The 72,089-nt window shown below is 40.7% G+C and overlaps 2 protein-coding genes across 2 annotated transcripts in view; both read left to right on the plus strand.

Annotated features, from left to right (window-relative positions):
* The first annotated feature begins 2,819 nt into the window (after positions 1-2,819).
* Positions 2,820-36,830, plus strand: LOC117829166 (calponin-3-like). Its single transcript, XM_034706748.1, has 7 exons — positions 2,820-3,088; positions 26,597-26,718; positions 29,861-29,927; positions 30,134-30,271; positions 30,391-30,507; positions 30,764-30,910; positions 35,790-36,830. Exons 1-7 carry the CDS (start codon positions 3,032-3,034, stop codon positions 36,129-36,131), a joined length of 990 nt encoding a protein of 329 aa, XP_034562639.1. The 5' UTR covers positions 2,820-3,031; the 3' UTR covers positions 36,132-36,830.
* Positions 36,831-62,658: 25,828 nt separating this feature from the next.
* The window catches only part of LOC117829039 (tissue factor-like), a 13,111-nt gene continuing 3,680 nt past the window's right edge, over positions 62,659-72,089 (plus strand). Inside the window, exons 1-5 of the mRNA XM_034706556.1 lie at positions 62,659-62,910; positions 66,358-66,469; positions 68,132-68,325; positions 71,778-71,959; positions 72,044-72,089. The exon at positions 72,044-72,089 is cut by the window's right edge and continues 123 nt beyond it. Coding sequence (XP_034562447.1) covers positions 62,850-62,910; positions 66,358-66,469; positions 68,132-68,325; positions 71,778-71,959; positions 72,044-72,089 — 595 coding nt within the window. The 5' untranslated portion in view covers positions 62,659-62,849. The remainder of the gene's footprint in view (positions 62,911-66,357; positions 66,470-68,131; positions 68,326-71,777; positions 71,960-72,043) is intronic.

Here is a 72,089-nt window from a genome sequence, read left to right on the forward strand (position 1 = left end):
AGGCACAGGGAGTCTTGTTCTGGTGCATGGCATCATGAAAAAAGAAAGTTATGTTGACATTTTGAGGGATCATATGAAGAAATCTGCTCTTAGTCTAAGCTTAGGTTGGTGCTGCTGGGTCTTCCAACAAGACAATGATCCACAGCTTACGTCAAAATAGGTCAAACATTTCTTAAAGGACACCAAAACCAAGGTCCTGGAGTGGCCTGCACAGAGCCCAGATCTAAATAATCCTATGAAGAATCTGTGGCGGGTGCTCAAAGTGAATGTCCATGCAAGAGCCATGTACTCTGGACCAGCTGGAACAATTTGCATCAGAAGAATGGGCCATAACATCTGAAGAGCCATGTGCCAACCTTGTAAAGAACTATTTGAAGAGGTTGTTGTCAGGTGTGGCTCAGAACGGGCGCACTATTGACTACTTAGGGCCAGGGGGCTAATAATAATTTTGGACATGCCATTTTCACCGTTTCTTGTTTCAATTCATTGCATCAATAAAATATCCAAATCAAACATAGTGAACATTTATCTTAGTTATTTTGGAAACACATAAACTCTAAACACTTGATTTTAATGGTCATTTTCATGGAGAAATCAAGGGTTTTATCCGATTTCACAAGGGGGGCTAAGAATTTTGACCTCAAGTCTATATGAATGTGAGAATGTGTATATGTTTATGTCCAGACTGCTAATGGGGTACCAAGATGGTGAAGGGGTGGGAATCTTATTTAAATATTTACTTTTCTGTCATCAGATAAATATTTGATTATTATTGTTATTATTATAAATATATCTCTACTTTATTTTGATTTTTGATTTTATTAAAAGGAATGATTGAATGCTTCCCTTTTAAATGTTCCTCATGTGTCTCACACAAAGAGAGAGAGAGAACTTTCTGTTTTCACGCCCCTAAGCTCTGAACTCTCTGCCTCTGACATCTCATATCAAAACAACGAGCTCTCTGAGTGTTTTTAAAGTAAACTTAAAACTTACCTTTTTAATCTAGCTTTTAATTTGGAGTCATTTTTTTTCAACTCTGGACTGCATTATTATGATTTTTATTGTTATTTCAATTATTATTCTAAACATTATTATTATAATCATTGCTTTAACATTTATTTATCTTATTCAATTATTTATTTATCTATTTATTTCTTGTATTCAGCTAATTTTGTTAAAGCTACCTTATTTTAAACTTTTCTTTCTACTCTTACTTATTTGATTAATTTGACTGTCTTGATTTTATTTTATCTTTAAGTATTTTATGTATAATCATTCCTTTTTCTATCTCTCTGTTACTTTGGGAAGCACCTAGGGCTGCATGTTTATATGTATGAATGGTGCTATATAAATAAAGTTGATTTGAGTTATTATTATTATTATTGTTATTATTATTGACTATCCGTTAGGGTCCTTTTCTTCTTCTTGTCTTCTTTAGGTGTATATGGCCCTGTTCTCTTTTGTTACTACCCTGTACACTGCCATTCTATGCGGGGGTGGGGTCAGTGATATGACTGAATCATCACCTGTGCTATGTTTTGCAATGTCAGAGCCACTGTAAAACAAACAATAAACAATTGATCACAAAAAAAGAAAGACTGGTTATTTGCTTAAAAATAATTTTGTTTTGGTGACAAATGTTTGTAAAATGAGAATTCTCAGAAACTCTAAAAATAAAAATAATAATTGTACAAATTCAAGAAGTATGTTCCTTAGATGTTCCAAGGAACATACTTCTTGAATTTTACTTCTTGAATTTGCTATTTAACAAAATATTTGAGTATAAAAAGTGTGCATCAATCCTGTAATGTTTCAACTGGGCAGGGGCTTCGTAGTGGGGGGAAAAGTGGGACTGACTACCTAGGGCCCAAGTGGGAAGGGGGGGGCTTAATAGGCTTGAAATAAAATGTGTTTTCTACTACGCCTTTCTTTTGTTTTGTTATAACTGCAATAAGATAACCAAAATTGTCTGAATAAATAAACAAATATTCAGAATTCCTTTCTGGAAAAAAGGGGAGTCTCAGCTCCGTGAGATGCGCGTTTCATGCCTAAAGTGGGGAGTTGGCATATTTTCACAGCATCTAGTGTGGCTGAATCTGATTGAAAGTAAACTGTAGGTTTTAGAGTTTTATTTGACTTCATGAGGTTAGATTAGACCAAATAATGCCCCCTTGTTGTTATTCAACAAGTCACTTGGCTTCAAATAATCTTGTTTACAGAGGTGGACAGTCTGAAGGTCAATACTGAGCAGTTACATTTAGAGAAATTGTAAAATAATAATATTGATATGTATCTTAGATTTGAGTCAGTTAACCAGGATACTTTTAAGCATATATTTTTGTTTAAAGCAAATAAAGCAGTATTATAGCAGCAATGTTATATGTTGTAGGGTTGGCTGTGGTGATGGGGCCAACTGAGATATCTTTTCAGGGGCCCAGAATTCTAGTGAGGCCCCTGATCCTGGGTCTCTGAAAACAAGAAGACAAACAGCAAAGGATGACTCCAGTGGTGTCTGAGGGTCTCTGGAGGCTCTGGATCGTACTGGCTTACATTGCTGAAGTCCACAGTGTGTCCCCCATGCAGAGAGAGAACTGAAGAGAGAGAGAGAGAGAGAGAGAGAGAGAGAGAGAGAGAGAGAGAGAGAGAGAGAGAGAGAGAGAGAGAGAGAGAGTGTATGTGTGTGTGTGTGTGTGTGTGTGTGTGTGTGTGTGTGTGTGTGTGCAGTCCTCCCACCTGAACTGTTTGTGTACTCAACAGTTCTTTTAAACAAAAGAGGGAGGAGTCGTCTCCAGTCCGGGCTCTGATTGGCTGCCTGGGCTTCGTCAACCACCCGACGACATTTTTGCAGTCTGCTCCAAAAAAGCAAAGTCTCTGGTCCCGTTTCTGTGAAGCTCTGCAGAAAACTTTCCCCTCGGCCTGGACGAGAAAGGAGCCGAAGCATCCGCGGATTGACTGATCCTGATCCGGATTAGAGCCACAGAGGGGTTCTGCTCAGAGTTCCGAGGACTTTATCTGGAGTAAAAGCAGCAGAATGACACATTTTAATAAAGGGCCAGCCTACGGACTGTCTGCCGAAGTGAGGAGCAAAGTAAGTGTTTTCTCTTTGTGTCCCAGCAGGAACAAACATCATGTTAGAGAGGAGAACAAAGCTGAGCTCACACACTTAAACAAACACACCGTTATATACACACTGTCCTCCTCTTCCTCCTCTTCCTCCTCTTCCTCTGACACAATGAGCAGAAACTCTTCATCAGTGCTCTCACTGTCCTCTCTGCCAGGCTTCACTTTTTACTCTTTAGGATCTGCTTCAGGAGAGGTTGCTCCTTCAGACTGAAGCAGATTTCAGAAACCTGATCCTGATCCCTTCAACTTTGAACCCTAGAGAAGACCAAACTGTGAGACTTCAGTAAACCCTCATATGTACAGAGCTCTGTCCTCTTCACATGGAGCTCTGCTGTGTTTTTCCACATTATGTAAGCTGCTTCTGCCAAATAGTAAACCAGGGGCATGAAGGGGGTCCGGCCTTAGTCCAGCACCCCTGTCTCCCCACAATAGTGGCTGAAGAATGTCCTTCTGTTCCTCTTTGTCCTCATGGATTCTGGCTCTGCATCAGTCATGGAGTTACGCTCAGTGGATTAAGGTTTCCATCGTAGAGAATCTGATCTGTGGTTCTCCTGCAGGGAGGAGCCTGACATCAGCAGGGACTGACTTGAATATATGAAGGCCTGTAATAACTCTAAAGGGCTGCCACAGTGTGACTGCTGTTCAAGAGATTATTAAAGAGGACGTGCATACTTAGAGGAAAAGAAGCAGAGGATGAAAACAGGACTTCATAATAAAACATGGATCAGCCGGAGGACTCAAAGCAGACCGAACAGTCCGGGCCTTTTAAAACAGGGACTCTGTGCTCCTCCAGGTTCCTCAGGGAGAGACTCCCACACTTTGTATTCCTCATTTAGACAAAGCATGACTGTACCACCTCAGTGACCTATGAGTCCACTGAGAGCTTTAAAGTCAGTGACCTTTCAGTTCAGTCCCTCCCACATGTTGTACTGAATGATGCAGGTTCAGGACCAGCAGCCTGTTGCACCAGCGGTGCATAAGTTCAAACATAGCCTAGTTTGAACGTGATTTCTTATTCAGGATGGAGTTTAGTTCCAACGTCAGCCTAAGTTACAACTTGATTCTTACACTTAGTACACTTAGTACTTTACACCTAGTAGGTGTGATGGAATTCAGCAACAAACTGGACACTGGACACAGAAGACTCAGGAGACTCTGACGGCTTACGTTGAAATAGTTTATGTAGAACTTGGCCAAGGAGAAATAACATAACAGTACACAGGCAGGAGAGTGCAGTGCAATGCCAAGTCAGTTCTGACAGACAAAACCCTTGGCATGGTATTTATTCCCTCTGAAGACGACACTAAAGTTAGATAACCATGTTTGGACAATAGGAACACAACAAGTAGGAAGAAGACCTGTGCTCTAGTTCTGGAGACAGTAAGTCGGCCATAACACACAGATAAAGACAGGAGCAGGGGGAGAGACCTTGACTACTACCCTGACACGATCTCGCCCGTAACAGATGACATAGGAAACAAGTTACTCTAAACATGACATTTAGACTGAAAGAATACAATAGTTAAACATTCTTATATACATATATATAAGACTATGAAAATTCCACGACAGTAGGTGTAAAGTCCTACGTAGAGTACCGAGAGATTACATCCTTTGGAAAAATATGATGACCAAGATTTGCACTCCTGAGTATTAATGTATGTTGTAGTTGATCATTTTACCATGATGTCACTGTTATTATACACACTGTAGATTAAGGATTTAGGCTTTAGTTATCACCTTACTATGACACTTTATTAAGACTTACATACCTCCTGTTGTTGTTCTGCAACAGTAACGTCAGTTCGTTTCAGCTGTTGGTCAGCTCTGAGAAGATTAGGCACAAAATATAACAATGCATCAAAACTGGTGCTTTCCTCTGATTGGCTGCTGGAAGTGTAAACGTCACATCTGCGATGATGTTTTGGTTAGTTTGGACCAAGCGGCAACCTCCGGTCTAAAAATATGAGTCAATGCTGAAGTGTTAAAAGCTGCAGTTCATCGAGGATCCACTTGAGGCTGGCTCCGGAAGTACTGGAAGTCACATACACATGAATGGGGAAAAGACGATCTTTGCAGCATTAATAAACATGTTTACAGCCTGGTACAAAAGATGAGTGTAGTCTGGATAGCTCATTTCTCGATGTCCTCTCACTGTGAGGGGGGTGAAATTTTTTCTAATTCGGTAATTTAGAAGATATTGAGATTACTAGTCCTCCAATGAGAGGCACAGCTGCCTGTGGGAACACTGCAGCTGTTGGCTAGGAGGCTCAAAGCCCGCCTCTTTACGTCACACTGGCTCGACAGAAGCAATATGGCTGCCGCAGCTGATTGGTCTCAAAACAGCTCTTCAGAAACAGATGGGTGACGTCACAGATACTACATCCATATTTTATACAGTCTATGGTTTGGACGTTACGGTCTACTAGTTCAGATGAACCTTACGTCTCTGTGGTGAAACCAAACTATGACACAACTGAAGTTACAAACTAACTAGTTTCAACGTCTGGTTTAGTGAGGACTTTACACTCTAACTTAGGACTCAACTTATACACAGCTGGTGCAACAGGCTGCTGGAGTCTTTTCCACGTTCCAGGTCAGGTTTTCTATATTGATAACAGGTTTTATGATCAGATTGCTAGTTAGTTGTTAGTTGTTAGTAATCTTCATGTGAATCGTCCATGCTGACTGTCAGGGCTGTAAATGTCGTGCGGACGAGGTCATCACAGCCTGCACTGAAGTTCACATCCTCCCAAATGTAGCACAGAGTGGATCATTGTACGCTGACATTAGTGCATGGTTATCACATGCATTACACAGTGGAGACTCTGCTGGAGAGCCTCACTGGAAGAACACTGAATCAGCACAGTTCAACAGTTTTTAATGTTTTTAGCATGAAACATGTAATACGCTAACTTAATGTTGTTCTGGTACTTGAAAATGAACACCTCAAAAGTGTCATTCATTTCACCACAGTGTGAAACTGACTTGTAGCAGCTGTTAAAACCTTTCTTTAAAGGTCCTGTGAGGAGTTTTTAACTGGCTGAGAAACAGACTGAAAATGATACCGATGCCTCTTTATGACCTTCAATAGCAAACAAGACCATCAGCAGCAACACTAACACCTTCTCTGTTGTCATTTTTAATGCCTGAAACCGCCCTGAGGGGGTAGGTGTCAGACCAGATAATGGACATCTCACTTCAGAAACAGTCTTTATTTGACTGTTTTCGTGGAAAATAATCACATTGCCTGATAAAGTTGACTGTTAAAAGACAACAGGATGAAGTTTATGTTGAAAACACTACTTTTGCATGTATAGGACAAGAGATAAGAGGTACCACTTTGTCCACAAGGGGTGCCAGAATTGATACAAAACAAAAGTTCCTCACAGCAGCTTTAAAGCTTAGGTTGGTAGTCAGATTTAGATCCACTTTTTGTTATACTGGTTAAAATGATCTTCATGTCCTGATGGTAATCAATACATAATGTGTTCTTAAAAAAGAGGTAAAAAAAGCTGCTATCTACAGCCGGAGTAAACCTGGGAAAACACCAACCAATCCCTGCCATCAGGAGCCAAATGATGAAACCAATCAGATCCTGTCCTGCCGTTCTGCCCGCCTCCTGCAAAGCGTACATTTCATGTTTGTTTGTGTTTTTAACTTTCACTATGAGAATGTTTTGGTGTTTTCTTACCGCTGAGTGAGACATGAGTTGACGTAGTGCAAAACACAAACCATGTGCTGAGGACCGGTTTTGAATCAGTCACCATCGTTTTGGAGGAGCTATGAGGGGAGGGGGGGGGAGGGGTTAGACAGAGTCCAGAGGAAATGCTACATTCAAATTCATGCTAGTTTTCCATGAATACCAACCCTAGCTTTAATAAAAAGAGAACATGGACTCCTTCAGTCAGCATGCTGTAACGTCACGTGAAGTCACCAATCTGTTTCCGAAGCCCTGTTTTGAAGCCAATCGTCGGTGGGTGCCATATTGGATCTGCTGAACTCAACCAAACTTAGTGTGAGCGAGCGTGAGGTAAAGAGGCGGGCCTTTAGCCTCCTCGCTAACAGCTACAGTGTTTCCGCCTGTCAATCAAGTCAGCTATGCCCTTATTTGGGCGAAACTCATAATCTTAATATCTTTAAAAATACAGAGTTATAACTTCACCCCCCGTACAGTGTGTGCTGATAGAGAGCTATTCAGACCCAAACTGTTTATGAACCAGGCTGTAAACATGTTTATTTCTGCTGTAAAGATCGTCTCTTTGAATGGGTGTGTATGTGGTTTCCTGAGTTTCTGCAGACAGCCTCAAGTGGACACTCAAGGACATGCAGTTTATAACACTTCCACATGGGCTTCATATTTTAAGACCGGAGGTTATGAGAAAGAGGCTCTTTTCTCTCTAAACTCAAAGTTGTACGTTCAGTCCTGAAAGCCTTCACTTATTGAATAAGTTCATGTTCAAAGTATAGAGGTCTTTGTTGTGGAAATCAATGGTACTGTTATTATTTCCTCACATAGCTGTGGCAGGCCAGCTCTTGTTCAATGCTCACCGTGTGTGTAGTCCTGGGGTCTGCAGGAGAGAGGAGCATATTGTAATGAATGAAAACAGTCTGAATCAAATCCATCTCTGTCATCACTGCATGTATACTGTGATGTTTTCATCCTGCACGTAAAGCTGCTCATCTTTTCAGTCACACTCTGCAATGCAGCATGAATACAAATCAATATATAAATCAGAAGTGTGTGTGCATGGAAGAGCTCTGCTGTAGTCTGACTGACTGAACCTTTAACCCAGACTGAGTCCTCTTTGAGAGGAGAAGCTTCATGTGAGCAAGCAGGCTCTGTGTTTGTGATATTACGACTGCTCTATCAGAGTGAGAGCAGGTCTTCAGACTGCAGTCACTTTTCACACCATGTCCTAATGAAGCTGATCAGTGAAGAACACTCTGAGTTCATCTTGATCTCTGAAACAGTGAGTATAAAGAGCTGATGAAAAGTGACTCAGTGATAAAGATTATTTAGAGGTTTCTCACTTTCTGTTTACAGAAGTCTGAACTTTGAACCTGCAAAGGGTGATGGGGTGTCATGTTGGTAATATACTGTCTATGGCACATGGTGCTAGTTTGACATTTCATATTGATTTAACACTGATTGATCAGATTGATGGATCAGATTGATGGATCAGATTGATGGATCAGATTGATGGATCAGATTGATTGATGGATCAGATTGATGGATCAGATTGATGGATCAGATTGATGGATCAGATTGATGGATCAGATTGATGGATCAGATTGAGTGATCAGATTGATTGATGGATCAGATTGATTGATCAGATTTAGTGATCAGATTGATGGATCAGATTGAGTGATCAGATTGATGGATCAGATTGATGGATCAGATTGATGGATCAGATTGATGGATCAGATTGATGGATCAGATTGATTGATGGATCAGATTGATTGATCAGATTTAGTGATCAGATTGATGGATCAGATTGATGGATCAGATTGATGGATCAGATTGATGGATCAGATTGATGGATCAGATTGATGGATCAGATTGATTGATGGATCAGATTGATTGATCAGATTTAGTGATCAGATTGATGGATCAGATTGAGTGATCAGATTGATGGATCAGATTGATGGATCAGATTGATGGATCAGATTGATTGATGGATCAGATTGATTGATCAGATTTAGTGATCAGATTGATGGATCAGATTGATGGATCAGATTGAGTGATCAGATTGATGGATCAGATTGATGGATCAGATTGATGGATCAGATTGATGGATCAGATTGATTGATGGATCAGATTGATGGATCAGATTGATGGATCAGATTGATTGAATCAGGTGATCTCCTGGAGTTTGGTCGATTTGAAGAGAGAAAGCTGTTTTTGAAAGTTGTCTGATCCAAGTGACGTTTTGTTAACCGCTGTGTTTGATGTTGTTCCCTAACCTCCCGCCAAATCATAGAAGTAACATGGTGTCATTGGTAGAATTGTAACAGTTCCCAAAGCCAAAATATGAGTAAGTGTACCAACCACACAATAACCACAACGCATGGACAGCACATCTGATAACATATCCATGTATAGTTTCTCAATGTAAAGCCACAGTTACAAAAATGTCGGGATGCAAAATGTTGATAAAACAGATCTGATGGTCTGCAAACTGTCAGGGGATGTAGTTCCTCGCTGCATCATGCAGGTTCAAACTGAAGCATGCAAAGAGGAAACCATACAGAGACATGACCCAGAGGAGGGGACTGGTCTGAGCCGAGCTCTTTAAGATAGACTTAGGGGAAGAGGAAAAATGACCAGAACTAAATCTGACACTCATTATGGAAGTCATGTTAATGCACCATCCGCTCTGAAGAAGAGAGGCCCCTGGCTCGTTATTGCACACAGTGTCAAAGCCATCGATAGTGATGGTATGGGGATGCATGTAAGGGATCATGGATGGTTAGCAGGTTGTTATGGAAAATAGATCCCGACAGGGTGAGACAAGACCCCGATGCTAACTACCTGCTAACCATTCATTATCCCTCTTATTACCCAGCTACTAACTTCAGATACAAACACGTTGTTAAAAACATTGATTAAAGATGATTTTATTGATTTAAATGATTTATGTTTAAGGTTTTTAAAAATAGTCCCAGTGATTCCTCGTCAGTGATCGTTCCATGGTGATGGATTCTTCTCTGTCTGTTGCGGTGGATTGAACATGAAACTGTCCTCATTCAGCTCTCCTTCTTCTCTGAGCTCTGTGGTTCACACACCTTTAAAAAGAAACTAATGTCACAACTTTGAACCCTGCTGCTATCATCACCACCACTCATGGTTTAACTTTCTTTGTAGAGATCACTAACCTAAAGTTTCTCTCACCTGCTCCGCTCCTTCATCATATTGATGGACAGGATCCAAGATGGAAACATCTGTAGCCGGCTGATTTAGCATGCTAATCAAAGCTAACGTTTTAGCCCCATTGTTTACCAATATGATGCTAACAGAAGCTAACGGTTTCCCCTCACCTTACGGTCTATGGTGTCAACAAGCAGAAGCTAAATGTGTCTGAACTCTTTTCTGTGGATTGATTTGACATGACGTGTGATCAGTTTGTCTCTGGTGTTGATCATGTTAGTGAAAGTTAATAACCACTGTCAAGGGGTTTAGACCAATCAGAATCAAGCTTCTTACACAACCTGAAGAGAGCCAGGTAATAAACAACACTAACCAGCAGCTGTTTTAGATTTGGTATGCTGCATTCAGGAAAACCTGTTATCATCTAGAAAAGCTAACAGTGACATCAGCCTCGTGAGCGCAGGCATTGGCTGATGCCAGTTGTTTCCCAATGCCCAATCAGAATCAAGCTTCTTACACAGCCGGAAAATCAGTAAGAAAGCCGGGTGATAAAAGAGTCTACTGCACAGGTAGCTGGCATGTCAGAGTGGGCACCTGTACTACTGAACATTATACACAGGTGTTGGAGCAAGGTAATATTTTGCTTTTATTTTTAATATGATTTTAATTTCAGATTTTTTACATGTTTTATTCTGATTTGTAAACTTTGCTTTTATGGCTTCTCTGCTTTTATTGTCAGTTTTTATTATTTGTGTGAAGCACTTGGTTTCTTGTTTTGAAAAGTGCTAGAGAGAGGACCTAAACTGTTGTGCAGCATGAGTGGGGCAATATTTCACTTTAAAGTCCAGAACCTGGTCTCATCATTTCCCAAATGTTGACACAGTGTGACACAGCTGATGCAGCTCCACGGTAAACACGTGTTGCTGGCTTCAATGAATGAGCAGATATGTTTCCTAGAACAATCATACGTTTCAACATTTGTTGTGTTTGCACTATTTTTAGTTTGAATGGTTCAAACACCTGCAGAACTTGATTTGAACTCTTAACACAGTGTCAGAACTTTTTTCAATGAGTGGTTGTAATGCAAACACAGCAAGGGACAATAAGAAGTTGGTCTGAAAGAAAGAACTCCAGTATTACCATCTTCCTACAGACAGACTCTGGACTTTGAGATGTCCCAGTTTGATCTGAAGTGACCTTCTTTAGAACATATTAATCTGTAACCTGTAATGATTCGGGTCCTCTGCAGCAGCTGCTGCTTCCGTAGTTCACTGCAGTGAAACCTTGTATGTCAGAAAGTGCACATAAACAAAAGGAGGAGGACAGGCAGGGGCCCATCTGGGTTCCATTGCCAGAGTGTGATCAGTAGTCCGTGCTCCTCTCCGAGCGGCATACAACACATTCCTGGAATTCTTCAGCGAGCACCCCTTCATGAGGACCCCTTCCACTCGGGCTCAGTTCAGACCTCCCTCTGCTCAGGTGGCGTCACATTCTGGGTGTCTTCAGAGCACTTTGAATGTAGCTGTGACACTTCTTCTCTGTGACATGTTCAGAGGATGAAACATGATTAAAGCATAAAGTAGATATGAACTTTACTGAGACTAAAACACAGTTTGTAATGTTGTGAGTGTGAGTGTTGGGCCTCCAGCTGGTCCACAGAGCAGATTTCTTTATGTTCTCTTTTCCACCTCAGATCCAGCAGCTGGGGAAGAATAGGAAGTGTTTTTATTTTGGGAAATAATCCTGCCTTTCTTTCAAGTCCAAAGATATTGGGGTGCCGTTTGTAAAGTTGTGCACACTGAAAATAACATCTACAATTTTCCACAGTAAGCTCCAAAACATCATAAAAATGTAGAGTGAATATTTAAAAGTCACTTTTTTTAATCACATTTAGAGGAATATTTGTGATCTTCTTTACATTTAATTTATTTGTGAAATATATTTAGTTACAATCACAGTTAAATCAAAATGCTTAATATAAATCTAAATGTTAAATATAAATCTAAATGTTAAATGTAAATCTAAATGTTGAATAAATCTAAATGTTAGATACAAATGTTAAATCTAAATCTAAATGTTAAATAAAAATATAGATGTTAAATATAAATATAAATGTTAAATATAAATATAAATGTTAGATATAAATGTTAAATGTAAATATTAATGTTAAATCTAAATCTAAATGTTAAATCTAAATATAGATGTTAAATATAAATATAGATGTTGAATATAAATCTAAATGTTAGATATAAATGTTAAATATAAATATAAATGTTAAATATAAATCTAAATGTTGAATATAAATATAAATATCATATGTTGCACTGCGATCCTAAATATTTAGCTAATATGCAAATTAACTCTGCCGCCTAGTAGAAATACCAAAATAAAAGCCTCATAAAGTGATAAAGATATCCTAACCAAAGTCTGTCAGTACTGACTCCTACAGGTTATAGCCGGACTGACCACTGTAAATGTTTTAAGTTTTGGAGTCCACAAAGAGATTTCACAACACTCAGAGACAGACCTGACCCAGTCTATGGGACGGACAAGATAAGATGCTATTACTAAGTCTGTATCACTTTATGAAGCTTTTATTTTGGTACTTACGCTAGGCTGCAGAGTGAATTCACATATCAGCTAAATATTTAGGATCACAGAGATACATTTAACATTCATTTTTATATTTAATATTTATATTTAACATGTAACATTTAGATTCATATTTAACATTTAGATTTATATATAAGATTTATATTTAACATTTAGATTTATATTAAACATTTATATTTAAATCTAACATTTATATTTATATTTAACATTTAGATTTATATATAACATTTATATTTAACATTTATATTTAAATTAAACATTTATAGTTAAATCTAACATTTATATTTATATTTAACATTTAGATTTATATTTAACATTTACATTTATATTTAACATTTACATTTATATTAAACATTTATATTTATATTTAACATTTAGATTCATATTTAACATTTAGATTTATATATAACATTTATATTTAACATTTAGATTATATTAAACATTTATATTTAACATTTACATTTATATTAAACATTTGTATTTAAATCTAACATTTAGATTTATATTTAACATTTAGATTTATACATAACATTTATATTTAACATTTACATTTATATTAAACATTTATATTTAACATTTATATTTATATTAAACATTTATATTTAAATCTAACATTTAGATTTATATTTAACATTTAGATTTATATATAACATTTATATTTAACATTTATATTTAAATTAAACATTTATAGTTAAATCTAACATTTATATTTATATTTAACATTTAGATTTATATATAACATTTACATTTATATTTAACATTTACATTTATATTAAACATTCATATTTATATTTAACATTTAGATTCATATTTAACATTTAGATTTATATATAACATTTATATTTAACATTTAGATTATATTAAACATTTATATTTAACATTTACATTTATATTAAACATTTATATTTAAATCTAACATTTAGATTTATATTTAACATTTAGATTTATACATAACATTTATATTTAACATTTACATTTATATTAAACATTTATATTTAACATTTATATTTATATTAAACATTTATATTTAAATCTAACATTTAGATTTATATTTAACATTTAGATTTATATATAACATTTATATTTAACATTTATATTTAAATTAAACATTTATAGTTAAATCTAACATTTATATTTATATTTAACATTTAGATTTATATATAACATTTACATTTATATTTAACATTTACATTTATATTAAACATTTATATTTATATTTAACAATAAGATTCATATTTAACATTTAGATTTATATATAACATTTATATTTAACATTTAGATTATATTAAACATTTATATTTAACATTTACATTTATATTAAACATTTATATTTAAATCTAACATTTATATTTATGTTTAACATTTAGATTTATACATAACATTTATATTTAACATTTACATTTATATTAAACATTTATATTTAACATTTGTATTTATATTAAATATTTATATTTAAATCTAACATTTAGATTTATATTTAACATTTAGATTTATATATAACATTTATATTTAACATTTATATTTAAATTAAACATTTATAGTTAAATCTAACATTTACATTTATATTAAACATTTATATTTATATTTAACATTTAGATTTATGTTTAACATTTAGATTTAATATTTAAATTTAACAGTATTATTATCTTAAATATATTTGTGTTGAGAAAAATAAATGTGAAAAAGGTTCCAAGTATTGCTGTAAATGTGATAAAAACTTTAAAAATGTGTTGTGATATTTTCACAGATGGTTTGGAGCTGAATGTGGAGAATGTTGCTCATACTTTCGATGTGCACAACTTTACAAATGACGCCTCATACAAAGGAGACTGGTTCTGGATACTTGGTGCTGGATTACGGTGTTCCATGCACTGTGTATCATGCAGCGTGAGGTTCATCACTAACTATAAAGCCCTCACTCATCACTGTTTGCTGTATGAGTGTGTGGTTGGTCTCCCCGTGCGTAGACTAAAACTGCTGTATTCATATTTGTAAGTCTATTTTAGGTCTGCTCCTTCAAAGTGTCTCAGACGGTTCATCACAGGAACTCACACTCTTCCATCAGGGACCTTTTCTTACTGATCCAAAGGGCTGAACTGAGATGAGTTAGAGCTTAGGTTTGGTAGGAATGACGGTCTGAGTGGTCTGAGCGGTCTGGTCTTACAGGGGGATTCTCAGGTTAGGAGGCAGACACATGGAGCGGTGGGTGTTCTGCTTGGTGCTTTATGATTTTGAGTGATTTGTTATGTCATGTATTTGAATGTTTTAAAGGCATGTATTTAGTGTTTGTGTGTATGGCTGCTCTCTTTGTCAGAGACGTTATGAACTGTGCTGCTGCCGTCTATGTGGGACAGGACACTCCTGAAAAAGAGTCTTGAAGTCACAGGGAGGTTTTTCCTCCTGATTAAATGGATTCACTCAACAATAAACATAAATAAATCTAAATGAGTTTTGGATATCTGCACTATAAAAACCCCAGTTTCAGAAATCGAGAAGCAAAATGATGCCAGTCAGGATTTTTATTTAAGACATCCGAAATGAAAAACAGCTTCAGACATCTTTAAGATGACCGGACAGTGTTTGGATTCAATGTTCAACAACTTGTTTTAGAGGCACCTGAACACTCACTGCCACCTGCCGTTAAACAACACACTTCAGATATTTGTGTTACATTTTTTAATCAGCAAGTAGTTGAGGGTGTATGATGCTAACTCTTGTTTACACCCACCAGCAGCTTGTGAGCGTGAGAGTGAAGCTGGAGCTCCTGTAGAAACAGAGTGAGAGTGTGCGGCCCCTGCGTCAGAATGTGAGGCCTGTTGAACCACAGTCCCCCCCCCTGAACATACCTTCATAGCAGTGTCACATTGTTGTGGTTGTGGTCAATTCTGGATCGAGGTAGCAAGCCTTGCAGGATGTGCATCAGGTGGATAACACTGAAATGTCAACTTTCTCTTCTGACTTCATGTTGTGACTGAAACAAATGATAGTCATTCTGTAAAGACACCTCAGCTGCAGCACATCCTGCTGCTGCTCCATATCCTCTTCCCAGTGTCAATCAATCAATCAATCAATCAATCAATCAATCAATCAATCAATCAATCAATCAATCAATCAATCAATCAATCAATCAATCAATCAATCAATCAATCAACCAATCAATCAATCTTTATTTGTATAGCACCAAATCACAACAAATGTTATCTCAAGACTCTTCCATGGCGTGCCTCTTCCACGGGCTCGAGCGGGCCGAAAAACAAACCAGTTCAACCAGCTCCGAACCAGCGCGAGCACCAGGCCGGAAATACAACCCAGTTCACGTTGGTCAAAAAGAGGTATGAGTCAAATTATGAACAGAGACCCAACACCAAGACAGGATAAGACTCAGTCTGACCCCACCTTAATCCACCATGTATCAATCAATCAATCAATCAATCAATCAATCAATCAATCAATCAATCAATCAATCAATCAATCAATCAATCAATCTTTATTTGTATAGCGCCAAATCACAACAAACATTATCTCAAGACTCTTTTACAAACAGAGCAGGTCTAGACCACTCTATGTCAAATTATGAACAGAGACCCAACACCAAGACAGGATAAGACTCAGTCTGACCCCACCTTAATCCACCATGAGCATTACACCTCACAGTATTTAGCTAGTTACAGCGGAGAGGACAAACTTCTTTTAACAGGCAGAAACCTCGAGCAGAACCAGACTCATGTTAGACAGACATCTACCTCGACCGAGTTGGGTCTGGAAAGAGGGATAGAGGAGAATAAGAGAGAGAGGGAGCGGTGATATTGATGAGACGAGTAGTAGTAGCTGTTGCCGCTGGAGTCCAGCACGTCCGTATCAGCTGGAGTCTGGAACGTCCACAGCAGGAGGACGTCTACAGCAGCTCAGAGGAACCTACGAGACAAGGGAGCTCAGAGACTCCAGAAAGGTCTATGGTTAGTAACTTTAATGGGGAGAGTTAAAGTAAGTGATGAAAGGGTTGGGGGGAAGGGGGTGAGATAGGATCCCAGTGTGTCGGTGCGACAGTTCCCCCAGCAGTCTAAGCCTATAGCAGCATAACTAAGAGCTGGTCCAAGCCTGATCCAGCTCTAACTATAAGCTTTATCAAAAAGGAAAGTTTGAAGCCTACTCTTAAAAGTAGAGAGGGGGTCTGCCTCCGGGACCCAGACTGGTAGTGGTGCCGGGCCCCACTCAGCGCTGATGGCATCCCTGATACTCATGTTGTGTTGTTCTCCTGAGGGGCCACCAGCTTATTGTGGCAGTTGCTAATGATGAGAGCATATTCAGCTTCTGACTGAGAGTCCGAGGACGTTTCTGGTAGCTGTCAGGTGACCCACATATGGGGCAGGACCCATCACTATAGTAACAGAAGAGACGCTTGACAGTACAGAAACTATGTACAGAGAAAAGCCAACTTTTGGCAGCAGCTTGACTGGACTCTGGTTTCTGCCAGGTGTTGTGATACTGCAGGTGGAGTGATAACCATATCATGTGTAATAAACAGTCTCTGTGACGTCACCCATCTGCTGTGTCAGGGGCAGCCATATTGGAAATGTTGAACTCAACCTAACTTCTGTAGAGCTAGTGAGAGGGAAAGAGGCGGGCTTTGAGCCTCCTCAATAACAGCTACAGGGTTCCCGTCTGTCAATCAAGTCAGCTGTGCATCTCATTGGAATGAGCTATACAGACTTCATTCATGTATTGAACCAGGCTGTAAACATGTTTATTTCTGCTGTAAAGATTATCTCTTTGAATGGGTGTGTATGTGGTTTCTCGTACTTTCAGAACCAGCCTCAAGTGGACGCTAGAGGAACTGCTGTCTTTAACACTTCCTCATTAGCTTTAATTCTCGCAGACCAGTCCCTCCAGGATTTCGCGGGATCTTTTTGTGATGGTTGCGTCCCAAAAAGCCTGATTTTGAGACAGCTTTTTGAAAAAATTGCGGTGAAAGTTGCGATTTTTTTTTTTTGCTTTTTTCCCCCAATAACATCTCAGGGGCAAGTAAATACGCTAAATTAAAGTTGTTTTTAGAAAACATTCTTGATGTGACCACTGTGACTGTATTTTGATTCACTTGATTCACAGAAAAATGCCATGAAAGGGCTGTATTTCACATTTACGACGGTCCCTGAATGCACCTCGTAGTGACGGGCACTTGACAGGCAGTTCATGGCACTCTGAAATTAATCTGCACCTTTGACTACAAGGAGTTGATCAAAACTTACTGAATGTGTCTGATGTATCACCAAACTAGAATAAATCAAGCTGTAGACGCAGAGCTTTTTACGGTAATGGCGGCAACAATGTCAAACCTCAAATAGTAGTACCTTAAATAGTAAACAGACGCCCCGTGGATGTGTCTGTGTCACCAACACACACCGGGGGTAAAATCATCAATGAAGATGAGACAGATGCATGGAGGAGGGAGAGCTGGTTTATAAAGCACACCTGCTGCAGGTAGGTGACAAAGCGAACACTGAGCCCCTCAATCTACAGTCATGGCCAAAAGTTTTGAGAATGACACAAATATTACATTTTCACAAAGTCTGCTGCTTCAGGGTTTTTAGGTGTTTTTGTCAGATGTTTCTATGGTATAATGAAATACAATTAGAAGCATTTCATAAGTATCAAAAGCTTTTATTGAGAATTACACAGAATTCATGCAATAAGTCAATATTTGCAGTGTTGATCCTTCTTTTTCAAGACCTCTGCAATTCTCCCTGGCATGCTGTCAATCAACTTCTGGACCAAATCCTGACTGATGGCAGTCCATTCTTGCAGAATCAATGCTTGGAGTTTGTCAGAATTTGTGGGTTTTTGATTGTCCACCCGCCTCTTGAGGATTGACCACAAGTTCTCAATGGGATTAAGATCTGGGGAGTTTCCTGGCCAAGGGCCCAAAATCTTAATGTTTTGTTCCCCGAGCCATTTTGTTATGACTTTTGCTTTATGGCAAGGTGCTCCATCATGCTGGAAAAGGCATTCTTCATCACCAAACTGCCCTTGGATGGTTGGGAGAAGTTGCTCTCGGAGGACGTTCTGGTACCATTCTTTATTCATGGCTGTGTTTTTAGGCAACATTGTGAGAGAGCCCACTCCCTTGACCGAAAAGCAACCCCACACATGAACGGTCTCAGGATGCTTCACTGTTGGCAAGAGACAGGACTGATGGTAGCGCTCACCTCGTCTTCTCCGAACAAGCCTTCCTCCAGATGCCCCAAACAATCGGAAAGGGGATTCATCAGAGAAAATGACTTTACCCCAGTCCTCAGCAGTCCAGTCCCTGTACCTTCTGTAGAATATCAGTCTGTCCCTGATGTTTTTACTGGAGAGAAGTGGCTTCTTTGCTGCCCTCCTTGACACCAGGCCTTCCTCCAAAAGTCTTCGCCTCACTGTGCGTGCAGATGCACTCACACCTGCCTGCTGCCATTCCTGAGCAAGCTCTGCACTGGTGGTGGCCCGATCCCGCACATGTAACACCTTCAGGAGACGGTCCTGGCGCTTGCTGGACTTTCTTGGGCGCCCTGGAGCCTGTTTGGCAACAATTGAAGTTCTTGATAATTGGATAGACGGTTGACTGAGGTGCAATCTTACTCGCTGCTATAAACTTCCCTGTTAGGCCCTTTTTGTGCAATGCAATGATGGCTGCACGTGTTTCCTTGCAGGTAACCATGGCTAACAGATGAGGAACAATGGTGTCATGCACCAACTTCCTTTTAAAGTGTCCAGTCACTCAATCATGACAGATTGATGGCCAGCCTTGTCCTCATCAACACCCACACCTGTGTTAATGTGTGTGACACCTGTGTGTCATTGAAATGATGTTAGCTGGTTCTTTTGTGGCAGGGCTGAAATGCAGTGGAAATGTGTTTTTGGTGATAAAGTTCATTTTCAAGGCAAAGAGGGACTTTGCAATTAATTGCAGTTGAGCTGATCACTCCTCATAACATTCTGGAGTATATGCAAATTACCATTATAAAAACTGAAACAGCAGACTTTGTGAAAATTAATAGTTGTGTCATTCTCAAAACTTTTGGCCATGACTGTATAAATAACAACGTTGTCATGGTCACTTGTCCTGCCTGCTGTCCTCTCTTCACCCGTTCTCTGTGCGTGTTTTGCTGTTGAAAAGTGCCGATCAAGTGAGGACTTACGTTTAAGGAAGTGAAATTGATGACAAAACCGATGACGTACAGGGGCTGAGGTTAAGGTAATTGGTCAAATTTGCGGGAAAGTTGCGATGATTGTATAAAATTGCAAGGCCGCGAAAAAATCGCACTGATTGGTTGAATTTGCGTTGATAGTTGCGATCGCGAAATCGCAACTTCCTGGAGGGACTGGCAGACAGAGGTTGCCGCTTGGTTTGGCATGGTATCCTCAGACAAATACTTGCTTGTGAAGCATGATGTGAATAGTTTTGTGTTTAACTAACATCCATGCATTTCTTTCCTGGCTCTGATAGTGTTTGAGTCCACGCGCTGGCTCCTCTCTGCTAGTTAATATCCAATCACTGTGCAAAAGCTGGGAGAAGCTGACATTACTGGTGTCAGATTTTCCAAAGAGTCTAACATTGTGAAGAGTGAGGAGAGGCAGCAGCATGAGGGAGTGCTGCTGTCTGTCAGACTGGTGGTGCGGTTACGGGTAAATGGAAAAAAAGACAGTCAGCAAACATTGTTTCGCTCGTGTCGCTGACTAAAACAGAAACACACATGACTGCACATCTGCAGCACCATCACCCAGCAATGCCCCCTCTGGAAGCTGGATCCGAGTAGGTAACGCCGCTACCCACAAAGCCACAGTCCCTCGCTGACGTCTTCCATCATGCCTCACTGACAAACTAACACAGGCAGTGGGAGTGTTTCCACAGAGTAACAGCTGGCTTCAGTGGTGGGAGATACAGGCTTTCATCACCTCATGAAAAGGCTGGAGCCATGTGAGAATTTCCCCCTCACACACTTTACTGTGGTAATAATAATAATAACTAACAACATGCAGAGGTGTTGAAAACAACAGGCCAATAACACAGAGCCCTGCTCTCACTGTAGAACTTGCAGGCAACAGTATGAAAGAATGAGGTCATACAGGAGATCATTTGGCAGAGGAGCCGACAAATGCAGTGAATATGTGGAAGTTGGAGAGTCATGGTGGGAGCCATATTGGAAATGCTGAACTCAACCTAACTTCTGTGGAGCTAGTGTGAGGTAAAGAGGCGGGCCTTTAGCCTCCTCGTGGTGACACATCAGTGACTCAACCAGCCAGGTCACTTCTGCACATGCCATGGCTGCAGTAGTGCAGAATGTGAGTGCCCAGTGTTTGGGCTTCATATCTCACGGTGGGTTGAAACAAAGACACATTGTCCATTCATGATGCCGGCAATGGATGAGAACATGTTCCATCTATTAACATGAAGAGGGAAGGGTTATAACCCAGAGTGCAGCCATTCAGTTGGAGTAGCTCTGAGTATGTTGTCTTAACGGTCCATGAACACTACCTGAACACCATTTGATTATACAATCTCCGGTCTGTAGCAAGCAGCAACCCCCGGTCTCAAAATATGAAGCCCATGGGGAAGTAGAATGGTTTTAAGTTGTCTAAAAATAGTACATTTTACCCATTATAGTAAAAATATCAACATAAAAATAGTATCTAACCTTGAAATAAAACCTTGAAAATAGAAAGTGTAATGAGTTTTCTGCCTTTCTTTGTTTCCAGATGACTCTCAAGTTTAGAGTTAGTGAACAGTTAATTATCTAAAGCATCAGTAGCAGCAGGTTCATTCATAACAGCACAGGAAACACAGACACATGCTCATATAGGTAGGGTCATTTTCTGCAGACCAGCTAAATGAAGACACATTAAATCACTCTGAGGGACAGAGGGGGTCACAAGTCTTTGGCACCTATATTTTGGGGTCATGGGCTGAAAAGTTTGGGAACCCCTATTATAAACTGCAGTTCATCAAGCGTCCACTTGAGGCTGGCTGCAGAAACACCAGAAACCACATACACACCCATTCAAAGAGACAATCTTTACAGCAGAAATAAACATGTTTACAGCCTGGTTCAAAAAACAGTGTAGTCTGAATAGCTAATTCCTCTATCAGCACACTCTGTACAGGGGGTGAATTTTTTTATAACGCAACAGTTAAGAAGATATTAAGATTACAAGTTTTTGCCCAAATAAGGACATGACTGACAGGCGGGAACACATAGCTGTTGGCGAGGAGGCTCAAACCCCGCCTCTTTACGTCACACTTTGACTGGTTGAGTTCAGGATTTCAAATATGACGATCCATTATTTATACAGTCTATGGTGTCTTCCTGTAGAGCACCTTTAGTGTAGTGTTTTAATGAGAAGTTACTATCACAGGGCTGGTGACTGATTAAACATCAAACACTTGAAATGATTGATGACATGTGAGTAAGTCAGTTAGGCTTATTAATAAAGTACTCTCCTCCTCTGTCAGACTCTCTGTAGAGAACACCTGTCAGAGGACTGTGTGTGGTTCCAACAAGGACAGAGGATTGGATTTGATCATGGTTCATAGAATATAAGTTGAAGTACATTAAACTGTATTTATCTTGTATAGCTTCCTGTACGGTTGCAGCAGATAGCTGTTCAACATTGTACTACCACCTAATACAATTTAAGGGTTTCATTTCTGTCTGTTTCACAAAGTCAGACCAAGTCAGACCCAAGAGGACAGACAGAACCTTGAAGCCTCATGAGGGTAAACGGAGCGCTGTGAAGGTTAGGTACTATAAAGTTGGTATCCTCAGACACGTTCATGCATTTTTCAGCACCTCACTTTGACAACAGAAAGCATCATAGACGTACTCCTCCGCCTGCAGCGCACTGATCAGCTGTTCAGGTCTGCAGTTTCAAAGAGACAAAAATACAATTAAACTTAATAATGAGGGATTCTGAACACGCTGATGTCATACCGTTTACTGCGGACACTAATGGACACCTGACCTTTATGAGCCGGAGTTACAGAATAATAATAATACATTTTATTTATAACGCACTTTTCATTTCCAGAAATCTCAAAGTGCTACAGGCACACAGTAAAAACAAACTTTTAAAAGCAGTACTTAAAATCAGTTAAAAGCCTCTTTAAAGAGGAAGGTCTTTAAATGTTTTTTAAAAGCATCCACAGTCTGTGGGGTTCTGAGGTGGCTGGGCAGGGAATTCCACAGACGTGGTGCAGCAGCACAAAAGGCCCGATCTCCCATGGTCCGGAGCTTGGTTCTGGGAGGGTGGAGGAGGTTCTGATGTGGAGTGCGTGAGTTCCGGGTTGGGGTTTGCTGGGTGAGGAGTTCTTTTAGGTAGAGTGGGGCGTTTCCATAGATGCACTGATGTGTGATGAGTGCGATTTTGTAGTTGATTCTTGCGGTGACGGGAAGCCAGTGAAGTGTGCGGAGTACTGGGGTGATGTGTTCGTGTTTTCTGACTCTGAGTAGGATCCTGGCTGCGGTGTTCTGAATTAGTTGGAGTTTGTGGAGATTTTTGATGGGGGTCCCGATGAGGAGGGCATTGCAGTAATCGAGCCTGGAGGAGATGAAGGCGTGGACGAGCTTTTCAGCATCAGATACGGTGAGGGAGGGGCGGAGTTTGGCAATGTTCCTTCAGTGAAAAAAGCAGGATTTGGACAGGTGTTTGATGTGGTTGTCGAATGTTAGGTGAGGGTCCAGTCTCACACCGAGGTTGGTGACAGCAGATGAAATGGGGATAGATTGTCCAGAAAAGGTGATGGTGGTTATGGGGGATGATTGGACCTGGTGGGGGGTGCCAATAAGTATGGCTTCGGATTTGGAGCAGTTTAATTGAAGGAAATTTTGGCTCATCCACGCCTTTATCTCCTCCAGGCAGGTGGTGAGTGTTGAGAGAGGTGATGGAGCAGTTGAGTTGGTTTTGATGTACAGCTGGGTGTCGTCGGCATAAGAATGGAATGAAAGTTCATACTGGCTGATGATATGACCAAGGGGGAGCATGTATATTGTGAAGAGCAATGGACCAAGTACAGACCCTTGAGGGACACCGCAGGTGAGAGGAAGCGTTGCAGACTTTGCAGGTCCTTCTCTACAGAAGAGAAGAGGATTCAATGCACCAGAGGAAAAAGAGGAGAAACTCAGATCTAAACTGGAGAGCAGGAGATATCCTGAGTTACCTGGTGGTGCAGGTGTGTGAACTGTTGGCGGTTTGATCCCAGCTCCTGCAGTCACATGCTGAAGTGTCCTCGGGCAAGACACTGAACCCCAAACTGCTCCCTCTGTTGTTCAGCGGTGTGTGAATGTGTATAAATGAGATTAACACTGATGGTCCCCTACTATAGCAGCCTCTACCATCAGAGAGTGAATGTGCTGTGAATGGGTGAATGTGACGAGTAAAAGAGCTTTGAGTGTTCAGAAAGAAAAGAGATATAGAAGTATAAGTCCATTTACCCGGTCTGCAGAAACTTTAGCCCAGCTTGCGTTCTGTTTCTCCTGCAATGTCTCTTTAAAGGGGCCGAGCTGAGCGTCATCTGTTGTGTCTAGTACAATGACTAGTGACTTCAAACTCAAATAACCCCAGTTCAAAAACACTGAAATGTCCCTTTAACAGATAAGTGTTGCTCTCTTCTGTTATAATGCATATTTCAGTACCAAACCCTGAGTGAAAGACAGCTCTACTGTTCCCTGACGTTATGTCTTCTATTCAGGTCAGAGCTGTTGTTTCATGGTTCTATCAGGAGATCCAGATCCCTTTTTCCACTCCCTCTTTTTTCCTCCCTGAGAGTTCTCTGCATTCTCTCTCAGCAGGAAGAACCACTGGAAAAAGAGGGGAAGAGCCCCTCCCCCCGTCACTCCAGCTTCTTGGCCCAACACTGGGGTTTTTCCCCTGTTGTTAAAGACACAGAGACAAAAAAACTCATTCATTCATTCATTCATTGCTACTGTTCTGATATTTTGAGGGGAGGATCCCACCTTGAACTCCATCCTCCTCCTTATGAACAGTTTAGCTCATGTCCTCAATAACATACAGAGCTAAGGGTAGGACAAGTTATACTAACATTGTGTTTCCCCTGATAATGAAGCCATGAACTCAAACTGAAGAGATCTCAGATGCTCTAGATTGTGAGGAACTCAGTGAAATGCTGTAAGGGTTTGATGGAAGCGCTAAGGCTAAAATCCTTCTGGATGATCTGGAGGAGACTGCACTCACTTTGGATTTTCACAATGAAAGTATGCACCTCAAGAGTTTTCCAGTGAAGGTGAGTGATGCAGGTTTAGGTTCAGTTAGATCTGTAAGCAGATAAACTGACTGCTTCAATGCTCCAGCAGCTGAGAGAGAAATATGACGTGCAGGAGTTTTGGTCTTCATGTGCAACAGACACTCACAGAAATTAAGGGAGAAGTTCACTTACCTTAGACCCGACCTACCTGGAGCTGTAGAGCTGACTTCGACAGGACTACCTGTCGAGCTGACTTCGACAGGACTACCTGTCGAGCTGACTTCGACAGGACTACCACCATATCCGCGTCCGGTCCGGCTCCGTGCTCTCTAGTCTGTCAACATCCACTGGTTGTGTTTTCAGAACGCAGCACGGAGCAGGACCTCCGGACAGCTGGAGTCATGTGACCGAGGTTTTCCCGTGATAATCACTGAATCAAGGATTCTCCTCCTCCTCCTCTCCTCATCCATGTTGTCTTTCTGGTCCTCTGAAAACCTCTGACCTGTTGACTCCAGGCCTGGCTCCGCTCATCATGACTTTGGTTTGTTGTTGTAGTTAAGTGAAATACGATCTGGTGATAACACAGAGTGTTTGATTCTGAAAATTAACCGGATGTTTTCATTTTGTTTTGGTGAAACCTGACTTCCTGTCCCGCTCCATCTGCTCTGTTGAGATTGATGCGTCGTGCTCCGGCATCCGGAGTCTTGTGTATCTGATCTGGAGGACTCCGACCTGCTGGATCAGAGTTGCAGCTGGAACATAACGGAGCGGATCCAGTGGAAGTTAACACATTGACTAGAATAGAAACCTATCAGATCCGGTGCTGTGACGAATCGGAGACAGACCGGACACAGATCTGGTGGAATTTGTCCGTTACTCCGGCTGATCTCAGACCAGCACTCTGGAATATTCTTCTTCTGAAATGTGCCTGAGTTGGCCTCTCACACATGTCCATGTCTCCCATGCTGTGGTAGTCACAGTGTTCTGTTTTACCATCCTATCCAAGATGAAAACTACTCATCCTTCATTTATAGATCTTATAATAACCTCTGGGTTATTGTTCATGATTTCAATAAAAGGTATTTGAAATCAAGTGCAGACGGAGACAGAGTCATGCACTTTGAGCACCCAGTGCTAGATGTTATTGAACACAGTGTCAACAGATGAGTGAAAGAGAATAAACTGGAGAGGAGAAGTGAGTACGTTGATGTTGTTTTTCATCATGTCACGTGTCGCTTGTTCGTGTTTAATCAAACAGCTTAAAGATGTCCTGCTAAGTGGCTCTGCTCTGTAGAGACAGAATCCTGGAACATTATTAAACAGAGATCAGTCAGCTGAGGGAAGCTTCTCCTGAAGTCTTTGACTCTTTAGATAGAGTGTGAAAACATGCTCTGCTTGTTCCTGGTGATGACACCATGATGAGGCTCCAAACTGTGGAGCCTGCAGCGTCTCTGCCTCAGGTAGTGTCATGCCACGGATGACTGATGGATCACGTTGCATGCTGATCATCAAACTTATGATGATGCAGTAAATGTGTTTGTTAATGGTAAGCCTGGTTTTGATCCAGCTCGTATCAGTATCAGGTCTACTATCCTCCTCATGTCCATCAGTGTCTTTGTTTTCAATGAATGACTTCCTTCTTGAGCCTGCTTCAGAAGAAGAGGATTCCTCAGTAGAGCTTCAGGACATCTATGTGACTCTCTCCAAATGAAAGGCTAGTTCACTGAGCCTGACGTGACCTGTTTGTGTTTCAGATTGCTCAGAAATACGACCTACAGAAGGAGGAGGAGCTCCGTTTCTGGATCGAGGAGGTAACAGGGATGACTATCGGAGAAAACTTTCAGAAAGGCCTAAAGGACGGAGTCATCCTCTGCGAGTAAGTGACTGTGGGTGCGTGTGTGTGTGTGCATGCGTGCATGTGTGTGTGTGTCTTGTTATTGCTTCAACAGATTTTCTTTGCCCTAGCTGCTGACTCAGGCTGCTTCTGTTTTTAAACTACAGGAAAAAGAAAGGAAGAAAGAATTAATGAGTGAATTAAACGTGATGGATTATTCAGAACTTCAATAAGTCACTGCACAGACATAGAGGTAGACTCCAACTTAAACTTGGTGAGAATATAATCAGTGGATGAGTTATAGGTAGTGGCAGACGTAGCTGCATAGGGAGGATGGGTTTATGATGATTGGTAGACTTTTAGCTTTGAATGTTCATCCTCAGAAAGAGGGATCAGGCCTGAAGTAAGACATGATGATGTGTTTCCTGAGAAGAAGAAGAAGAAGAAGAAGAAGAAGAAGAAGAAGAAGAAGAAGAAGAACTGTGAGACTAGTTGTAGAGCTTAGTGTTTGGCTCGGCCCTACTCGTTGGGGGTCCATCGGGGCTGGGTGGGTGGCTGGTGTCCCTGTCACCCTTCGCCCCCCTGCTGCCCCCTCCCCTGTGGGGGCCTGGTCCGCGGCTGCCCTCGGGGCCGGTTTTCCCGGGGGTTCCCTCGCGGTCCTCTTTGGGGGGTGGGGTGGCGCGCAGCTGTGGGGGTGTTACTACGGCAGCCATTGGGGTGTCCCTCCATGCCCCCGCGGCCTGGTCCATCAGTCGCAGGGCGTGGCTGGGGGGCGTGGCTGGGGGGGGCGGGGGGGATTGGCCCTTCCGCCTCCGCCCTCCCCCCTCTCCGGCGCGCCGGTTGGCGGGCTCTGGTCCTGGTCCTGCCCGTCTGCCTGGCTGTCTGCTCCTGGTGCCGGGCCCCCTCGGCCCTGGTGGCTCCTTTGGCTCCGTCTTGGGGGGCTGTGGGGGCGGTGTTGTGGGGGTGTCCCTTGGGGGGGCTGCGGGATCTTTCCCCCCTTTCCTCCTGCTGGGTGACCTGGGGGTCGCCCTGGGTGCTCCGGCGGAACCTGTTTGCTTCCGGTCTGGGTCCTTGGCTTGTCCCCTGGCCTGGGTCTCCCGCGGCGGGTTGGGTCCTTCGGTCTGACTGCTCTCGCGGCCCGGGTGCCGGGCCGAACCACTCGGCTGATCTGACCCAAGTGGTTTCATCTGCACCAGTGGTGGTCTTGTTACCCAAATAGAACCCAGCACGGCGGCAACCCTCTGTGACCCAAGCTTCAGTAATGATTGTGGACACTAAGGGTTGCTTAATCATTAGTATCACCCCACTGACTTTTTTTGGCATCATGGTGAGATGGTCCCTCTCCATCTAAGTGTGTTAGGTCTCTCTCTCCTTCTCTCTCCCTGTCCCTTTGTATATCCTTATGTAATCTTTCTTTCACTTTCTCTTATATATATATTTTTTTGGCCCACCTAGGTGTGCACGCCCTCTTTTACAGAACATGATATTAGCTGTCAATAAAAGATAGGCCAGAGTTCTAAGAGGGATAGTGATGGTTGCATGCACACAGTCACAAGCACAGAAGAAAAAGGTTTTCTTTCTTTTCTTTTGCTGCAAGAATAAATTGCATGAATATTTGACAGTTTGTGACAAACATGACACAAACCAGAAATATATAAAAAAAGAAAGAAAGAAAGAAGGATCCTGCCTGAAGTAAGACATGATGATGTGTTTCCTGAGGAGGAGAAGAAGAAGAAGAAGAAGAAGAAGAAGAAGAAGAAGAAGAAGAAGAAGAAGAAGAAGAAGAAGAAGAAGAAGAAGAAGAAGAAGAAGAAGAAGAAGAAGAAGAAGAAGAAGAAGAAGAAGAAGAAGAAGAAGAAGAAGAAGAAGAAGAAGAAGAAGAAGAAGAAGAAGTGTGAGACTGGTTGTAGAGCTGCTTGGTCCCCTGTAAAGCAGACTGCAGTGATGGTGGTTGTGGTCATAATGAAGAGAGACAGCTCTGCCACAATATAGCTTTCAGATGATCCATCTGTTCTCCTGGAAAATAAAATAAAAGAACAATCATTACATCATCATTTCTACCTTTTCTCTGCAAACCATCCAGGAAGCAAAGGGTATACGGAGGTGACTTCTTCATCTCCCTCTATCCCTCTCTCCAACACGGTCTCAGCAGATGTGTGTCTAACATGAGTCTGGTCCTGCTGGAGGTTTCTGCCTATTAAAGGAAGTTTGTCCTTGCTCATCTAAACACAGTGAGATTACTAAACTGAGCTTTTTGCATTCATCAAATCGAGGTGAAGATTAAATTATGTTTAATAAAAATAAAAATGATCAGTTGATGATCTGCTGTCCTGATCTATCCGGATCTATTCTGCAAAACACTGATTTAATACAGAATAGTTTAATCTAACACATACTAGTTTAATCTAACAAAGCTGGGTTGCGTTGAGCACACCATCACAACTGAACAGTGAGTAATGAATAATAATAACCCCCACCCCTTTCTAATATATAATATACAGTAATAAGGGCTAAAGTAATGTAAACTAAATATTGAAATGAATCAATCAATAAATAAATTGAATTGTTCATTTTTTAGATGAAATCAGTGAGCAAAAGATAATAATTTATTAGGGAGTCATAGCAACATTCAACCAGTCATCAATCATCATGATACAGCAGGTTACATATAAAAATACAATATAGATTATAAATATCTCAATTTCTACTCTAAATATATCTCATTATGTCATTTAAACATGTTCTTAAATAATGAAGACTGTATGTTGCTTCAATGCATATTGTATGAAATGTAATAAAATGATGATTGACAGGTCTGTAAATAAATGTCCTTATATACCTGCTGTATCAGTTTTGATTTTCACACATTTTCAACATGATTTGACTATAAATGAAGTAATGAAATATTAATTAGTTCTACATCAATCCACTAACTATTCCTCTTGAAGTTTCAAGAACAATTTGAAACTTTTTCAAACTTGGTAAAAATATCCCTGAAAAACCTTGAGTGTGTCTCTGATCCACAGCTGACATGTTGGATGTCTCCAGTGACGTCCTTCTGGTGCATGAATTACTCACAAATGAAGGCTCCCTGTAAAGGGGATAGGACTAAACCTGTGCTCTTATGTGTCCTTTACTGTGGATTGTATTTTCTGACACATGAATGCTTCTCTGTCTCTCTTAGACTTATCAATAAGCTGCAGCCTGCTTCAGTGAAGAGAATCAACCTTTCACAGCTGAACTGGCACAAGGTAAGGTGATCTGATGCTGTAACATTACAGATACCTATAAGCAGGTTTCATGGCTCAGGAGTTGGCTCAAGTGTTCTTCAGCTCATGAAACATCCGTCACAGTGGACTCCTTCATGAAGCTGCTGGATACAGAACTCATTGTCTGAACTGCCTCTTCTTTATCTGGACTCCCTCTCTTCACTTCTCTTGTGTCCCTCTCTCTGCAGCTGGAAAACCTTGGGAACTTCATCAAAGCCATCCTGACCTATGGCCTGAAGCCCAATGACATCTTTGAGGCCAATGACCTGTTTGAAAATGGGAATATGACTCAAGTCCAGACCACACTGCTCGCCCTGGCCAGCATGGTGAGTGAACAAACAGAGTCCAGCGGGTCCTTCTGTACATAGGAACACATGTTTGATTGTTTCAGGGGAACAGATGTAATGTTGCACCAGTTTGTTGAAAAGCATCCCCTCTCTGTTAGGCAAAGACCAAAGGTATGGACACAAAGATCGATATCGGGGTGAAATATGCAGACAAACAAGCTCGGCACTTTGACAACGAGAAGATCAAGGCTGGACAGTGTGTCATTGGACTGCAGGTACCTCCTAAAGATCACTGCTGAAGAGCTGATCATACAAATATCTTCACTGTTTCCTAGAGTTTATTTCTCCTGAGGTTTTAATGGTCACATTACTCTAAAACCCTCCATTTATCCAGACTACACAAGGTCCTCAGATACTGACCAGCTGAACCTTCTGTTTAATCTCACCTCAGTTCAAACCCTCAACTGTTCAGTGTCAGGGTCATTGTAAAGAAGCTGGACTGATGTGTTAATGACCAACTTTTGTCTTCAGATGGGAACAAACAAGTGTGCAAGTCAGGCTGGAATGACAGCTTATGGGACCCGGAGACACCTGTATGATCCAAAGACCCAGACAGACAAGCCGTACGACCAGACCACGATCAGCCTGCAGATGGGAACCAACAAAGGGGCCAGCCAGGTCAGAAGCCACTCCTCTTTTAATGCTGCATATATTCAATATCTTTATTTTGAAAGAAACTATAGTCTAAAGGTGCATTTAGACCAAGAGGTCTTGGGTCTTTTAGCCCCCAGAACTACTTTCCCCTGAACTAAAAGGTTCCTGTGCCCCCATTGTTGTCTGCGTTCGACCGCGGGCTGAAGTCCCGGGTAGATTGTGTAAATCATGCCAGTGATGTATGGAGAAAAAAAAAGTAAATGCACTACCACCAGACCAGTAGAGGGCAGTAAAACAAAGAGGAATGCCATTCATCACTGATGACACCATAGAAGCAGATGGACAGGCAGGTACCATTATGAGCAACACAACAGTTAGCCTGTTAGCATGAAGAGACTCAGCTGGTCTGTTTTAGATGGTGCTATATTTCATCACAGATGGATTCACTGAATCAACACGTGAGAGGAGATAAGCGCGAGTAGCAAAGACGTTTCAACACGGCTTTAAAATCCTTTTGAACTCAAAAAGCCGTGGCAGAGATCGGCCGGTGTTTTGGTTTAAACAGCGACCCTGTTAACTGGAGACTTTCAGCCGGATGCATCCCTCATAAACGTCTTTAGACCATCATTAAATATCTGATGAGGATATTTTGAAATCTTAATAAAAACTAAACTAGTTTGCATTCCCAGGAACTCCCTCTGTGTTTCAACAGCTGTGTAAACTCCACAAACACTGACACGTTCAGCTGAAGGTCTCCAGTTTACAGGGTCACTTTTAAAACCGGAACACCGGGAGAGACGCATTCACGGTGGGCTGAGAGAAGACTACTGTTACAAGCTGCTAAATCAAGAGAATCACAGCTTCTTCTTTTGAAAAGTACACACACATACAAAAAAGATAGAACAAATCAAAACTAATGAAAGAAAGAGAAATCAAGAGAATCACAGATGTGTGTGATGTTATTGTGGACGGAGGGAGGAATAAAAACACTCAGGTTAATCTACCAATCAGACACGTTCAGCATTGCAGGCCCTGCCCCCTGAAAGTCCTGGTACCTTTGAAAAGTACTACCCCCCTAGCAGGGGCTTTTCAGGGGGGAGATTATCTACCCCTGAACTAGATTTAGACCCTGGGTCCACCAGTCGAAACGCACGCAGTTCAGGGGTAAAGTTCCTCCGGTTGAAAAACGCTTATAGTTATTACACCATTTGAATACAGACTGGGGACAGGGGTACTACACTCTTTCTCCAGCTTTATATGGAGAGTCTAATATATAGAAAAGAATAAGCCATTAGAATTATAAACACGTTACACACGTTGGTGTTGTGAGATGATTTACGCTATTCTGGTCTTGAGCAGGTTATGGTTAGTTTTAGCTTTAAATGGGCTGAAAAGCACCACCCTTACTCTTATTTATTTATTCACTAGCTGGACTCTTCTCTTCTGTTGTCCCTAAATGGTGGAATGAATTGACCAACTCCATTTGATCTGCAGAGTCCCTCTCTACTTTCAAAAGACAGCTAAAGACCCAGCTCTTTAAGAAGCACTATGCACTTAGCTAGACTGTTCTCCACTGTTGTCCCCAGTGGCAGATCATGTCTTCCTGCTACAGATGACTCACACTGTCCTGCTCTACTCTGGGATTCTGTGTTCAGGTCTTGAGTGACCCAGCACTTTGTACTTTGGTCATTATTGTGGTGATGTTAATTGTTGATGATGATAATGGAAGGTCTTAAATTGTTTGGTTGCTTCATTGTAGATGTTCCTTGTTTTATTAAAAAAAAAAAAAAGATTTACTTTTGTGCATTGCCTTTACACTGCTTGGCAGTACCTGCATCCAAATGGACTTGAAGCTCTTTGTTACTCTTACTGATCTTGTTTCATCTTGTCTAGATCTTTGCTTGTGTTGTTCTTGTTCTCGTATGTACATCGCTTTGGATAAAAGCGTCTGCTAAATGACATTGGAACATTTTAACATTTATTTATTTAGTTATTTATTTTTACTTTATTTACTTTGTTTTGTATTTATTCTTACTTTATTTTGTTTTTTTATCTAATTAATTGATTAATTATTTTTTTTACTATATTTTATTTATTAATTTTTTTTAAATGTATTTTTACTTTATTTTATGTATTTATTCATTCATTTTGTTTATTTATTCTATTCATCTATTGACTTATTTTATTTGTAGAGGAGAGGACAGTGGATAGTGTAGGGAACTGGGAGAGAGCGGGGGGAAGACAAGCGTGAATGAGGCCGCAGGCTGGATTCAAACTGCCCGCTACAGGGGCGTACGACTTTATCCGTTAGGCTAAGTTGGCACCCGACCATCCTTTCACTTATTACAGTGTGGCAGAGTTCTCTGTGTGCAGTTAAGATCCTCTATTAAAATAATTTGTTACAGCACAACATTTAAAAGGTAATGTTCCCTTCATGAAGTCACTGGATGAAGCCATCACTCTGATAAACACTGCATGCCTCACATCACATCACAGAGCCTCTGCTTTAATGAAGGGATGAATGCATTCTGACATGCCTTCCATTGTTCTATAATATTACAGCTACGTCCATTTATTGTTCATAAGATAAGATATTCCTTTATTCAAGAGCATGTAAAATAGTAATTATTAAAATATTACTCCTGATGTGCGTCATAGTTAACATTTCAGTCTTGTACTGTGTGCAGATGTCAGATAGTAAATTAACAGGAGGTGACAACAGTTTATCAGTTCAGACGTTTCAGTGTATTAATGTTCTAATGAACAGTCATTTGCTGCAGGGTTTGCGTGCTTCAGGCTTATTAATCAGGTCCAGATGAAGGTCAGGAGAAACACACGTCAGGATCCACACATCAAAGTGTTCTTTGGTAAACTAGAGGGGTCTTCTTCAGTTTAGCACACACCTGTAGCACCTGTCTTTTACTTTAAGATGAAGCATCCCAGAGCTTCATCAAAGTCCTGCATTTCAGTTTGCATCCAGGAGGGGGCGGAGTCAATCAAGCAATCAATTAATCAGACTTTATTTATAAAGCGCTTTTCATGCAATGACATTGTAACACAAAGTGCTGTACATAAAAACAACTTCAAATAGAATCAATAAAAAAGAGATATATAAAAATAAAAAGACCCCCCATCCTAATCCCAACCCCAACCCCAAACCCACCTCAATCCTAAGGTTAAGGACACAATATAATAATAATAATAATAATAATAATAGTAATAATAATAATAATAATAATAATAATAATAGTAATAATAGTAATAGTAATAATAATAATAATAATAATAGTAATAGTAATAGTAATAATAATAATAATAATAATAGTAATAGTAATAGTAATAATAATAATAATAATAATAATAATAATAATAGTAATAGTAATAATAATAATAATAATAATAATAATAATAGTAACAATGAAAATAAAAATAAAATAAATAAATGAAAAATAAAAAAGAAGTTTCTGAAGGAAGTGAGGAAACGCTCTCATGATATCTTAATGAGGAAACACTGGAGGAAACAAGATGTTAAAACTCAACACAGGAAATTAAACTCACCAAAATAAAATACCTTTCTAAGATAATAAAACACTAAAATATTAAACCATTAAAGGAAAATAAGATGCTATACTTAAAATAAATGAATAAATGAATAAATAAATAAATAAACTGAAAAGGTAGGTCTTGAGTTTGCTTTTAAAATACAGTTAGAAGGTAGAAACCTATGAACGAGAGTCACCAATCTTAACCTCTCATGGTGGAGGATCCCTTTTACTGAGGATTAAAAACACATGACTGAGAAGAGAGGCAGGGAGTGATTAGAATATGTGAATCATCTCCATTAAAAGGTTTGTTTTAATGCAACTCTCCCAGAGAGAGAGTTCAGTTTGCTGTTACTGAATCAAGGTCAGGTCATTAAGTTAATACAGGTTCATCAAATGAACATCTACCTTTGGGAGACCCTTTAAAGGAGGTCATGTAGCGCAGATCTCTGCTGTAAGTGTCAGTATTTGGTTCTCTTTATAGTTGACTCCATACAGACCACTTTACTGCCTTTTTATTGTTCAGAAGGAGAGCAGGTGAAGCCCTGCCTGCTGCCCGTCTGTACTGCGATAGGGTTTGACCTGACACTGTTTGTGACAGTCTTTGCTCCTGGATTGTAATATTTAATTTAATGAAGAACAAGCTAAAGCTAATTTTGTCCAGAACTTTGTACAGATGAGGTCAGATAGAGGGCGTAGTAATGATAGTACATTTTTGTGTTTGTCATTGAATAACATCAAAGTGTCTGCAGAAGTTTTTCAGATGGGAGATATTTACTTAGAGAAACTGATGAGGTTGAGGAGGAGCCCAAATCTCCTTTATTGGCAACCTGGATCGACATTAACCATCCACCAATCATCAGAGCTTTAACTCTCACCAGCTGGGAGTCCGACAGCTGATGGCTCAGTGAGAGCAGTGCTGTAAGAAGTCAGAGGTTCAGTTTGCTGACATTCATACAGATACAGATACAGGACAAACTGGAACGTTGGATTTTGTGTGAGTCCGCTTAATATAATAAAAGATAAAAGATTGAAAAATCAAATGAATGTAATCATTTTGATTGAAAGAGAATAAGGTTTAATCATCAAGTATTTCTTCACCACAATGGTCCCTTCTGATCTGTTGGGAAAAGATACACATGCGTATAGAAGAGTGGCATCAGTGTGTTCAGAGTGTGTGGCTTTGACGAACAGACTCTGTGTTTCTTGTTGATGGGGTCACACCTGGACCACCTGCTACTGAGTTATCCTGAAGAATGATGAAGACCCATGAGGGAACCTTTATTAACACAAGTATCCACAGAACTCTCTACATGACATGTATGTGAAAAGGACCTGATGATGGTTTTGGTTTCTTGCAGGCGGGCATGTCAGCCCCTGGTACCCGCAGGGACATCTTTGACCAGAAGGTGGCACTGCAGCCTGCGGACAATTCCACCATCTCCCTCCAAATGGGTACCAACAAGGTGGCATCCCAGAGAGGCATGAGCGTGTACGGTCTGGGTCGTCAAGTCTATGACCCCAAGTACTGTGCCCCCCCAACAGAGCCCGTCATCCACACAAACGGCAGCCAGGGCACCGGCACCAACGGCTCCGAGATCAGCGATAGTGACTATCAGGCTGAGTTCCAGGAGGAGGAGTTCCATGGGAGTTACCATGATGACTACAGCTCCCATTACAACGAACAGGGCATCGACTACTAGTCCAGTCCGCCCCCTACAGGAGAGTGTAAAGAAGTGTATTTTATCAACTACGCAATCCAGCAAGTCTTCTGCTACTATAACTAGTCGTTGTTCTTGTCTTGAAGCATAAGATGTTGCCTTGAATGTTTTCTTTTTCACTTTTACATTTCTGATATGGACAATAAGGTAACAGCATAGAATAATGAAATACAGACTCACAGTGCTTCTAAGCTTAAGAGTTTATTTTAGTACCTAAATGTGTCTTAATAATGGAACATGTAATATGTGATAGCTTTAGGCTAAACGGTCGAGCACCCAATAAACTTGCTGCATTCCAGTGTGTTTCCCTGGAGCCAAACTGTGCCTGTGCTTGAAGTGAAAGGATTTCCAATGTGTAGTAATCAACAGTAGGCTGAATTATAGCTGCCTTTTTATCTGTTCCCCTGTATACATGCACCCCTCCACAGCTTGAGATGCTAGCATACCTTTTAATTCTTCTTTTTTATTCTTTCATTTAATCACTCAATCCTTTCTTTCTAACGTAAATGATGCTGTGCAGATCACAGCCAAGCTTCCTCCATCCATCATGTGGCGTAAATCATCCCTTGTATTCTCAGACTGTATATACTGCAATGACACACATTGTTAAACAGTTGACTGTTATGTGGTTTGTAAAGAAAACGCTATGTTATAAATAAAACCTTATATTCTTGGACTCCAGAGACTTGTGTGTCAGATATTGAAGGAGCGGCTGAGCGGTACCCCCCAAACTGCTTCTGTTGGCTTGTGAATGTGTGAGCACCAAGGTTATTATCGTTAACGAAAACTGACAAAATAACGAGAACAAGAGGTGAAAAAACTTTTTTGTTAACTAAAATAAAAATAAAAATGAGGCTTTACAAAAAAACAATACCTAACTGTATACAGTTTACAAAACTAACTAAAATAAACTAAAATTATAGAGAAATGGCTTTGTCAATCTATCTCCACACTTAACCTGCTAGCAGAGCGTCCACACTTTACCTGCTAGCAGAGCGTCCACACTTTACCTGCTAGCAGAGCGTCCACACTTTACCTGCTAGCAGAGCGTCCTCACTTTACCTGCTAGCAGAGCTTCCACACTTTATCTGCTAGCAGAGTGTCCACACTTTACCTGCTAGCAGAGCGTCCACACTTTACCTGCTAGCAGAGCGTCCACACTTTACCTGCTAGCAGAGCGTCCTCACTTTACCTGCTAGCAGAGCTTCCACACTTTATCTGCTAGCAGAGTGTCCACACTTTACCTGCTAGCAGAGCGTCCACACTTTACCTGCTAGCAGAGCGTCCACACTTTACCTGCTAGCAGAGCGTCCTCACTTTACCTGCTAGCAGAGCATCCACACTCTACCTGCTAGCAGAGCGTCCACACTTTACCTGCTAGCAGAGTGTCCACACTTTACCTGCTAGCAGAGCGTCCACACTTTACCTGCTAGCAGAGTGTCCACACTTTACCTGCTAGCAGAGTGTCCACACTTTACCTGCTAGCAGAGCGTCCTCACTTTACCTGCTAGCAGAGCGTCCACACTTTACCTGCTAGCAGAGTGTCCACACTTTACCTGCTAGCAGAGCGTCCTCACTTTACCTGCTAGCAGAGCGTCCACACTTTACCTGTTAGCAGAGCGTCCTCACTTTACCTGCTAGCAGAGCGTCCACACTTAACCTGCTACCAGAGCGTCCTCACTTTACCTGCTGCAGAGCTCCCTCACTTTACCTGCTGCAGAGCGTCCTCACTTTACCTGCTAGCAGAGCCTTAATGGCACCGAAAGTGGGGAGAAAGCAGCTCTACTCAACATTTTTCAAGGGTAAAAATCCCACTAATCTTAGAATCCATTTGACAAACTCACATAAGATGGCTAACCTAACTTACCTTGTTAAGGTAAGGGAGAGCGCCCAGCCCCCTTCCCCTGAAACAGAAGCTAACCCCCTGCTAGGCAGCATGATGACAACTGGAGGACTGCAGAAAACACTGATGCATCGCTTCAACCGGCGACCTGATAGCTGCTGGTCAGTACATACGCAGGAACATCACGGGAGGGAGGAAGCTTACACGGTGCCTTTACTGACCTTTTTGAATCTCACACATGAAAACTAACCCATGTTACAAAAAAGACTACAACTAATACTGAGACTAATAAAACTCAACTAAAACTAATACTGAAACTAATAGAACTCAACTAAAACTAATACTGAGACTAATAGAACTCAACTACAACTAATACTGAGACTAATAGAACTCAACTAAAACTAATACTGAGACTAATAAAACTCAACTAAAACTAATACTGAGACTAATAGAACTCAACTACAACTAATACTGAGACTAATAGAACTCAACTAAAACTAATACTGAGACTAATAAAACTCAACTAAAACTGATACTGAGACTAATAGAACTCAACTAAAACTAACCCATGTTACAAAAAAGACTACAACTAATACTGAGACTAATAAAACTCAACTAAAACTAACCCATGTCACAAAAAGACTCAAACTAATACTGAGACTAATAAAACTCAACTAAAACTAATACTGAGACTAATAAAACTCAACTAAAACTAATACTGAGACTAATTAAACTCAACTAAAACTAATACTGAGACTAATTAAACTCAACTAAAACTAATACTGAGACTAATAGAACTCAACTAAAACTAACCCATGTCACAAAAAGACTCAAACTAATACTGAGACTAATAAAACTCAACTAAAACTAATACTGAGACTAATAAAACTCAACTAAAACTAACCCATGTCACAAAAAGACTCAAACTAATACTGAGACTAATAAAACTCAACTAAAACTAACCCATTTTACAAAAAAGACTACAATACTGAGACTAATAAAACTCAACTAAAACTAATACTGAGACTAATAAAACTCAACTAAAACTAATACTGAGACTAATAAAAACTTAACTAAACTAGCAGACCCGCTTTAAAAACTCAATTAAAACTAAATAGAAATTGAAAACAATAATTCAAAACAAAATAAAATAAAAACTCATGAGAAATGCAAAACTATAACAACCTTGGTGATCAGCAACAGGTTTACCTTCAGGAGCTTTTCAGGGTTCAGTGTCCAGCCCAAGAAGAAGGGGATTGAACCATTTTTCTACTGATGAGAAGACAACCTGCAGCAGCACTGAGCCACATGTACCCAACAACAGAGAGGAATAGATGCAATAATGAACCACAGCATTTAAAGGATGATTATTGTTAATACTTAAACAAAAAGATCGTACAACAACACAAACAGGAAAAATGTTTCATAATGTTTTATGAAGCAAATCAATCATTATTCATAAAGCACCAAATCCCAACAAACGTTCTCCTCAGACTCTTTCCAAACAGAGCAGACTGTACTCTATGTTCTATTATTAACAAAGACCCAACATCAAGACTGGATCAGATCCAGTCCCCTCTTACAGACAGGACTCAGTCTGATCTCATCTTAATCCACCATGAGCAGAGCACTGCAGCATTTAGCAAGTTACAGTGGCAAGGACACACAAAGGGTCCACAAAGAGCCGAGCTGAGAGGGGGGGACAGTGAGACAGCATAGTCTCAGGTAAGTCTGACATGTGTGTCACTGTATTAATAAATAGCCCTCTCATATTCAGAGTTTCTAGGTAACGGTGATAGTCTTTGTTTTTTAGGGTGCCAGGAGGAGGCGTGGTGCTGCTTCTGAATCTTTGCTTTAAAGCATCACCTGTGATCGGTCCTTAGAGCCAAACTAGGGACTATAATACTGTGTGAACACGTACCTGCGGTTGAATTTACATAATTAGTTAATTCAGTGATGATTGATGGGGGTGTCGCCTTTGCTCTTCACTACACACACAGTCAGTCAATCAATCAATCAATCAATCAAGCTTCATTTATAGAGCACCTTTCATACAAATCAAATGCAGTTCAAAGAGCTTTAAGATAAGAGATTCCTTTATTCGTCCCACAACGGGGACATTTAGAGTGTTACAGCAGCAAAGTAGACAGTGCAAAACAGTATGAAGTAAACAAGAGCATATAAAATATTAATAATTAAAACATTATTAGCAATTAAAAAAGTAAATAAGCAATATCTTAAGAAAAGTATGTACAGAACTAAAAAAGTACATTTAAATATATTTACAAAACCAGTGATACAGTGAGAAATGTGCACAGACTAGTAACGTAGGTTAAAAGCAACGTACAGAACCGAGAGGGTGGGGAGAAAAACAGATTTAGCATGGTAGGAGTGAGATGAAGTAATAATTGCACATTGATAAATAGACTGCAGGGACTGAAAACAAGAGAGAAGCAGAAATAAAATAATGGCAAAACATTAAAAAACAGAAATGGTTTTTAAAATAGAGGCTAATGCACACCAACAACAATAAAATATGTGTAATTGAAATAAGTTAAAGCACCAAATTAACATAAAGAATATGAAGAGTTGAAATAAATAAATAAAAAGGGTAGATATGAGAGTTGAATTGCTTCATTATTCTGTTTTTATTTTTATATGTAATTTTATTTTATTGAGTATGCAAGGGTCTAAATACGTCTGTACATTCTGTGTTTCAAATAATCATCTTAATTCCAAAAAACAACAACACACCAAATAAACAAAACAAACAAAGAAAATCATATGTCATTCCATAGATCCTGTTTGTGTTTTTCATTCACATTACAGTTACATTAAATTGATCTCACAGGTAGTTTGAATCCCTATCTCTATCCCAATTTTTCAGAATCAGTTTCTTAAAAACTAATGATGAAAACAGAATTTGACATCCAGACCGGTGTCTTATTTTCCAACAGTTGAACTGGTGAAAACTCAATTTTATAATCATATATTTTAGAAATCCATTTTTCAATATTAACCTAAGTTGTCCTGATTTTGGTACAATACCAAAAGGCATGTATGAGGGAGTCGCTGTGGGAGTTGCATTTTAAACATCTCTCTGAGCAGCTGGGGTCAAATGTATGGATTTGTCTCTACTATAGTACATTCTTGTCATTAGCCTATACTGGATTAGGTGCAGATTTTCATTAGTGCTTATGTTATATGTTAGTTTTAAAAAATCCTTGTATTCTGTTTTTGCATCTACAATATCAAGATCCTCATTCCATTTATTAGATATCTTTTGTAACAGTGCTTTGTTGCTTCGGCCCTGATAAGAATATTACAAACAGCACCTACTAGTCTTTTATTTTTGTATTTATTTATTTAATAAGAGATTTGGACCACACACCTGTACACCAGCATTCTACATGTACACATATGTCACAAACCCCCTCTCCCATCTGACATCTTTAGAGATCACCCAGAAGTCATCCAGGACAGCAGTCTATATCACCATTCTGCTCTACTTTCATACAGCCTGACATGTAGAGGAATGTAGCCATTAACCTAGCTAACAATAAATGTGATGTTTTAAACATGTGCAACAACAACAGCAGCATGGACAATACGGACAATTTCCATCCATCCATTTTATTCCTTTTATCCGGGGTCGGGTTGTGGAGGTAGCAGTCCAGACCCCAAGTCCCCCACTTGGGGCAAAGTCTCACTCCCCACCAGGAGAGAGCAATCCACTGATTTCCAGAAGAGAGCCATGGCCTCAGACTTGGAGGTACTGACTCCCATCCCAGCACTCAGCTGCAAACCGCCCCAATCCCTGCTGGAGGTCCCAGCTTGAAGGAGCCAACAGAACCACATCGTCTGCAAAAAGCAGAGATGAAATTCTGAGCCCCCCAAACTGGAGACCCTCCTCCCCCCTCCATAAAGATTAAACAGGACAGGTGACAAAAGGCAACCCTGGCGGAGGCCAACACACTGAGAACATGTCCAACTTTGTGCCAAATATGCGGACAAAGCTCTCACTATGGTCGTACAGGGAACGGATAGCGCGCATTAGCGGCCCCCAAACCCCATAACCCCCAATCGGGCAATTTAAGAAGTATAATAATAAACTGTACTGAACAGGGAAACAAAGGGTGAAACCAGCAGAGTCTGTTGATCTGTTGGGACAGCAGGTGGACTGGAGTGGGCCCAGGGTGCTGTGTAGACCAGGTCAGAGGCGATCCTGATGTAATAGTTGTGTCTATAAGATAATATGATCTGCTCGATGTGTAGAGAGTAACATGAGACAATATGTTTGTGATTAAACACTGCACAAAAAACTAAAGTCACTCCTGTAGAGACAAAGAGGAGGGATTGAGTCTGACTTTTAGGACAAGATAATAAATAAAACACCGTGTGATGTTTGTGGACTTAAGTACTCCAGCACTTGAAAGCAAACTGGGCCCACTAAGTCTGAGTCCCACTAGATACTGGACTTTCTCACTGCCAGGTCCCAGTCTGTGTGTCAGCTAAGCACTGGGTTTCCACAGGACTGCATGCTGAGCCCACTGCTCATTACCCACTGATGACCCACTACTGTGGAAGATCAGATACAAACAGCATGATGTCTGCTGAGGATGTGACAGTGTTGTGCTTCATCCAGCACTACCAGTGATGTATCCACGAGTGCAGCATGGTGAGGAGTGGGGGGTTTGATTATTGATCGGACAGCCAAGGTCAAGGCCGGGAGTAGAACCAGCGACCTCTACTACAAGGACTATAGCCTCTGCATGTGAGGTGCGTGCTTAAACCACGAGGCCAGTGGTGGCTCAGTTTAGTTGACGTTTTAAATCTTCATCCATGATTAAACTTTGTGTACAGTACAGAAGGCTATGAGCCGCTACAGACTGGGGGGGCTTATGAAATCAAACTACCCCCCCACACACAGTAATGTCAGTGTCAGTGTATGCTCAGCACATGGATCCGCTGTTGAGAGAGATACAACCAAACTGAAAACTGTGTGATTCAGCAACAAGGACATGCTGCTAACTGAGGACACAAGGGGACACCTCTATGGTCACAACGTATATGAACAATAAATAAACTCAACAGACTGACAGAGACGGGGGAGGAGCTCCTGTGCTACCTGGACAGCAGGTGAGATCCCAGGTTACCTGGTTGTAGCCTAGCCTAGCTTCTGCTCCACTGCTCGGGCCAGTCTCCCAATAAAAGGTGACAGGGATCACCTGCGGGTTAGACACTCAACACTGACACACATACAACATCATCTATCACTTCATTGTTTGGACCCTGGTGCTTAACCTGACACTCCACACATACGAGAAGTCAACACAGCACAGTGTGAATGCAGGCCTGCTGGTCGGACCTAAAGTCTCTAAAAGTAGTATGGGAGGTAGAACCTTCAGTTATCAGGCCCCTCTCCTTTGGAACCATCTACCAGTCAGGGTCCGGGAGGCAGACACCCTCTCTACTTTTAAGAGTAGGCTTCAAACTTTCCTTTTTGATGAAGCTTATAGTTAGAGCTGGATCAGGCTTGGACCAGCTCTTAGTTATGCTGCTATAAGCTTAGACTTCCGGGGGAACTGTCGCACTGACACACTGGGATCCTATCTCACCCCCTTCCCCCTCCCCCCAACTCCCTCATCCCTTCCTTTAACTCTGCCTGTCCCATTAAAGTTACTAACCATAGACCTTTCTGGAGTCCCTGAGCTCCCTTGTCTCGTAGGTTCCTCTGAGCTGCCGTAGACGTCCTCCTGCTGTGGACGTTCCAGACTCCAGCTGATACGGACGTGTTGGACTCCAGCGGCAACAGCTACTACTACTCGTCTCATCACTATCACCGCTCCCTCTCTCTCTTATTCTCCTCTATCCCTCTTTCCAGACCCAACTCGGTCTCAGCAGATGTCTGTCTAACATGAGTCTGGTTCTGCTCGAGGTTTCTGCCTGTTAAAGGAAGTTTGTCCTCTCCACTGTAACTAGCTAAATGCTGTGAGGTGCAATGCTCATGGTGGATTAAGGTGGGGTCAGACTGAGTCTTATCCTGTCTTGGTGTTGGGTCTCTGTTCATAATTTAACATAGAGTGGTCTAGACCTGCTCTGTTTGGAAAAGAGTCTGGAGATGACATTTGTTGTGATTTGGCGAGATACAAATAAAGATTGATTGATTGATTGATTGACTGACTGACTGACTGACTGACTGACTGACTGACTGACTGACTGACTGACTGACTGACTGACTGACTGACTGAAGATATGAGACGGATGAGCAGGGCAGGCAGAAAGAGAGGAAATGAAGGCAACTGTGGGGACTGAATTATCAATCAGTGAAACCCTCTGTGGTTTCCCTGTTGATCTTTATTATAAGTGTGTTCCTGAGATGTTATTCTGTACTTGATGATAATGTTGGTCTGTGTTAGAATCAGATTCATCCTCCTGGGTCAGTGAAAGTGTGAGATATAATGTCATTACATACGTTTAGAATGCAACATGCGTGGTCCTGGATTTATGATGTAAGTAAGCAGTGCAGTGCACTGATTTCATTTCCCTCTGTATGAACAATCCATGATGCAAACAGCATGAGAGCCACGTGTCCTCAAGGGGGCGCCATCCCTTTGGAAAGCGTTGTCTTGTGCTGACACTGCTTTGTGTCTCCACATGGCCATGAAAGGAGATGGTGGGACAGTGATGGAGGGAGGAGGAGGAGGAGCCTTCCCACGCAGCAGTGCAGTCACTGTTTACATCACAGGCTCAAAACTATGCATTGACTCTGCAGCTCAGAGCAAAGTCCAGCAGCTCACAGCACTGTGACACATTGATCAGGCGTTCGCTGCTGAACACACTCTTTCTATCAATGAGGGTATTCGGTCATTTGGGAAGTGTTACAGCAATAATAACAGAGCAGCGAGAAAAAAACATAAAAGACCCCCTTTGTCATGCTTTCTTTGCCCCCCACCCCCCCCCACCCCACACACATAAAGAGACTTCTGGGAAATCTGTAAAGCACCAGTAACTGCAGTTTAGCTTGTTCCCAGCTCTCCTGTCAGCTGCTGCCAGCTGCTTAATCCAGTTCTGTTGTCTTTGCTCTGCTTGGTGCCGGTCACTTAGCTCCTAAGAATGCTGAGAGTTCAGATTAGTCCGATAAAAAAGACTGCTGCTCTGCTTCATGCTGCCCTCCACCTGATTCAATCACCATCTCCCAAGGGACTCAGTATCATGTGCACAAAGATTAAATATGGAGGCATAGACGACAGGAGAAATACGCTGCAGCTCTCGACTCACAGATCAAAGATTCAAAACAACAGGAGGTCTACGGACCATCATGCGGCTTGAGATCGAGACTAGACAAGTGTAGAACTGGTTTCAGAGCCTTGATTGAGTATTCAAACAATACGAGGATAAAAGAACGCTCATGATCCACATAAAAGTCCAATTTCTGTATCTGGATTCTCTTAAACTGTTCCCATGATCCCAGAGCAACCCTGGATTTGTTTTGGTCTCTCAGCTCTGCGTCTCATTTGGCATTCAAACATCTGGAACAACAGACCTTGCTATCAAAACTTTGCTAGATTACAGGAAATGCTATTTGGAGCTGTGTCAGGGTGGAGTGCTTTGCAGCTCAGTATCCTGCTGATAGCTGCAGAGACTTCTAAGGTGTAGGAGAACCAGCTTGATTGGGGTCTAGTTATATGAACTAGAGCTGGAGTTGTTGCAGCTAAAACAACAATTACAACAAACAGCATCTCTGATTAAAGTGCAACATCCTTGCATTAAAATGAGAACTATAAAGTAAGAAACCTAAAGGACCGTGAGTCACAATCCTTCCATTGAATAACATCACATCATACCTAAAGGTGAGGAAAAGGAATTCAGTGGAAATGCAGATTCATGAGAGTCCAGCAGCCTTACAGGAATCCGCCTGCCAGTGTGGAGGGGAAATGTCTGGGCATAAAAGAACCACAACTTCTTCAAACCCTCTCTGTTTTCTTCATTTACATGACACATTTTCCGGAGCCAAGCTCCAGTGAAAAGAGAATCACTTTTAAAGGTACAGGCTGTTGCACCGTGCACGTGGTTCAAGCCAGATGAGAACATTGAAACTACTACAACAATATGATAACTGATGTGCTGCAGAAAACTGGACTCTTCAACACAGCAGTGAACAGTAAACACATAGACTTCCCTCAAAGCACCACAGAGCCGACACCAGGCGACAGAGACACAGGGACAAGGGGATTTACATTCTTTGACATTGCGTTATTCTTGTGGTGTTATGTGACTGTTTCCACACACCAACCTTTACTTAGTCACATCCGCTGAGTTCACAGTGGGGCCAGGCAGAAGTAGTTTCACACAAACTTACAATGTCCCAACTTTAACGTCCAATAAAGATCACACATTCACAGAGACACTCAGGCAAACATGACACACCTCAGACCGCTGAGTCTGAGCCCTGATAACCAGCCAACCATCACAGCTCAGGTGTGGCTGCTTTTATTTACAGGGTTTTTATGTGTGTGTGTGTGTGTGTGTGTGTGTGTGTGTGTGTGTGTGTCAGTGTACTGGTGTGACTTTCATACAGTACAGGTTCACAGAAACCTAGCAAATGATTTGTAGTGCCTTTCAAGATAAAGCCTGACATGACTCACTCTTCACCTGCACGCCAAGAGGCTGTGATTTTATATCTTCTAGTCCAAGCATTCAGGTGAGAAAAAGTCTGTTTGCTTTTTTATGGAGGTATGCAGACTCACCGCTGCTCTGCAGACATACCCCTATGTGCCCTCTCTGCCCTGCCTGCCTTATCTGCCCTATCTGCCCTGTTTGATGTCTACACACACTCATAGTCTGCTCTGCACCGCCTCAGCTCTGCCACAGATACATGGACCTTTGACATCAGTCCAGTGAGCGTGCTCTGTGTGACAGACCGGCAGCTGGATGAAGACTTAGATACTGCAGAATAAAGAGTTATTGCATGCACACGGGGCACTCCGGCAAAAGTCAGAACTTTGTCTTTTGTGTGTTAGCAATGATTTAGTTTGAGTCAGAATTAGTAGACATAGAATATTATGTAATGAAAATTCATCAGGACTATAATGTAGACAGTGTTGTGCAGTTTACATGTTCCAATCAATCAATCAATCAGACTTTATTTATAAAGCACTTTTCATACAATGACATTGTAAGTGCTGAACATAAAAACAACTTCAAATAGAATACAATTAAAAAAAAATATATATATAGATATATAAAAATAAAAAGACCCCCATCCAAATCCCAACCCCACCCCCGACTCCAAACCCACCCCACAATCCTAAGTTTAAGAACACAATACATGCAACAATAATAATAATAATAACAATGAAAATGAAATGAATTGATAATTGAAAAATAGAAAGAAGTCGCTAAACGAACTGAGGAAACGCTCTCATGATATCTTAATGAGGAAACACTGGAGGAAAAATAAGATGTTAAAACTCAATACATTTCTAAGATAATAAAACACTAAAATATTAAACCATTAAAAGAAAATAGGATGCTATACTTAAAATAAATACATTAAATAAATAAAAAGTGACAAAAATTTCAACTAGATAATAAATAAATAGATAAACAAAATAAAATACATTTCTAAGATAATAAAACACTAAATAATTAAACCATTAAAAGAAACTAAGATGATATACTTAAAAAATAAAAATACAAAAAAATAGTTAAAATAAAATTAAAATAAATAAAAAGTGCCTAAAATTTGAACTTGTTAATAAATAAATGAATAAATAAATAAAGTAAGGTGAAATAAATGATAAGAATTAATCTCAGTTAAAAGCGACACTAAAAAGGTCAGCCTTGAGTTTGCATTCCTTTGTAAAGAAGGAGGCAGCTGTGGCTCAGGAGGAGAGCGGGTTGCTCACTGGTAGATGAGTGAATAGATCTCTTGCAGGTCAACATCTGTTCTTGTGTAAGGCTGCAGGACTCTGAAGCCAAAGTTGAGGTGAACCATCCACTGAAGAATGTTTGAGAATGTTTGAGAATGTTTGATGAGCAGCATTCACAATTTCTCTTTTCACTCCTTAATGTGTGTTTCATTAAAAGAACAGCTCAACTCATATCCTTCCATTCTATCCTCTCCCTGTGTGCTGCTAACAACCCTATAATTAATATGTCATCATAAGGTCAGGTCAACATTTATCTTGCTTTATCTGACCAACTCCTCAGGGTTGCGGGAACACATGAAGCTCATCCATTATTCTAGTACGTGCATTATCTTTAAAAAGGAAACTGCACAGTCTGGTGCACAATCATGCTATCAGACATATCTGTCTCTTTTATCCCACTCCTGCCCTCAAACCTGGATTTGAAAACAAGGTGCAGTCATTCGTGTTTGGATCTGTCTTTCCTCTCCCAGCAACCTTCATACCAACACACCAAACTTCCCCACTTAGCATTCCAGGGCAAGCTGGGGCGTCATGTGCTAACCCAGGCTGTGACAATGGAAACTCACCACTCGCACAGTTCAGACTGCTTCTGCAGTATTTCACACCCAACCCGTGTCATGGGGTTACAAGACAGGTGAGTTCCCCTGAGCTACTGTTTAGTTCCCAAAGCTGCAGTGATTGCGACAAACAGACTGTGCCAGGCTTTGACTCAGTGTGAAACATGCAGTGCTTGTAGTGACATGAGGTAATCCTCTCAATGATCAATTCTTCCAGTAACTATTTTGCAGTTCTTCATGAGTGTACATTGTGGCTAAGTGAACAGTACAGGATGTCTCCCTGTATGTTATCTTTATTACAGGAAGGGAAGAAAACTCACTATGGCACCTGATTCATCGTACAGGAGAATAAAACATGCACTCCGCTGTTGTGTTGGTGCCAGCAGGAATATAACTGCAGTGGCTGTCCACTGCTGGAATGGGACATGATGCAAAACTGCACAGGTGAAGGACATTTGACTGACATGTTTAAAGATACACTTGATTGTCCTCTGAGGGATATTTGTCTCTTACCACAGCACCACCCAAAGCTGCAATCACAGTTCATACATCCATCAGACTGTGACACACATTGGGTGTCCCATTCTGCTGATCTAACAGTGTGGTAATATGACAGGTGTGGGTCCACTCACATTGAATAAGATAAGATAATATATTTCTTTATTCGTCCCACAAAGGGGAAATTTAAAGTGTTACAGCAGTAAAGTAGACAAAACAAAGGTTATCTCAAGACTCTTTTACAAACAGAGCAGGTCTACACCACTCTATGTCAAACTATGAACAGAGACCCAACACCAAGACAGGATAAGACTCAGTCTGACCCCACCTTAATCCACCATGAGCATTGCACCTTGCAGTATTTAGCTAGTTACAGCGGAGAGGACAAACTTCCTTTAACAGGCAGAAACCTCGAGCAGAACCAGACTCATGTTAGACAGCCATCTGCCTCGACCAAGTTGGGTCTGGAAAGAGGGATAGAGGAGAATAAGAGAGAGAGGGAGAGGTGATAGTGATGAGACGAGTAGTAGTAGCTGTTGCCGCTGGAGTATCTGATATTTAACCAGCACGTCCGTATCAGCTGGAGTCTGGAACGTCCACAGCAGGAGGACGTCTACAGCAGTTCAGAGGAACCTACGAGACAAGGGAGCTTAGGGACTCCAGAAAGGTCTATGGTTAGTAACTTTAATGGGACAGGGAGAGTTAAAGTAAGTGATGAGGGGGTTGGGGGGACGGGGGCGAGATAGGATCCCAGTGTGTCAGTTCCCCCGGCAGTCTAAGCCTATAACTAAGAGCTGGTCCAAGCCTGATCCAGCTCCACTGGTAGATTATTCCAAAGGAGAAGGGCCTGATAACTGAAGGTTCTACCTCCCATACTACTTTTAGAGACTTTAGGTACGACCAGCAGGCCTGCGTGTTGGGAGCGTAGTGTTCTAAAGGGGTAATAGGGCACTATGAGCTCTTTAAGATATGAAGGTGTCTGATCATTAAGAGCTTTGTAGCAACATCAAAGACCTGTATAAGGAAGGAGTATTCACTGACTTCTCTGAGCTGTCGACCAGACTAAATCTCCCCGGCCCACACTTCTTCCGATTCCTTCAAATCAGACACTTTATTAAAACAAAGTATCCTCATTTTCACAACCACCCACCTGGGTCCCCGATTGACTCTTTCCTCACCTTTGACCCCACTCAGAAACGCTCCATTTCTTTACTATACAGCGCCATCGACTCCCTTAACCCCGATCCCACAACCAAACTGAAACTGACATGGGAGCAGGAACTTGGCATTACTGTACCTGATGACCAATGGGAGCAAAGCCTTGCTCTTGTCCATTCAGCTTCGCTGTGTGCCAGACACGGACTTTTGCAGTGTAAGGTTATATTCAGAGCACACTACACAAATGCACGACTGGCTGAAATCTACCCGGACACTGATGACACTTGTAACAGATGCAAGAATTCACCTGCTAATCACTCCCATATGTTCTGGTCCTGCCCACAACTACAAGGATTTTGGAGTCAAATTTTTGGTACACTGGGAACAGTATTTCACACAGTCCTTCTCCCTGACCCACTCACTGTCCTATTTGGTGTCCCACCTTCTGGAGTGCCCAACCTCTCAGCGGACCAACGGTGTGTCTTAGCCTTTACAACTCTACTAGCTAGATGCCTCATCCTGTTCAGGTGGAAGCACACGCTCCCTCCTTCCCATAACAGCTGGCTCAGGGAGATCCTCAGTCATATCCAACTTGAGAAGATCCGATTCTCACTTGCAGGATCAAGGAATTCTTTTGACAAGACCTGGAAGCCCTTCACCGAATACTTAGACAAAACAACTGTTCATCCAGACGAAGCTTAGTTGCTCCCCCCTCCCCTCTCTCTCTTCCCTTCTCTCCCCCTCTTCCTCCTATCTATCTCTAGTGCCTTAATGTTTGTCTAGCTTTTCAATTTTTAGTCCTTTATTTATCTATCTTCCCCAAATTTGGTCTGTCTGTTTTGTTTGTTTTGTGTGTTTTTTTTGTTTTTTTTTGTTTTTTTTTGTTTTTGCTGTCTTATGTAAGTATTGTGAGGTTTTGGGTGGGAGGGACTTGGGGTTATGGTCGTGAATAGGCCAGTAAAATTGTTGCAATATGTTGCATTGAAATGCGGTCATTTGTGCACACTCTTTGTACCTACCTTTTTTTACACTGTCAAGCTTACATGCACTGTACTATCAAAATCAATAAAAAGAATTGTGAAAGAAAGAGCTTTGTAGGTCAGAAGAAGGATTTTAAATTGTAGTCTAGATTTTATGGGGAGTCAGTGTAGGGAAGAGAGATGTGCTCTCTCTTCCTAGTTCTAGTCAGCACTCGAGCTGCAGTGTTTTGAACTAGCTGAAGAATCTTTAGAGACTTATTGGGGCAGCCTGATAAGAGGGAGTTACAGTAATCTAACCTGGAGGTAACAAATGCATGGACTAGTTTTTCAGCGTTGTGTAAAAACTTGCAGACGTTTTCCTCCTCTGGAGTCCTGCATGTGTTTTGTAAAATGAAACAGTATTATTGTCCTTAGAAACAGTTTAACTGTAAAAACATTTATATTGTGAATTAAAACCAAATTCTGAAATATTGAAATGCATTTTAATTTTGAATCTTCTTTGATTTGTAACACTTTTTTTTTCAAACATATCTGTCAGTGTTTACAGGTCAGCTTATGTTTTTAACACCACATGATGTTTTCAGTGCTAAAAGCGACCTCATTGAACCCATCAGAGGGCCGCTCTGCAGCTTTTACTCAGATACATTCAGGAATTTAACAACTCAGCACTTTGAGTTTAACAGAAACAAGACTGGATTTTGTTTTTCATTGTTTTCAGCCACTCCCATGTGGGTAAGAGTGGATTACAGGATTGCATCATCAAATAGCTCTTTGTTCTGTGCTAGTTAGTTTGATCCTTTTACTGCTGCAGTACTTTTATATTCTGATAATTGCCTATCTTTGATCACATGAACATGGAGTCAGATTTGGCACACTATCAGTCCTTCACCTGAAATGTATGTATTGTAAGAGCGTGCATGCAGAGACTAAACCTCTGAGAGGACCTGTGTGATTTACTGTGAGACATTTATTTAACGACTTGTTCTCCACAAAACAAAACAAATAACTGGTACCAGAGTGAGTTAAGCAGAAAACATGCACGCAGAAGGTAGAGGGGTGAGTGTGATCGATCCAACCATGACTCCTACAATTCATTTATATTTACACCACACCCAGCCTCCAGGGGCTGTGATTCTGATGAGCAAAGGTGAGTCTGTTCAGGGTGTTGTTTTTATGCAGACGATTCATGTTTCAGACTATCACTGGACATCCAACGGAGAGACGAAATCCAGTGTCTGCACAACGTCTTCTTTGAACAGCTGCTCCCGAGCCTCATCTTAAACAAACTGTGATTGCTTTGCAGTTTTAACTTCCCTCTGTGACGTGTAGGGATATCTGTTTGTGAGGGATTGCATGCCGCTGGCACCGAACATACAGTAAACATGTTTGTTCTTCAGAATCAAACTCATGTAGCAAACTGTGAATGACAGATTCATCTCCATGCAGATGTGTGCTCGCTCTGTTGGAGGTAATGACTTTGGCTCTTAGTAAATATACCATAACTAACAAGCTAACATAACAGGAAGTGTTGGATGACGTCCAGTCTCACAGGGCCTTTGTTTCCCTCCAGGACTCGAGGAAGACATTTCCCCTTCCTTAGAACTGGAAACAAACTGAAGTAGTGAAGACGGTAGACTTTGAGAACATAGGTACCAGTTCCTCACAGAGCTGTGGGACTTACAGTATGTTGCAAATTTACTTACAAATGTTGACAAGCGCTGTGTTATGTTTTCTACAGAAGTGAGGAATCCTCAAATCCTATAGTGTGTCAAAGGGTTCATGTCCTTTATTAAAATAATAATAATAATAATAATAATAATAATAATAATAATAATAATAATAATAATAATAATAATAATAATAATAATAATAATAATAATAATAATAATAATAATAATAATGATAATAATAATAAAAATGCATTTTATTTATAGGTGCCTTTCTTGACATTCAAGGTCACCTTACATCATTAAAACAAACACAGAGTTTAAGTAAACAACAAAAATAAAATACAGTTTAAAAAGGTTTAAAAGAATGGACTATGAAGTTGTGGTCAGATGGAGTAAACCATAAGTTTTGAGTCTGGATCTAAAATGTTTGAGTGAGTCATTAGCAATGAAAACGGGCCGTTTGTTCTTATAGTGAAAAAAGATGGATTAGCGGTCATGAGCCGGGTGAACGGCCCAACAAAGCATTACATTTAATGGAGGTAGACCCCACCATTACAGGTGCTAACGGCAGGATTACCTCACCTGTTAGGCTGTTTAAAGGATGGAGGACATTGTGCTTATGTGTTACTGTTTAAGACCAAATATGAGAAGACAACGGATATTTAGGGATCGAACCAATCCTTTGGAAAAGTATGACGATGTGAAATATACAGCAGATTTAGATTTAGGAGACGCCATTCTTAGGTAACCTACCAGCAACATGGTGAAGTGAATCCTTCCAAAACAACTCCATTAACAAGTCCTCATCCTTCAATGGGGGGACAGGTGGTCCTCCACCTGGACCACGTTGGTGGCGGTGCTTGTTGCTCAAAGCTGCTTTCATGTTGCTTATTTTATTTTGTAGTGAAGTATCTGATATTCAACCACATGAGATTAAGTATATGTTGCTAGTCTGTGTTGTTTAAAATAATTTCAGGGGCCCACAATAATGAGTTATTGTAGAATGGCCCCAGAAGAAGAGGGCCTAAAAAAGATCACCTTTGACCTAAACAAAAAATAATGACTGACTATGACAGTTGGCATCTTTGACCAACGGTCGCTTGACTGTTGTCATTTCAAGGTTTTCAGAAATAGAGTCAAATAGCAGCTAAGGTTAAACTTGTATTGGATACTCCATATATGTGTATGTTTTGAGGACACCCTCATTCTAATTTAAGTGCACCTTAAGAGTATTTAAGTCAGAAGGTGGAGACAGGAGAGAGGCGACTTCATCTGGCCCGGTCATCTTCCAAGCAGTCGCGAAGCTTGTTACTGATGCTGATGCTGTTTGATTGTAATAAATCTAATTACTATTCAAACTGGCCAGTGTCATGAGGTTCATTCTACATCTGCACATCACAGGCTGTTAAGACACGACAGTAGGTCTTCTGCTGAGCGTGCTCAGAAACACCACACTCATTTACCCGGTTCAAGATCTGAAGCCAGACTTTCCCTTCCTCCTTGTTTGTTCTCTTTGAGGATTGACTTGCTGATAACAGCTGTTTGTTCATTCTAGATTCTTCTGATCAAATGTTCATTTCTTCTTCACCTGAACCATTGTTTTTTCTTGATCTCCTCTCAGTCACACCGGTACCGCTCGCCATGTTTATTGTTGTTTATGCATAATAGGCATGCGCAATTCAAATTTGTTGGATCGAGGTTTTCCAGGAGGTTCCCTGGACATATGACGTTTTGCACCAGCCTCGCTTTCATGGCGGACGGGTGTGGCAGTATGGAGGAGGTCAGAGAGATATGGAGGGGTGAGGTTGTGTATGGATTTGAAGGTGAGGAGAAGTCTTTTGTAGTTGATCCGGTCTGTGATGGGGAGCCAGTGGAGCTGTTGCAGGATGGGTGTGATGTGGTGAATGGGGGCGGTGCGTGTGATGATACGGGCTGCTAAATTTTGAACCAGTTGAAGTTTATGCAGGATTTTGTGTGGGAGGCCAAACAGAAGGGAGTTGCAATAGTCCAAATGGGAGGTGACGAGGCTGTGAACAAGAATGGCAGTGGAGTGGGGAGTGAGTGAAGGACGGAGACGGTTAATATTGTGTAGGTGGAAGTAGGCGGACCAGGTGAAGTGGTTGATATGGGAGGTGAAGGAGAGGGTGCTGTCGAGGATGACACCCAGACTCTTAACCTGAGGGGAGGGGAAGAGGGACGAGTTGTCGATGGGAATAGAGAAGTCATGGAGTTTGTTTAGTGTAGATTTTGTGCCAATTAAAAGAAGTTCAGTCTTATTGCTCCTTTGATACTGATCCACTTAATCCACTCCAGTCTCCTTTTTTAAACTGTCACCAAGTGTTGAATAATATTTGGGATAGGTCTACTATATCAACATCAAGCAGGGGGGCATGTTACGAGATAGGAAATGATGAAATAAGGATCCTGTAATTCTCAAGGATGGACCCACGAGAGGTTATCTTCTTCTTTCCTTTTCATTTTGTGTCTATGACTCATCATACTCAGAAGTGAGGATTCAATAGAATAGAAGTACGTCAACACTGCGCAAGCATCTGAAGTCATTAGGACTTTTCAGGCAGACATCCAGTCCAGTGCAGGCTATTATTTACAGTGGTGGACAAAGTCCACGTCTTCATGACTTCAGTCAGAGTATAGATCCTCCTGGTCAAACATTCCTCCAATACAAGTGAAAGTTGTTCAGTCAGATTCTGACTTGAGTTAAAGTCCTGGAGTACTTCCTTTTAAAAATACGGAAGTATTGAAAGTACTTTTTAAAGTATCTCTAGACGTATTTTCACAAAGCATGAGGTCAGTCAAGAATGCATGGGTGAACATTCTGCTCCGTTCTGTTTATCTAGAAAACATGATTTCATATGTAAAAAGTCTACCATGAAATCTAAACTAAGTTACTACAAGCACAGACAAGTTTCCAATGTTCCTCTGGAATCAAAGCAGTGTGTTAGCTCCAGACCTCCACATGCTTTCTCAGGTTAGATGCTGATGTTTTGGAGACTGTGATGAAGTTTGTGTGGTAAACAGATCAGAGATTTACAACAATACAAACAATCATTCTTTATTTCAAAAGCTCAAACGTGGGTTTAAAATATGGCCGTGGTGTTCAGGTAGAGAATCATCATCCTTCTCAGTCATAGCCATCATCACCACGACTAAATGAACGCACTGATCTGAAGAACGTTTGATCTACTGACGGCTACACCACTGAGACAAACCAAACACAAGGACACCAACAGTTTACGGTCTTTGGGATCTAATTTCAGAGAAGAAGACTCATCAGCTGACTTCAAAGATAAAGTAGAGAGTAACTAGAGCACTGATAGAAATGTAGAGGAGTCAAAAGGATGAGATGTGTCTTTAAATGGAGTCAAAGTAATAAGTTCCCCAAAAAATACTCAAGTAAAGTACAGATACTCAAAACATCTACTCAAGTATATTTACTTTGTTACTGTCCACCACTGACTATTTACAATAATGTCAGAGTTCAGAACTCCTGTAGTCTTACAAACTATTCAACGTTATACTTTATTTATATCAGTCTGAAGACTAACGGCCAAATTCCACCTGATCCATGTCTGGTCCATCTCTGATCCGTCACAGCACCAGATCTGATAGGTTTCTATTCTAGTCAATGTGTTAACTTCCACTGGATCCGCTCCGTTGTGTTCCGGCTGCATCTCTGATCCAGCAGGTCAGAGTCCTCTGGATCAGATACACAAGACTTCTATTTTTGCCGAATGCGGGAGCCGGAATAATGATCCAGGATTCTGTCTCTACAGAGCAGAGCCACTTAGCAGGACATCTTTAAGCTGTTTGATTTAACACGAACAAGCGACACGTGACATGATGAAAAACAACATCAACGTACTCACTTCTCCTCTCCAGTTTATTCTCTTTCACTCATCTGTTGACACTGTGTTCAATAACATCTAGCACTGGATGCTCAAAGTGCATGACTCTGTCTCCGTCTGCACTTGATTTCAAATACCTTTTATTGAAATCATGAACAATAACCCAGAGGTTATTATAAGATCTATAAATGAAGGATGAGTAGTTTTCATCTTGGATAGGATGGTAAAACAGAACACTGTGACTACCACAGCATGGGAGACATGGACATGTGTGAGAGGCCAACTCAGGCACATTTCAGAAGAAGAATATTCCAGAGTGCTGGTCTGAGATCAGCCGGAGTAACGGACAAATTCCACCAGATCCGTGTCCGGTCTGTCTCTGAACCGTCACAGCACTGGATCTGATAGGTTTCTATTCTTGTCAATGTGTTAACTTCCACTGGATCCGCTCCATTGTGTTCCGGCTGCATCTCTGATCCAGCAGGTCGGAGTCCTCCGGATCAGATACACAAGACTTCTATTTTTGCCGGATGCCGGAGCACGACGCATCAATCTCAACAGAGCAGATGGAGCGGGACAGGAAGTCAGGTTTCACCAAAACAAAATGAAAACATCCGGTTCATTTTCAGAATAAAACACTCTGTGTTATCACCAGATCGTATTTCACTTAACTACAACAACAAACCAAAGTCATGATGAGCGGAGCCAGGCCTGGAGTCAACAGGTCAGAGGTTTTCAGAGGACCAGAAAGACAACATGGATGAGGAGAGGAGGAGGAGAATCCTTGATTCAGTGATTACTGTGGGAAAACCTCGGTCACATGACTCCAGCTGTCCGGAGGTCCTGCTCCATGCTGCGTTCTGAAAACACAACCAGTGGATGTTGACAGACAAGAGAGCACGGATCCGAAGCAGCAGATCAGATCTATACTGCAAGGCAAACGACCCCAGTGTACACCGAGCGTTAATGTTCACACAGCTGCATAAAGTCATCATTATTTAAAGCTCAGGACGTGCTGTCATCAATGTTTACTCTCGTTATTACCTGAAAAGATCTAACAGACTCTTATCTCGGGTCTCTGAGTGCAGCGTTGAAGTGTTCTGAGTTACAAAGGTATTTGAGATGTTCTAGGTGTATGGGGTGAAGTCTGTGTGACGCTGTTCTACTCAACAGAGGAGAAACTCTGGTTTTCTGCACGGACACAACACATGACTTTTAATTAGTATATCTAAAACAAACTAAACAAACACATGTAATGTCCTGTGGCACTTTGGATAATGCACATAGTTCTGCTGAACTGTAAAGTAAAGTACTGTAAAGTTACTGTCTGCTGCTTTACCTGTGTTCAAAGTCTAAGTGTCAATAAAACCTTGGGCAGTCTCTATTCATTGAACCATTTATTGTACTAGAGCAGAGACAGAAGCTCTGAGATCACATAAAGGACAGTGAATGCAGCCTGGAGAGGACAGAGGGAGAGAGCAGTCCTGGACTGATGGCCCACTGGCTCCTTGGTATTCAAGCCACAGACCATGGGCCCTCCACTAAAGGGGGACAAGGGGAGAGAGGGGAAGGTCTGGATCAGAGCCAGACAGTCCAGCCTGTTCTGCACAGAGAAAAACATCACAAAGAAAGGTTTAAGATGTTAAGAAACTAATATATGTGCTTGTTTCAGTGGTGGACAGAGCACACAGCCTCATTACTTACATCAAAGTATATCAATCAATCAATCAAGCTTTATTTATAAAGCACCTTTCATACAAATCAAATGCAACCCAAAGAGCTTTACAGAGACTAAAAACAAGAAAGAAACAGAAATAAAATAATGGCAAGATATATTAAAAAACAAAAATGGATTTTAAAATAGAGACTAATGCACACCAACAAGAATAAAATATGTGTAATTAAAATAAGTAAAAGCATCAAATTAATATTAAGAATATAAATTGTTAAAATAAATACATTTAAAAAGGGTAAGGATAAGAGTTGAAAATAAAATTAAGGCTTAAAATAAAACTGAGTAGATCAATTAAAACAAATAATTGAATGAATAAATACATAGAAATAAAATAAACAGTACAAATTTATAAAATAAAATAATAAAGCAACATTTAAATCAATATAATAGTAAAAGTAAGTTATAAAATTGTTAAACCCTACATAAAAGCTAAGTCAAAGTAGCTCAGTCAAATTATTACTTGAGTTAATGTACTGGAGTACTTGCTTTTAAAAATACTGAAGTATTCATAGTACTTTTAAAAAAACTCTATAAAAAGTATACAATGGAATAAAAACAGTAACTAAACACAGACAGCTTGGTGTCAAATGTCCATCTGAAACTAAACAGGTTTGTTGGACACAGAAGTCCACATGCTCCCTCAGGCTGGATGCTGAATGTTTGCAGGCTGGGATGAAGTTTGTGCAGAGTGAACTTTTAAAACGATGTGATTCAGGGTGAGAATCATCCTGCCATCATGGGGGACGACTGATAAAGCTTATAGTTAGAGCTGGATCAGGCTTGGACCAGCTCTTAGTTATGCTGCTATAGGCTTAGACTGCCAGGGGAACTGGCGCACTGACACACTGGGATCCTATCTCCCCCCTTCCCCCTAACCCCCTCATCACTTACTTTAACTCTCCCTGTCCCATTAAAGTTACTAACCATAGACCTTTCTGGAGTCCCTGAGCTCCCTTGTCTCGTAGGTTCCTCTGAGCTGCCGTAGACGTCCTCCTGCTGTGGACGATCTGGACTCCAGCTGATACAGACGTGCTGGACTCCAGCGGCAACAGCTACTACTACTCGTCTCATCACTATCACCGCTCCCTCTCTCTCTTATTCTCCTCTATCCCTCTTTCCAGACCCAACTCGGTCGAGGCAGATGTCTGTCTAACATGAGTCTGGTTCTGCTCGAGGTTTCTGCCTGTTAAAGGAAGTTTGTCCTCTCCGCTGTAACTAGCTAAATACTGTGAGGTGCAATGCTCATGGTGGATTAAGGTGGGGTCAGACTGAGTCTTATCCTGTCTTGAAGTTGGGTCTCTGTTCATAATTTGACATAGAGTGGTCTAGACCTGCTCTGTTTGTAAAAGAGTCTTGAGATAACGTTTGTTGTGATTTGGCGCGATACAAATAAAGATTTGATTGATTGATTGATTGATTGATTGATTGATTGATTGATTGATTGATTGATTGATGATTGATTGATTGATTGATTGATTGATTGATTGATTGATTGATTGATTGATTGATTGATTGATTGATTGATTGATTGATTGCTCTACTGTACGTTCACCCATGGAGACGTGCCATGTACAGGTACGGCTACACCACTCAGACAAACCACACACAGAACCACGCAAACACTTAACTGTCTTTAGATCAAGATAGTCCTCAACGTTTATGTTGTGACTATCCATCACTGGCATGCTTCAAACATTTTAGTCCAATCATGAACAACTAGACCATTTTGTAATGTACATGAAATACATTTACACATAACTCAGGCCGCACCAACTTCAGTTGAGTTAAAGCGTCACCATGCCAATAAATCTTTGAGAATAATAGAAACACATGGAACAGAACAGTATTCTGCCTGTGGTCAACACAGTGGGTCTTTTCTGTAAGCACAGCATACCATAGCATGAGGTATTTGTCACTGGGAACTCTGAGCCTGGAAATCTTAACAACTCAGTCTATTAATAGACTCCCAGTTCATCCACGGGAGCTGTCTGATGAGTGAATGTCTTGACTCATGCACAGAGCTGCAATGATGCATCAGCAGGCAGATGGGGTAGTTACACCAAACCAAGTTTCAGATGTGTGTGTGGGGGGGGGGGGGGGGTATCCACTTTTACATCATTCAGTAGTAAACCATGAGGATGTGGTCAGCAGCCCTTTGAACGCATGTCATCCTTTTGTTTCCAGTTCTGATTTTACCAAAACCCTCAGATACAACAAAGAGAGAGAGGGAGAGAGAGAGAGAGAGAGAGAGAGAGAGAGAGAGAGAGAGAGAGATGTTTTGTCTTTGTTTATATATCTTTCTTCTAACTTCTAGATGGAGTTATAGAAAGTCATTAAAAAGTCAGACTTTTGATCATCAGAGAATTATGTGAGTATAAAATCACGTCAGTTTAAAAATGGATCCCTCATGAACAGTGTTGGGAGTAACGCACTACAGAAGTAATGCAATTACAGTGATGTATTACTTTTTGCTGTAAGGCAGTAATATAATGTATTACTAATACAATGTCGGTAATATTTTACCCGTTACACATCTCAGTAACGCGCGTTACAACGCATTCTAACCTGATATGTGTTGTTTTTAAAGAATTCATCAACACTGCGACTGTTGATTGAAACAAGGAAAAAGAGATTGTGTGTCTTGTCATGTCATAAGGCTAAAGATTACACTATATTATCACTCTATTATGTTTCATATGAATAGATCTAGGCTTTAAATATTTACAATATCTTTATCATAACTTACCAGACTTTGACGTTGTCAGCTTTTGTGATTCTGACGGTCATTGTTACTTATTGTACTGTGCCATGAGCCTTCACTGTGCCTATTCTATTAAAGCTAGGGTTGGAGCCACAGAAAACTAGCATGAATTTGAATGTAGCATTTACTCAGGACTCCCCTCGGAGCTCCTCCAAAACGACGCCCCCGCTCACATGCACAAGCACCGCTGATTCACGACCATATGATGGTGACTGATTCAAAACCGGTCCTCAGCACATGGTTTGTGTTTTGCACTACGTCAACTCATGTCTCACTCAGCGGTAAGAAAACACCAAAACATTCTCATAGTTAAGGTTAAAAACACAAACAAACACGAAATGTATGCTTTGCAGGAGGCTGGAACGGCAGGACAGGATTTGATTGGTTTCATCATTTGGCTCCTGATGGCAGGGATTGGTTGGTGTTTTCCCAGGTTTACTCTGACTGTAGATAGCAGCTTTTTAACCTCTTTTTTAAGAACACATTATGTATTGATCCCCATCGGGACAGAAAGATAATTTTAACCAGTATAACAGAAAGTGGATCTAAATCTGACGACCAACCCCAGCTTTAAGTTGTTAGTAGTCTTAGGGCCTACACAGTCCTACATAGATTCCTCTGAGCTGCAGTAGACGTCCTCCTGCTGCGGACGTTCCAGACTCCAGCTGATACGGACGTGCTGGACTCCAGCGGCAACAGCTTCTACGACTCGTCTCATCACTATCACTTCTCCCTCTTACTCCCCTGTATCTGTCTTTCCAGACCCAACTCGGTCGAGGCATGATGGCCGTCTAACATGAGTCTGGTTCTGCCTGAGGTTTCTGCCTGTTAAAAGGAAGTTTTTCCTCACCACTGTAACTAGCTAAATACTGCGATGTGCAATGCTCATGGTGGATTAAGGTGGGGTCAGACTGAGTCTTACCCTGTCTTGAAGTTGGGTCTCTGTTCATAATTTGACATAGAGTGGTCTAGACTTCCTATGTTTGTAAAAGCGTCTTGAGATAACGTTTGTTGTGATTTGGCGTGATACAAATAAAGATTGATTGATTGACAGTCACCATGCTATACCACATCACCCTTCACTGGATTTATAATCAGCTGCAATAAACTATATTTCAGCATTTTAGAATGCTAGTCATACTTCTGCAGTTATTTTAATGAAAGTAACTCAGAGTATGAATTACAATTCAGAGACAGTAATATTGTAGTGTAATTAATTATTTTCAAATGACAGTAACTACTAATAAATAATTTGTAACATTTTAGAAGTAACTTGCCCAACGCTGCTCATGAACTACTATGATGTTAATGTATAAAGCACATTGTCCCATCAGAAGGTCTGGAGCTCTGCAGTGAAACGTCACAGGGACCCTCCATATGGTAGACTGGTCTGTGGTCTGTGGTGTAGTAGACTGGTATGTGGTGTAGTACTAGAGAAGGGCCCAGTGTGTATCCGCTCAATGACCTCAGCACAGAGCAGCAGAGGCACTTTAGAAGAGCGGCCCCAGTCTGGTGATGTCACCGCCGGATGCTCCTTATATGGGCAGCGCTCACGCGGTTACATTGATGTAGGCAGTGGTTTATAGCCACACAGCAGCGCGAGACGAAAGAAGTCTATTAAGGACTACACAGCGACAGGACTCAGACACTCACTCTTCATCTGGACCACAATCCGGGACTGGATTTAAGACCCCGACATGCTGACTCCAACACTAACTCTGTGTGCTGCTCTCCTGCTCCTCTCTCACTCGGCTTCAGGTGGGTCTGAACAGCTCGCGTCCTGGTCTTATTATAAACTGTACTCATACTCAGACCATGATGAATGTTAAACAGCCAGCAGCTTTGATTCTGCATGTTAATAATGGCATGTTTTAACAGAGCAGTGTTATAGTGTTATGGTATGTGGAGTTTAGGATTAAACTCATGTCTGTGACTTCACCACAGACTGAAAACCAGTGTTGGACAGTAACAGAGTCCATTTACTGAAGTACATGTTTTAAATATCTGTTCTTTAATTGAGCACTAATTACTTTTACTCCATTTAAAGACACTTATTGTACTTTTAATTCCTACATTTCTATCAGTGCTCTAGTTACTCTTTACTTTATCTTTGAAGTCAGCTCATGAATGTCCTTCTCTTTTCTGAAATCTGATCCTAAGACAGTAAAGTGTGTTTGTGTAGTTCTGTTTGTCTCAGTGGTTTAGTCGTACCTGTGTATCAAACACAGAGCATCACTCAGATCAGACAGTTCATGTAGAGGTGGTAATGATGGCTATAATTCTCCACCTGAGCACTCATGGTCATATCTTCAGCTTTCTGTTTTTATTCCATGGTATAGTTTTTAGAGATTTGAAGTAATGGTTTATAAATAAACATGATGTAACAGAATGTACTCCTATGTATTCTTGACTGCACTCATGCTTTGTGAAAATACAACATTTAGAGATATTTTAAAAAGTACTTTGAATACTTCAGTATTTTTAAAATCAAGTACTCCAGAACTTTAACTCAAGTCAGAAACTGACTGAACAACTTTCACTTGTATTGGAGTAATATTTTACATGGAGGACCTATACTTTGACTTAAGTAATGAAGCTGAGTACTTTGTCCACTGCTGTTGAAAACTTTAAAAGGAGCTCTAAAACAAAATGGTGAACAGCTGAGTGCAATAAGAAATACACGTTTAATACAACAAACCCAGCTCTGTGCTGTCTCTGATTCAGGAAACTCAAGAGGAAAGTCAGAGAGTGCATGACCTCTAAATGTGTTCTTCATTTTGATTTACGTACCAAAGTCCAATTACTGTACAAGCTGTCCGATTAACATTGATTATAACACACAGTGTGTTTCTGCTTTGATGCAGGGGTTCCCAAAGTCTGGGTCGGGACCCCCTGGGGGTCGCAAGACAGAAATGGGGGGTCGTGAGATGTCTTTCAGAATGTTTATTTTAAACGTTTTCTAAAAATAGTACATTTTACCCGTTATAGTAAAAAATGATCGACAAAAATAGTAGCTAACCTTGAAATGAAACCTTGAAAATGTAATGAGTTTTCTGCCTTTCTTTGTTTCCAGATGACTCCTAAGTTTAGAGTTAGTGAACAGTTCATTATCAAAGCATCAGTAGCAGCAGGTTCATTCATAACAGCACAGGAAACACAAACTGCAAAATGCCAGTCTTCAAAAACAAGAAAAAACATACAAAAATTGGGGGTATATTACTTAAACTAAGATAAGATAAGATAAGATAAGATATACTTTATTGGTTCCCTATTGGGGGAAATTCTTTTGTTACAGCAGCTTACAACACGGGACAGGGGAATACAACAATGTACTAACATAGTTAAAAAATATAATAACAATAATAATAGCAATGACAAAGGTCAAATAGAATAAAATAAAATACAATACAATAGAATATAATTAAATTAAATTAAATTAAATAAATAAATAAAATAGTAAAATGAAATAATATATGGTAACTATTACAGATGTATACACACTATGTACACTTCTATCTGATAAATAGATAGGTAAGTTACTGCACGATAAAAAAATGCACCAGGTTATTTAAAAACTAACATACACATAAGCAAAATTATCTGCCAACAGAACAAGAAAAATTGGCTTGTCAAGACTTTCCAAAACAAGTCAAAATATGTAACCTCAATGAACCCAGAAATACCTTAAATGAGTGTGTTTTCACTCATAACAAGTGCATTTGTCCTGATAGAAATAAAAAAATATGAGACTTCTTTTCTCAATATGTTGAAAAATATTCTTAAATTCTTCTTTTTATTTTTTGGGGGGTCTGTTACACCCTTTTATTTGTAGAGGAGAGGACAGTGGATAGTGCAGGAAAGTGGGAGAGAGTGGGGGAATAAGAGGAAAGAGGCCACAGGCTGGATTCTAGCCCGTGCCAACCGCTTCATGGCCACGCAACTTAACCATCAGGCTAAGTCCACGCCCTAGTGCCATTATGTTACCATGACATGCACTAGGGAAATGTTTAAATATGAAGTGCCAGTTTACAGTACTGTGCCAACTGTACTGATATATAGTAGTACATATTTTCTATAGTTTCATTGAAAATAAAACAGTGGATTTGGCTGTCATTTGTTTTGATTGTGTGAAGAGATTCAGTTGTGTTGACGTCATTAATTCTTATTTCATGCTTAAAATAAGAAATCATGACTTGGAAAAAGCAGTTTTATACTTGTGAGTGTTGATGAAACAGCTTTGTAACAGTTGATATTCTAGTTTCAAGCATGTATTACTCAATATAGGTCATAACATCTCAGTAACAAGCTGTAATATCTTACTGAGATCATTTAGGAACAAAACACTCCAAACAAGTGAAACACTCCAACATAAAAACTGCTCAGTGAGAAAAACCATCTTATCAGGCAAAAAGTAAGAACATTTCACCTTATCTGAGATATTCAATCTTATTTAGATTTCACTTTTGTCAGTGCAGACACATGCTCATATAGGTAGGGTCATTTTCTGCAGAGCAGCTAAATGAAGCCTCATTAATTCACTTCGAGGGACAGTGGGGGTCGTGAGTCTTTGGCACCTATATTTGGGGTCACAAGCTGAAAAGTTTGAGAACCCCTGCTTTACCTGACTGCATCCAATGGGCATCGACCTGCAGAAAACGAGGACTCTTATCTTCTTACAGCTTAGGTGGCATAGAAGTCCTTTAATCTGAAAAATGTAAGCATGCAGGGCGGCCTTCATTCCTCTCTCTTAAGGAAACAGCTGAGAATAGTTGTTGTGAAAACAACTCCTTAGTGTGGGGTGGACTAATCAGTCATACACACGAGGGACTGTGGATCTTATTGAAGTCTTAAGGGTTGTGTGTTTTTAATGAAGGTCATAAAAACTAACTTACGCTGGATCCTTTCTGCAGAAGCATATGCAGCGTGCAGAGTGTCTGTGTTTCTTTACAGTCATGTGAATCAGCAGATGTGTCTAGACTGTATTATATAAAGAGTGCAGTAAAGACATGTTTGGGTACTTCTCTTAGGAGGTAACTTACTTGTGTGGGGAGTGTCTCTGTTCCTGAAGTCTCTATGTTGTGTTTACTCCTTCAGTCTTAATTAATGTGTATTGTTACCTCATATTCATTTCAGATTTATTCTTAAAAACATCACGTTGGTTTGTAGAGCTGTTAAAACAAACACCCCACCTCTGTCTTCCTGCAGGCTCCTATCCTCGAGCACAGAATGTCACTTGGACATCCACCAACTTTAAAACTCTTCTGACCTGGCAGCCGAAACCGTCCGACAGCTACTCCTACACAGTGGAGTTCTCTGTGTAAGTACCTGATCCAAACCCTTCCCTGTGTGCCCGGCCCGCTCAAGAAATGCTGTTTTGTTCCTCTGACAGACGAGTCATGTTGCTGTTGTGGAGATTGATGCACATTCCTCCACGTGCTGGGTAACTTTGCAGAGAATGTGAATAGAAGCAGGGCGGTAACAGAATTCATTTTCCACTTGTTTCACTGGAATGGTGATAGGAGGCATGTGTAGAGTTTTAAAAGATAAGATAGTTGTAAGGGTATTTTGCAATTATTGGACATTGGCTGAACATTGACTGGACATATGAAGAAAAGAGAGAAGGAAGGAAGAACACCAAAGAGCCGATACTGCAAAGACAACAAACTTAGCTATTCGACATCCTAAAGGCGAGAACTGACAAAAAGCACACTCACCTTGAGGTGTATTTTGGCCAAGAGTTCCAGGGTCTTTTAGCCCCCAGAACTACTTTCCCCTGAACTAAAAGGTTCCTGTGCCCCCATTGTTGTCTGTGTTTCGACCGTGGGCTGAAGTCCCGGGTAGATTGTGTAAATCAGGCCAGTGACATATGGAGAAAAAAAAGTAAATGCACTACACCACCAGACCAGTAGAGGGCAGTAAAACAAAGAGGAATGCCATTCATCACAGATGACACCATGGAAGCAGACTGACAGGCAGGTATCATTATGAGCAACACAACAGTTAGCCTGTTAGCATGAAGAGACTCAGCTGGTCTGTTTTAGATGGTGCTATATTTCATCACAGATGGATTCACTGAATCAACACGTGAGAGGAGATAAGCGCGAGTAGCAAAGACGTTTCAACACGGCTTTAAAATCCTTTTGAACTCAAAAAGCCGTGGCAGAGATCGACCGGTGTTTTGGTTTAAACAGCGACCCTGTTAACTGGAGACTTTCAGCCGGATGCATCCCTCATAAACGTCTTTAGACCATCATTAAATATCTGATGAGGATATTTTGAAATCTTAATAAAAACTAAACTAGTTTGCATTCCCAGGAACTCCCTCTGTGTTTCAACAGCTGTGTAAACTCCACAAACACTGACACGTTCAGCTGAAGGTCTCCAGTTTACAGGGTCACTTTTAAAACCGTAACACCCGTAGAGACGCATTCACGGTGGGCTGAGAGAAGACTACTGTTACAAGCTGCTAAATCAAGAGAATCACAGCTTCTTCTTTTGAAAAGTACACACACATACAAAAAAGATAGAACAAATCAAAACTAATGAAAGAAAGAGAAATCAAGAGAATCACAGATGTGTGTGATGTTATTGTGGACGAAGGGAGGAATAAAAACACTGAGGTTAATCTACCAATCAGACAGGTTCAGCATTGCAGGCCCTGCCCCCCGAAAGTCCCGGGACCTTTGAAAAGTACTTCCCCCCTAGCAGGGGCTTTTTAGGGGGGAGATTATCTACCCCTGACCTAGATTTAGACCCTGGGTCCACCGGTCCCAAAAGAGAGCCACTTCATTTATAAATGTCCCAAAATAAACTCCTTCTTTGCCAACATGTACAACATGTTTAGACGGGATTCATTCTTGCATTCTCAGTGCTGAAGAGAGCTGATATGTGATGCTCTGTCTTGTTTCAGTGTTGTCTTGTCTGTGTTTGTGTTTATCAATCCCTCCATGTAACGTCCTGTCTGTGTGTTCTTCTGCAGGGTTGGTGGGGACAGACAGAGGAAGAGTCACTGTATACGGTCCACGGGGACGGATTGTGATCTGTCCGGTTCCATGGATGACTTGAAAGCCTGCTACACAGCTGATGTCCTGTCTGAACCCCCGCTCGGTGTCTCGTCTGACATAATTGAGTTCCCCTACTCCAGCTCACCACGATTCTGCCCCTACAAAGACAGTAGGTTATTTTTCAAAAAGAGTCCTTCAGTCACTGCATTAAAAACAGACATGACTCTGTAGTGGAAGTCACTGCATTAAAAACAGACATGACTCTGTAGTGGAAGTCACTGCATTAAAAACAGACATGACTCTGTAGTGGAAGTCACTGCATTAAAAGCAGACATGACTATGTAGTAGAAGTCACTGCATTAAAAACAGACATGACTCTGTAGTGGAAGTCACTGCATTAAAAACAGACATGACTCTGTAGTGGAAGTCACTGCATTAAAAGCAGACATGACTATGTAGTGGAAGTCACTGCATTAAAAACAGACATGACTCTGTAGTGGAAGTCACTGCATTAAAAGCAGACATGACTCTGTAGTGGAAGTCACTGCATTAAAAGCAGACATGACTTTGAAGTAGAAGTCACTGCATTAAAAACAGACATGATTATGTAGTGGAAGTCACTGCATTAAAAGCAGACATGACTCTGTAGTGGAAGTCACTGCATTAAAACAGACATGACTTTGTAGTAGAAGTCACTGCATTAAAAGCAGACATGACTTTGAAGTAGAAGTCACTGCATTAAAAACAGACATGACTCTGTAGTGGAAGTCACTGCATTAAAAACAGACATGACTCTGTAGTGGAAGTCACTGCATTAAAAACAGACATGACTTTGTATAGGAAGTCACTGCATTAAAAATAGACATGACTGTAGTGGAAGTCACTGCATTAAAAACAGACATGACTCTGTAGTGGAAGTCACTGCATTAAAAGCAGACATGACTCTGTAGTAGAAGTCACTGCATTAAAAGCAGACATGACTCTGTAGTGGAAGTCACTGCATTAAAAACAGACATGACTCTGTAGTAGAAGTCACTGCATTAAAAGCAGACATGACTTTGAAGTAGAAGTCACTGCATTAAAAACAGACATGATTATGTAGTGGAAGTCACTGCATTAAAAGCAGACATGACTCTGTAGTGGAAGTCACTGCATTAAAACAGACATGACTTTGTAGTAGAAGTCACTGCATTAAAAGCAGACATGACTTTGAAGTAGAAGTCACTGCATTAAAAGCAGACATGACTTTGAAGTAGAAGTCACTGCATTAAAAACAGACATGACTGTAGTGGAAGTCACTGCATTAAAAACAGACATGACTTTGTATAGGAAGTCACTGCATTAAAAATAGACATGACTGTAGTGGAAGTCACTGCATTAAAAACAGACATGACTCTGTAGTGGAAGTCACTGCATTAAAAATAGACATGACTTTGTAGTGGAAGTCACTGCATTAAAAATAGACATGACTGTAGTGGAGATCAATGCATTAAAAACAGACATGAATCTGTAGTGGAGATCACTGCATTAAAACAGACATGACTCTGTAGCTGAGATCACCGCATTAAAAATAGACATGAATCTGTAGTGGAGATCACTGCATTAAAAACAGACATGACTCTGTAGTGGAAGTCACTGCATTAAAAACAGACATGACTCTGTAGTGGAAGTCACTGCATTAAAAACAGACATGACTTTGTATAGGAAGTCACTGCATTAAAAATAGACATGACTGTAGTGGAAGTCACTGCATTAAAAACAGACATGACTCTGTAGTGGAAGTCACTGCATTAAAAACAGACATGACTTTGTAGTGGAAGTCACTGCATTAAAAACAGACATGACTTTGTATAGGAAGTCACTGCATTAAAAATAGACATGACTGTAGTGGAAGTCACTGCATTAAAAACAGACATGTCTCTGTAGTGGAAGTCACTGCATTAAAAGCAGACATCACTCTGTAGTGGAAGTCACTGCATTAAAAACAGACATGACTCTGTAGTGGAAGTCACTGCATTAAAACAGACATGACTTTGTAGTGGAAGTCACTGCATTAAAACAGACATGACTCTGTAGTGGAAGTCACTGCATTAAAACAGACATGACTATGTAGTGGAAGTCACTGCATTAAAACAGACATGACTATGTAGTGGAAGTCACTGCATTAAAACAGACATGACTCTGTAGTGGAAGTCACTGCATTAAAAACAGACATGACTCTGTAGTGGAAGTCACTGCATTAAAAACAGACATGACTCTGTAGTGGAAGTCACTGCATTAAAAACAGACATGACTCTGTAGTGGAAGTCACTGCATTAAAACAGACATGACTCTGCAGTGGAACTCACTGCATTAAAAACAGACATGACTCTGGAGTGGAAGTCACTGCATTAAAAACAGACATGACTCTGTAGTGGAAGTCACTGTATTAAAAACAGACATGACTGTAGTGGAAGTCACTGCATTAAACACAGACATGACTATGTAGTAGAAGTCACTGTATTAAAAACAGACATGACTCTGTAGTGGAAGTCACTGCATTAAAAGCAGACATGACTTTGTAGTGGAAGTCACTGCATTAAAAGCAGACATGACATTGTAGTAGAAGTCACTGCATTAAAAACAGATATGACTCTGTAGTGGAAGTCACTGCATTAAAAACAGACATGACTGTAGTGGAAGTCACTGCATTAAAAACAGACATGACTCTGTAGTGGAAGTCACTGCATTAAAAATAGACATGACTTTGTAGTGGAAGTCACTGCATTAAAAATAGACATGACTGTAGTGGAGATCAATGCATTAAAAACAGACATGACTGTAGTGGAAGTCACTGCATTAAAAACAGACATGACTCTGTAGTGGAAGTCACTGCATTAAAAATAGACATGACTTTGTAGTGGAAGTCACTGCATTAAAAATAGACATGACTGTAGTGGAGATCAATGCATTAAAAACAGACATGACTCTGTAGTGGAAGTCACTGCATTAAAAACAGACATGACTCTAAAGTGGAAGTCACTGCATTAAAACAGACATGACTCTGTAGTAGAAGTCACTGCATTAAAAACAGACATGACTCTGTAGTGGAAGTCACTGCATTAAAAACAGACATGACTCTGTAGTAGAAGTCACTGCATTAAAAATAGACATGACTCTGTAGTGGAAGTCACTGCATTAAAAACAGACATGACTTTGTATAGGAAGTCACTGCATTAAAAATAGACATGACTGTAGTGGAAGTCACTGCATTAAAAACAGACATGACTCTGTAGTGGAAGTCACTGCATTAAAAATAGACATGACTTTGTAGTGGAGATCAATGCATTAAAAACAGACATGACTCTAAAGTGGAAGTCACTGCATTAAAACAGACATCACTCTGTGTCATTTTATCAGGTCAGTGATTAGGCTGATCACCGGCCCTTAAACTAGGGGCATGAAGAAATGTCTTAAAGGAAAAGAGACGTTAGGTTCATACAGTGCGTGTTATAAACCTCTTATGTTAAAGTTATTCAAAGATGTAAAGAGTTCAGTCTCTGAGGACTCAGTATTTAGAGGTTCAGCACAGTAACCCTCATCTGCCTGTAACATGTTGTAACACCCTGTCCCTTCTCAAAGCTGATATAGGCAGACCTGACTTCAAGCTGGAGGTCAGTGAAGACAAAAAGACCACCACCCTGTATGTGACTGACCCGCCCACCGCCCTGTTCTTAGACGGCCGCCAGCTGAACATCAGGGACGTCTTCTCCGACCAGCTTCAGTATAAAGTCACCTATCGTAAAGATAAGAGCTCAGGCAAGGTGAGGAGCAGCACACACTTCAACAAGGCTTAAATAAACATGAACATACAGTGTGAACAAGAAGTTTCTTTTTGTCGTTTGCAGAAAGTTCACATCTCTAAGGACAGTCCGATAAAGCTCACTGATCTGG

This window comes from Notolabrus celidotus, chromosome 17, assembly GCF_009762535.1.
Source record: "Notolabrus celidotus isolate fNotCel1 chromosome 17, fNotCel1.pri, whole genome shotgun sequence".
Classification (NCBI taxonomy): Eukaryota; Metazoa; Chordata; class Actinopteri; order Labriformes; family Labridae; genus Notolabrus; species Notolabrus celidotus.

Excerpts from the sequence above, each read along its gene's own strand:
- LOC117829166 (XM_034706748.1), top strand. The coding sequence starts at position 3,032 with ATGACACATTTTAATAAAGGGCCAGCCTACGGACTGTCTGCCGAAGTG. Across the intron at positions 29,928-30,133 it reads CACAGCTGAACTGGCACAAG|CTGGAAAACCTTGGGAACTT; the intron begins GTAAGGTGATCT and ends CTCTCTCTGCAG. Across the intron at positions 30,508-30,763 it reads AGTGTGTCATTGGACTGCAG|ATGGGAACAAACAAGTGTGC; the intron begins GTACCTCCTAAA and ends TTTTGTCTTCAG.